Below are 72,089 nucleotides of genomic sequence, written 5' to 3'. Positions count from 1 at the left end.
TGATTAGGTTTCACTTATAGGTGAGATAATTTTATTGTATTTTTAAAGAGAGAGGAAGGCAGGGAGAAAAACATCAGTATGTAAGAGAAACATCCATAGGTTGCCTTTTGCACTCCCACGACCAGGAAACTGGCTTGGAACCCAGGCACATGCCCAGACAAGAATGGAACCTGCAACCTTTAGGTTCACAGGACAACACCCACCCCACTGAGCCACACAAGTCAGGGCAATGAACAGAAAATACTAATCAAATAACAAAATTGCTTTGCAATTTATTGATTAAAATCTAAGTAAATTCATTTTACTACCAACATTTGTTTATCTCCAATTTTAAGAGATATTGGTTAATAGGGATAGATCCATTTTTGGGGGAATCTATTTGCCATATTTATTTTCAAAAGAGGTTTCCCCTATTTCATAAGCAAAGGTATATCTTTTTGTTCCCCACTTTCACCCCAGCCCAAGTCCTCATCATAGTTCTGGGCAATTGTCTCTCTGTCACCATCCCTTCTCTCTTACCAAATCCTTCCTAAATAACATGTCCACTCTGTTTTTTTCTCATCAAACTTAAATGACTTCTGCTGTTTTCTAGAGGATGAATTTTAAAACCCATAGTCTGGCAGTAAAAATCATTCCACACATACCCTTTATTTATCTGATCAATTTTATCTTTTACTATTTCTCTACATAAACCTTTGTTGTTTTTCTAATGTTCTTAAATTTTTTTAAAATTATATTTGTTGAATATATATCAGTTCATAAGATTAAATAAGTTTCAAGTGTATAATTCTATAACACATTATCTTGTATATTGCATTGTGTGCCCACCACTCAAAGTCAAATAATTTTATGCCACCATATATTTGACCCCTTTTATACTTTACCACCCCGAGACTCTTTCCCTGTAGTAACCAGCATACAGTTGTCTGTGTCTATAAGTTTCAGTTTTATATCCCATATGTGAGTGAAGTCATATGGTTCTTAGCTCTTTCTGACTGACTTGTTTAGCTTAGCATAATATTCTCAAGGTCCATCTATGTTATTGCAAATGGCAATATTTCATCTTTTTAGAGTTTACATACTTTTTATCAAAACCTCTATCAAAGGACATCTTGGTTGTTTCTATTGTCTTGGCCACTGTGAATAATACTTCAATGAACATAGGGGTGCATATATCTTTGCAAATAAATGTTTTTAAATTTGCCAAACAGATAGTCAGAAGAGGGATTGCTGGGTCATATGGTTACTCTATTCTTAATTTTTTGAGGAACCTCCATACTAGTTTCCATAGTGTCTGTATCAATTAAGTTTCCCACCATTAGTGAATAAGAGTTTCCTTTTCTCCACCACATCTTCAAAACCTGTTATTACTTGTCTTATTGATAATAGCCATTCTAGCAAGTGGAATGTGCTCTCATTGTAGTTTTGATTTTCATTTCCCTAGTAGCTACTGAAGTTGAGCATCTTTCCATATATCTGTTGGCCATTAGTATGTCTTCCTGGGAGAAGTGTCTGTTCAGATCCTCTGCCCATTTTTAAATTGGATTATTTGTTTGGGGATGAGTTTTATGAGTTATTTACTTGTTTTGGATATTTACCCCCTTGTTAGGACTGTTTGAAAATATCTTCTCTCATTTGATTGGTTGATTTTTTTGTGTGTATGTTGGTGGTTTCTTTTGCTGTGCAGAGCTTTTTAGTTTGCTATAGCCCTATTTATTTAGTTTTGCCTTTACTTCCCATGCCTTTGGGGTAAAATTCATAAAATGTTCTCTAACACCAAGGTCCATACATTTAGTACCTACGTTTTCTTATATGCAATTTATTGTTTCAGGCCTTATATTTAGGTCTTTGATCCATTTTGAATTAATTTTTGTACACAGGGACAAAGAGTAGTCTTGTTTCATTCTTTTGCATGTGGCTTTCCAATTTTTCCAATACCGTTTATTGAAGAGGTATTTTTTCTCCATTGTATGTTTTTGTCTTCTTTGTGAAAAATTATTTGCCCTTATACATGTGGTTTTATTTCTGGTCTCTTTATTCAATTCAGTTCCATTGGTCTGTGTATCTATTTTCCTGCCAGTACCATGCTGTTTTGATTATCATTGCTTTGTAGTATAATTTCAAGTTAGATAGTGTGATACCTCACGTTTTGTCCTGTATTCTCAGGATTTATTTGGCTATTCAGAGTCTTTTGTGGTTTCTTACAAATATGATGACATTTTTGTTTTATTTATTTTAAAAAAGTCATTGGATTTTGGTGGGGATTTTGTGAAATCTGTATATTGCTTTGGTTAATAGGGACATTTTAATTATGTAGATTCTTCTAATTTTTTAACAGGGCCAAATCTCTTTATTGCTTGCATCCTACCCTGATTTTCCTGTTCCCCATAGTACCGGTAGGAACCATTATCATATTCCAGGCTCAAGGATTCACTTTGAGTACCCAGTGCGGGGGTAGGAAGAACCTAGTGTCCAACTCTTGGTGTGCTCTCAGAGAGTACAGCCCCAGTCCTACAATGCAGGGGACCCTACCAGTTTCCAGGTCTGTCCTCTTGGGGAGAATTTTCAACCACTTGGTTATGGGTTTCTTCTGGCTTTAAGTCATGGGCTCCTTGGGGGGACCCCTCAGCGTGTGTCAATTTCTGGGTGTCATTGGTACCTTTGGGAGCATTGTATTCCCCTCTCTTCAGGTGCCTCTGTTTAGGATCTCTCCAGGGTCCTCAAATATTTTTCCATTTCATTGTCTTTTTCAATCTCTTTTAATAAAACTTTGTAGTTTTCAATATATAGATTCTTTACATTATTTGTTAAGCTTATTCCCGGGTATTTAAGCTTTCTGTTGCAATTACAAAAGGATTTTTTCATTTCTTTTCCTGAAATTTCACTGTTAGTATGGAATTTTGTACACTGGTTTTGTATCCTGCAGCTATATTGTTTGTTTGTTGTTTCTAATATTTATTTGGGTGGATTATTTATGGTTTTGTATATAAAGGATCATGTCATCAGCAAAAAGTGACACCTTCACTTTTACATTCCCAATTTGGATGCCTTTTATTTCTTTTTTTTGACTGATTACTCTGGCTAGGACTCTCAGTGATATATTGAATGAGAATGGTACAAGTAACATACTTTCCTTGTTTCTGATTTCAGAGGAAAAGCTTTCAGTTGTTTACTATCGAATATTATATTGGTTGATGGTTTGTCTTATATGGGCTTTTTTGTGTTGAAGTACTTTCCTTCTATATGTATTTTATGCAGTGTTTCAATCATAAATGAATGTTGTACCTTATGACATATTTTTCTGTATCTATTGATAAAATCATATGATTTTTATCATTTCCTTTGTTGATGTGGTGTATTACATTGATCAATTTGCATATGTCAATTTGCTATCCTTGTGCTCCTGGAATGAACCCTACTTGATTGTGATGTATTATTTTTTTAATGTATTGTTGCATTCAGTTAGCTAGTATTTCATTTAAGACTTTTGCAAAGATATCTGTACTCAGCAAAGATATTGGTCTGTAATTTTCTTTTTTGTGTTATGTTTGCTTCATAAAATGTGTTAGGAAGTATGGCCTCTTATTTAATTTTTTTGGAAGAATTTGAAAAAGCTATCAAATCTTTGAATTTTTGGCATAATTAAATAATGAAGTTATCTGGTCAGACTTTAATTTGGGGGGAGCTTTTTGATGTTATTTTAATTTCGTCACTGTTGATTAGCCTATTTAGATTTTCTAATTATTAATGATTCAGTCTTGGAAGGTTATATATTTCTAGGAACTTAGCCATTGTTTCTGGGTAATTGAATTTTGTGATATATAGTCTTTCATAATCTAGTATGCTCATTTGTATTTCTGAGATGTCTGTGGTAACTTCTCTTTCATTTCTGATTTTCTTTTTATAAGTCTTTTCTCTTTTTTCCTTAGTAAATCTAGCTAGGAGTTTGTCAATTGTGCTAATCTTTTCAAAGAACAAGCTCTTTGTTATATTATTTTCTGTATTGCCTTTTGTTTTCTATTTCATTCAATATTGCTCTAATTTTTCTAATTTATTTTCTTCTGCTGACTTAGGGATGCTTTTGTTCTTCTTTTTCTAGTTCTTTAAGATATAATATTTTATTGTTTACTTGATATTTGTCTTGTCTATTGAGATAGACCTATCATGACATAAACTTCCTTCTTATTGCTGTTTTTGCTGCATCCTCAACAGTTTTGATATTGTATTGTCATTCTCATTTGTCTCTTTATATCTTTTGATCTCACCTATTATGTATTCTTTGACCCAGTCATTTTTAAGTAATATGTAATTTAGTCTCTCAAGTCTCAAATATTTACATATTTGTTTGTTTTTTTACATCCTATTTTTGTAGTTGATTTCTAATTTCAAAGTCTTCTGGTCAGATAATATTGTTGGTATGATTTTAATCTTCTTAAATTTGTTAAAGCTAGTTTTGTGACCCAACATATAGTCTATCCTTGAGACTTTTCCATGTGCACTGGAGAAGAATGCATAATCTGATGTTTTGGGATGAAAGGTTCCAAAAATGTCAATTATGTCTATTTGGTCTCATGAGTCATTTAAGGATAATATTTCTTTATTGATTTTCAGGTTGGTAATCCATCTTGAGCTGCCAGTGGAATATTTAGGTGTTTCCTTCAGTGCCTCCATTTGTTCTTTGCCTTTGTGTTTATGTCTGTTGTTTTTATTTGGTGGTATTCCATATTCCTTTCCTTTATTTCCTCTTTATGTAACTATGTGTCAGGTGTTTTATTTGTTTGTTTTTGAATGAGATTGCCATAAGATTTATACAAAAAAAGTTTCACTCATAAAGTCATTTTTTAATGCTTCTGATCTCCACCCTACTTTGCAATCCTTTACTCAAACCTCTTTTATGTTTTTGTTGTCACAAATTAACTTTGTTTATGCTGTAAGTTTGTTGGTGATCTTATTCATAGTTCTGTGACCTTTTGCTCTTTTTGTTTCAAATAGAGTTGCCCCCTTGAATAATTCCTGCAGTGGGGATCTTCTGGTGGCAAATTCCTTCAACTTCTGTATGTCTGGAAAAGCCTTTATTTCTCCTTCATATTTAAATGATCACTTTAATGGATATATTATTCTTGGATGGTAATTTCTCTTTCAGTAGTTTTAATATTTGGTTCTACTATCTTCTAGCTTGTATAGTTTCTGCTGAAAAGTCCAATGATAACCTAATGGGCTTTCCTTTATAGGTTACTTTCTTATTTTCCCTGGCTCCCTTGAGAATTTTTTCTAGTCATTAATTTTTGATAGTTTTAATACAATATGCCTTGGAGAAGATCTTTTTCGATTATGGTAATTAGGTGTTCTGTTTGTTTCTTGAATTTGAGGATCTAGTTCTTTCCACTGGTTTAGTAAGTTCTTGTCAACTATTTGAATAGGTTCTCTGTTCCCTTATCCCTCTCTTCTTCTGATATGCCTATTATTCTTATATTGTTCTTTCTGTTGGAGTCACATAGTTTTTATAGAGACATTTCATTTTTTTTATGCTCAAGTCTCTCTCTTCTTTACTCTGCATTATTTATTGATTTCTGTCTTTGGTATCACTAAGTCTTTCTTCTATCTGGTCAGCTCTATTTTCTATGCTTGCTATTTCATTCATTATCTCTTTTATTGAGTTCTCTATCTCCAGAGTTTCTATTTGGTTCTTTTTTAAAGTTTCAATCTCTTTGGTGAAGTGCTCATTTTGTTCATTGATTTGGTTTCTGAGTTCATTAAACTATGTTTTCTTGCATATTGAGATTTTTTCAGATCTGTAATCTTGAATTTTCTGTCATTTAAATCATATATTTCCATGTCTTTAAGTTTATTTTATGTAGGTTTTTCATTTTCTTTCTGACCTACCTCATTACCTTGATTATTCATGGTATTTGGTAGATTCCTTCTTTGTCTAGGATTTTATGTCTGAGTGGCACTTTTCTAGTAGATTGATCTAGCAGATTTTTCTCCAGTTAGGTGGTATTGAATCACAAAGTTTTTAGCTCTTTTGCACTTCTCTAACTTTTAAGATCTTGGTGGGGTGATGAAAATGGCCTGTGTTCCTTGGGAAGGTGAGTGTCTCCCCTGTGATCTGATCATTCTGGTCCCAGGGGACCAACCCTTCAGAGCAATATGGTGGTTGATGGGGCTCTAAACTTGTGAAATCATAGTACCATCCTCTACAACCAGACACCTGTGGCAGTACAGTCTCAATGTGTAGGGGTGGGGTAAGCTGAGGGAACCTGGCCACCTCCTTCATTGCTTTCCCTCCCAGCTATGGTGACAAACAAACCTCTGCAACAACCCCCATGCCTCCACCCAACCTTGGGGTTGGTGATGGAGGGCTCAGGAAGAAAGTGTTTCTTTAGTACCAATTCTGGGATTTGAAAATAATGTGCTCTGCAGCCTGACTGCCAGACAACTGAGGCTGTATCTCTGTGATTTGTCCCTTCCCAGGTCACTGGTCTCAGTTGTAGTTCATACTACCCACTCTATAGGATTCTCACTGGTTCTTTTTGCTCCTCCCTGATGATGAGAATGACAGCCACAACCTTATTCCTCCCTTCTCTGGGCTGAGCCCCACAGTGAGCTCTGAGCTGCAGGGATGTATCTGCAGTTCCTTTGAGCTCTTCTCTCTTCTTGCTTACCTGGTTCATTCTTACTCACCTTTAGATGTTTCAATGTGCAGATCTCTCAGAGGTATTTGTGTTTGGAGAGGATATCTTTTGTCAAATTATAACTGTTCAAATTGTTGAAACTTCAAGGGGGGAAATTGAAGGGATCTCTCACACAGCCATTCCTAGGACATCACTTCCACATAAAACTACTTTAATCAAGCTATTAACCAATCCTCATACCCACTAATTCAGCAACTATTTATAATCTGCTCTGTGTAAGACTTAGTCTCATGCTTGTGACAATTCAAAGGAATGCCAGGCAATGGCTCTCAACTCCCTTCAGCAGGAATTGCATGCTCTTCTTTCAGCCAGGAAGCTATTGCTCCTTTCTCAGTTTCATGTGAAGAGTTTCATAGAAAGATCTAGTCGTAATGATCAGTTATTCTTAACATATATAAATATTATATCATTGTATCAATAAATTTGCTTATCACATAATACATAGAGAGTAGGGACCTTATGCTTATGACTTTTTAGGCTCTTCCCATTATTTATCACAAATAATTATTTATTGGGAGGAAATATAAGGAAGTAAGAGAATATGTTTTAATTATATACAAGTTTGAATCCTATTTGTGCCACTGTCTAGTTGTGTGTCCTTAGGCAATTTATTTAATCCTTCTTAGTGTTTTCTTTTTTCATCTTATACTGGGCATGATAATAACTACTCCATAGGGAGCTGTGAGTACTACATATTTAATCACCTTTTCTCCTCATGATGAAGAGGTACTAAAATTAGAACCTGTGAATTTATTCTTTGGGTAATCATTTTTTTAAAGAAAAGATTACTGAAGAATAGTAACCCATTCCTGCTACAATCAGACATGAATTATCTTTCTGGTTTATGTATACATTTAACATTTATATTTGTATGATTATATTATGGCTGGTTTGAGGTTATTTCCCCCTTTAAAAAGGTCTAATTTTGATATTTTGTGATAAATAGAAGAAATAAATTTTCTATTTGCAAGTATCATTAAATGCAGTTTTCACAAGACTGAAGTTTTTCCATTTAATCATAATTACCTAGTAACAAACTTCTTAGAAGAATATTATGAGATCACATAATCAATAGATTTTGCAATGGTCCCAATCTTTGTTAATATAGACTGCTTGGTTACTCAGGAAGAAGTTCTCTCTTCTGAACTATGAGCTGCATTTCCCCCTCATATGCCATAGCCCAGGCAATAACCTTTTGGAAACTATAGGTCTTGACACCTGGGGGTTCTTAGCATAGGAAACTGTCACCTTAGAAATGTTAGGTGACCACTCAACCAGAACGAACCCTCATAGTATTTAGCTCTGCAAGCTACCTAGCTATTTCTTAAGCTTTAATAAGAAATATCTCCAGATTGGGAAGTACTGTGGGCACTGACAATTTTTTTCTAGGGCCTTAACATCACAGTGCCTGAGGTTTGTGTAGGCACCTATGGGACTTATAAATGGTTCTCATAAAAGTTGAAAATATAGAAGCCTATGAGATAGAAAGCACCAGCAAATTAATTATTTTTCTCACCTTAGTGGAGTAATCAACCTGAACAATTATGAAAAATAAAAGAGTAACAATTTTTGGTTTGGATGAGAAGAAAATTTAGCAGTTGATTGAGTGTGATCATTATGGATACTTATTATTTGGATATATTATCTGGGGACTTTTTTTTTATTTTGACAAAATGTACATAACAGAAAATTTACCGTCTTAATCACTTCTAAGTATACAGAACAATGGCATTAATTATATTCACATTGTTGTGTACAACAGTCACCACTATCCACCATCTGAATTTTTTCATCATCCCATCCTGTACTCTTTACAGGAGAGTAAAGAATAATTCCTTAGTCCTCCACCCTGATTCCAGCCCATGGTAACCACTATCCTACTTTCTGTCTCAATGAGTTTAACCAATTGGGTACTTCATATGTTTGTTTTCCTTCCTTCACTTTTCACCTCCTAAAAATATAAATTCTTAACTTTGTTGTCTTTGGAAATGTGTGGACTTGATTACAAACAATTAGCTGAGAAGTGGCTCAGCCCTGTGAGAGCCCATGTGCTGATATCGATTTGATTCCAATGCAGGCAGCACAGGCTTGACACCCCTTTGCTGAGTAAAGCTTGGTGACCACACCCCAGGGCTGCCCTTCAGGTTTACTTTAAGAGACTGTTAAGTGACCCTGCTGAGGTAACGTTGGATCACAGATGCCCAAGCAAAAACATTTACTGTTACATTGTAATGGAAAGCAGATTTTAACATTCAGGGAAAATGTGATTTCAGAAATATTAAAGGTTTTTATGGAAAAGGCAACTTTTTAACTCAATCCCTGCAGGAAACAAATTCCCCCTTGGGTGTTATGTAACATAAGCATGGTCCAGGCTTTGAGATAGGTTTTAGGCAATTTAATAGGGGACACGCCATGAAACCAAGATATCCAGACTTGAATTTAAAAACACTACAGATGGAAAATATATAAACTAATCAAAATGTATACAACATTGCTCTGATCAGGAAATAAGTTCATCAAAAGAAATGGTTTGCAAAATATTTATAACTCAATGATTTAAAATATTCCTTTTTTTATAAGTTGTATTTTAATGCTTCATTATGTGATAGATGAAAAGTACAGTATTATACATAATAAATTCCTAAAATTGACTTATTTTTTCATTCACAATTATTTACATGTATAGAGGATAATGTACTACCTGCAGAGAATATCACGTTTTAATTCACTTAACATGTAAATTGGAAAAATATGTATTCATTTTTCCTTGGATCATCTCTTGGTGTTATCATCACTAGTAATAATAATCATAATATTTTATGTGCTACTTATAATTAAATCATTTTTAAGAAATTTATAAAACTGCTGAAGTTTTTCAATACTCATTTCTAAACATACAGATGTCAAAGCTAAGATACTGTGAAAGCATTAAAACTGAATTATTATGCATTGATTTAGCAGGAAGCAGTTTCCATTGATGTCAGTGAAAGAAAATTACTGGCTTATTCTCTGTGATCCACTCCTGAGAAATAAACTGGCATTTGTATGTTAAAATAGCCAAACAGCATCTTTTATATATAAAACTTTACAATCAAATGCCATTGTTAGATCTGATATGAATTCCCTGATAAGTATTATGGTATACTGAGTAAAATGCCAGGAAAACAAAGTCTTATAGGAGAATTCTCAAGGGAAACCAACTTCAACGCCTTTCAATCAAAACATCAGACATATTTCTATTCTTACATTAATCCAGTGGTATTGATACTGATTTATATTCTAAAGGAAAACAAATATAAAATTTGAATAACTGAAGGACATGCAGTAGACCTTTGCTATGATCTCTGCATTTGCATGTAGGCAATGTCTTCACAGTGGAGATACTACCAGTTTGGAAGCAAAGGAAATTTGAAAAAACTGTTTGTGAAGCATTTCCCTATACCTGTTTCCCATAACTCCTCACACATCTTGAGCTGCCTTAGAGTTTATTAACTTCAATGGACTCCTGTAATACTTATTTTGTATATTACATCCATGCTAAAGTAAAAATTGTCCGTAACTTTAAATTTTTTCCATATTTTTCTTTTCCTTTGGATTTAATTTTGACTCTAATAATCATTGCTAAACAACATCAATAATGTCTACATGAAACATTGAAGAAACCTATGTTTTCTTCCTTTGTTTTCTCACAAAGAGGCTGACATTCCAGTTTCTGCCAGTGAGAAACCTGAGTTCTGTTGGCAATAACTGCCAGGCAGGTTTTGCAACTATCTGTCACCCACCCTCCCAACTACACTGATTTTCTCATTGCTCCAAACACAACAATCTATTTTCCATTTTTATATTCTGTCCAATTAAATATTTTTTCTCCTCTTTTTTTCAGTGACAATCCTGAACTCCTCTGTGAAGCTTTCTTTAGGCATTCAGACAAATTTTATAGCACTTCATCTCTTTTTCTCTTGTAAGTAGATTGTGATTGCATGTGCAATTCCTAAAATTGTTTTTAATTACATATAACTGCATGAGATGCAGGAATGTGTCTTTGTTTGTCCTCTGTAGTCTCTTTAGTGCTGACTTTTATATAGGATAGTGAGGAGTCATGTCTCACTGAAATCTATCCTCAAATTCTTAATCATCTTTTAAAATTCAAATTACACATCATCTTCTTCTGGATGCCTTAGCCCCCAAAGACACATCTCTCCATAAGTAATATCTGGCCTCAGATGATTCTTAAGGTATTGGTGTTACTGTGGGCTTCATATTACATAGTATTCAAAGGTACCGCTGATGTCACATTTTCCCTTAGTGGACTGTAGATTCTTCAAGGAAAAGAATTGTGGCCCTGGCCAGTGTGGCTTACTTGGTTGGAGCTTCATCTCATAACTGAAAGTTTGCGATTTTAATCCCCCTGCCATCTAGGCACTTACAATCCCTGGTCCAAGTGCATATGGGAGGCAACCAATCGATGCTTCTCTCTTGCATTGATATATATCTCTCTTTAAAAGCAAGGAAAAAATATCCTTGGATGAGGATAGAAAGAAAAGTGTTGTGTTTTATCTGTCCCTGAAATTTTTGCACATAGCCCAGGATTGTCACACAGCAAACAGGTAACAAATCTGACCAGAACTGAGGCTACAAGAATAGAGTGCCTATTTCTGAAGTAAATTGTGGCTTTCTGCCTAGGACTGAACTTCAGCAATATCTTTAAGTAGGTTAGCAACTATGTCCAATAAAACAAGTGAATATGTTTTTAAAACTCAAAAGATCTGTCAAGTGGTAGTGAATTTACTATGCAAGAAGATTTAATAGTGGGCTTGTTTTTTAGTGATTATGAATATACAAATTATTGAGACAATTACGGATTTTTTTTTGCTTAGTCAGTGTTTCCTCAGCACAAGCAGTCAGAGACTTGGGCAAACCAATTGAGTTTTCAGTGGTTTGCTTTCTGTTTTTATGTGCAAGAAGATGAATGCCATCCCCTTCTCCAGCTAGCTGCATATGGAACGGTTCAGGCTCAGTTTCCTGCCAGCCTCAAGCCATCATATCATAGTGCTCCTGGGAGGAGCTCAGGAGGGTAGTACAATTTCTGAAGGAGAGATGGTGCTGGGGCAAAGGCCCTGACAGAGGCTCATTAAGCAAGGGACAGAGCAGAGGGCTCAATGAAAAATGGATACATACACAGAGATTGTTTTTCTCTCAAAGTGTGCCCTTGCATTCTACATTCTCCCCAAAACATGTCAAGAGCTACATTTCTTTTTATTAAATTTTACTTGTTTTCACTTGATGTTCTCCATTCTTATTGAATTATGCATAAATCTAGGAACTCTTGCTCTTTTGTACTTCTACCACTTCATATATTAAATTAAAAAAATGGAAGTGTAACATTCCTCACACCTTTTAAATCTATCTTATATATGTAGAAAGATCTCAGATATTTCAAGGACTAAGATTGAGAGGAAATTTGCAATGGTTGATGTCTGGACTATGGAAGGGTTCCAGAAACACATGGATACCCTCTGTTTAATTGATTGCAGTAGTCAAACCTACCTAAAGCAGTTGTGAGGGCTCTTCTTTAGCATTATTTTATGTTAATTTTTATTGTTTAAATATTATACTATATCTAATTATATTTAAACAAGATGCAATTTAAATAAATAGGTAGCTTAATGAATTTCTGCCAGTTTCTACTCTGAAATGAGTTTACTAAAAATACAGATTTTATTTATCCTAACAATAGATGCATGAATTAACCTCCCAACTGAATCAAATGCAAAAATCAGTATGCTCCCTAACAATGTAAATCAAATTAGATATAACTATTTTTGGAAAAAAGAATGGATCATCAGATTTTTTGGCCATGAGAATCTACATTGTTAGTCTGGGGCATACTTACTCTCCATCCATGGAAGAAAGGCCATCTTTTCCTGTTTTGCACACTGTTAAGTGTGTATCTTATATTTTTTCACATTTCCTGTATATAATTTAAAGAAGAAAGACATATAAAAAGAGAGTATTTTAACTCTTATTTAATCCTATCCCTGTTTGGGGGCTTTATGATGTGATTGCTTTTGTATTTTCTCTCCTTTTTTCCTAGTTTTATTAAAATGATTGACATATAACATCATATGACTTTCAAGAGAATAATCTAATGATTTGATTACATGTGTATTGCAGAATGATTATCATAAGAAATTTACTTGGCATTCATCACCTCACATTGTTACAACTTTTTCTCTTGTGATGAGAACTTTTAAGATATACTCTTAGCAACTTTCAAATATGCAAAACTATAGTCACTATGTTGCACCTTACACCCCCAGACTTATTTATCTTATAGCTGCAAGTTTCTACTGTTTGACCACCTTCATCCAATTTCCTAATTCCCTAAACCCCACTTATGACAAGCACTAATTTGAGCTTTCTTTTTATGAGTTTCCTTTTTTCAGATTTCACCTATAAATCAAATCATATAATATTATTTTCTGTCTGACTTACTTCATTTAGTATAAAGCCCTCCTACTTTCTTGGTGACTTTCTTTTTTTCTCTAATTTTACAACAACAAAATGTTTATTAAAGCTCAATGTGAATATTAAGACTAAATTTACAACCTGTCTCACCTTTACAAAATGTCTCACAGGTCATTTAACTAACCTACCTCCTGTTTACACATATTCAAACACTACATTTGACTCCTAGTTGATTTTTCAAGTTCTGTTACAGAATTTCCTGGCTACTTTTTCTTCATAGTTGTTGATGAGAATAATCTGTAATACCTGAAAAAATATTTGTCAGTTTCTCTGTTTTTCTGGATGCATGAGATGAATCCGCTATTCTTCAGACACTAATATCTACTTACATCTAAGCCATGGTGGTTAAACATTCATGCACCTTACATTAACGGTGAAATTACCTTCTTGATAGAGGATTAACCTTACCTTCCACTAGGCTGTGATCAAATGTGCGGCAGCAAGGATGACTGGTCCTTTACTCTGTCCCCAAGAGAATGTGTAAACACTATGAAGAAGCAAACTACATTGCCAAACAACTAAAATAATTTACTGTGTGGGGATGTGCATACTTTATTTCTTACTCTTGGGATCCCATTTGCTTCTCCTTTTTCTTTCATGCTGCATATGTCAATATTTAGAGCCAACTTCGTTCTTCAATAATGTGAGAGAAATATCAGTTTAAACTCACATCACTGATTACAAGAGTGAATTGGAACTATAAAAAGTGATTATGAATTGGGGACTACGCCTTACATTAAGTGAGCCAGAGAAGATCTGGAACTTTGCCAAAGACCCATAGACACTGAAACTATAACTTAGTTATAAAGGAAAAGAATTGTAAGAAGGAAAGTATCAGTTAAACTGAAATAAAAATAGATATGGAATATATTAGCTAAACAAATCCAGAAATATTTTAAGTTTCATTTCAAAATTAAATTTTCAATATGTAAACTTGCTTTTTAAAAATATTCCTTTAGTAATATGGAATTCTATCTTATTTTATTATTTTACCCTAAAAGTATGATAGATTTTAACAAGCTAGTATATTTTTAAATTGATAATAAGTAAATTAAAATGTACTAGAACTCAGCATTCTTAATTTTAAGGTGCTGTTAATATTTATGTGTTAATTTTCCTACTTACATCACATAACAAGGTTCAAGTTTGTCAATAAAATTATGCAAAATTCTGCATATTGTCTTATAACAATCACTTCAATTAAACAGTAAAATAAAGTTATATAATGCATTTATGATTGCTTGAAATATTCTGGTCTATAGCTGTTTAAGAAGAACAATAAAATTAATTTGAAATAGCCTTCATTAAAATAGTTTTTAGCTGCAAACTCCTATTGTGCCTTCTCCCATTTTTTAAATGTGTATGAGTGATCCACATAAACTAAAAATTTGTATTGAAAACATTCTTACAGAGTCCTTATATTGTAGTGCATGGTGTTTTCGAAAGTATGATCCTTCTGATTGAAAGTATTGAAAAATTTCAAAAGAAAATTTTCTCAGCTACAAGGTTAAGGAATTCAAGTTAAAACAAACATACAAACAATAAGAAAATTGCCTATCTACCATCACTAGGCTGGAAAAAACAAAACAACACCTTTATGCAAGGAGCTCAGTCAGTCACATTCCACAGAAGACAAGGGTTAGAGTTAATCGGTCTGTGCTATGCTGTGTCATAAGGGAATAGTGCTTTGACAGGTAATACAAGGTCTGTCCATAAAATATCCAGTCATGTAATCTGAAAAATAGAGACATTTACTGAAAAGATACAATGTAAATAAAAAACTGCACATAGGACAGTGATGTCTCAGCTCCCTTCAAAGTAGATACCTTGGAACCTCACACAGTTCCAATTGCCATCAGCTGTCCTGTCATATTTTCCCGAATTGGATTGAAGGTCTGAAATCTCTCTCCTTTCAACGTTGATTGTAGTTTTGGGAAAAGTCAGAAGTTGCAGGGTACCAAATCTGGGCTGTAGTGGGGTTGAATCACCTGGGTAATTTGATGGTTTAGCAAAAAAACTGCATGAGGTGTGAGTCATGAGCAGGCATTTTGTCATCATAAAGTTGCCAATCACAAGTTGCCCACGGGGCAGCCATTTTTGTCTTATTGTATCTCTCTACCAATGAAGGATATTGAAGTAGTACTCCCTATTAATAGTTTGGCCTGACCCATCTGGTGTAGCTCAGTAGATTAAGCACAGGCCTGCAAATCAGAGGGTTGCAGGTTTGATTCCCAGTCGGGGCACATGCCTGGGTTGCTGGTAAGGTCCCCAGCAGGGGCTGTGCAAGAAGCAACCATACATTGATGTTTCTCTCCCTCTTTCTCCCTCCCTTCCCCTCTCTCTAAAAAATAAATAAAAAAAATAATTTGGCCTGGTGAGACGTATTCATGATGCATAACACATTCCCAATAAAAAAAAAACACAGTTAACATGATCTTGATGTAGCTGTGACTTTGCCATACCTTTTCTTGGTATAGAGAACCAGGTGACTTCCCTTGGGATGACTGGGCCTTCATTTCTGGATCATAGCCATCTGTATAGAGCCACCATTCATCTCCAGTTATGACCTTCTTGAGGAAATCATGTCCATTGGTACTGGTTTGAATCAAGTCATTATGAACTGCATCATAATATTCTGCTCTGGGAGCAGAAGCCACAGAACAAATTTTGACACAACATGTTTAATGCCAAGATCCTGCATCAAAATCTCAGACACAGTATATTTTGGAATTCCCAGATCAGCATCTAACTCTTGCACTGTCAGTTGTCAATCTTTGCGGATTGCAGCCTGTAGACTTTCACCATTCTTAGGTGTTCTGCTTGTCGCAGGCCTTCCAGAATGTGGATCACTTTCAACAGATTCTAGACCATCTTTGAAGTATTTGCCACACTTTTGTTTGCACTGCACTCATTGCATTGTCCCCAAAAGCCTTCTGAATTATTTGAATAGGTTCCATGGAGAAATGTTCAAGCTTAATGCAAAATTTTGATGCAGATTCATTGCTTTACTCACTCAGTCATTTTGAATGTGATGGCCACACAGTACACATGCTCACTCAATAGTGCCTACCCTCCCCCCAGACTAACACAGTGAAGTCATCATTGCTCATTTTGTGCATCCCAGTCCACTCTCCTTGGCTGCCAGGTTACACTGATGTCACACAAACCATTCTCATTATATTAACAATGCCTGGACTGTTTTCTCGACAGGCCCTGATATACATATATATGTATATATGACTATAGATAGGAGCTCATATATATGATTAATAACTAATTTTGAATAATATAATAAAATATGTTTAAGCTATAAAATGCAGAATTATACCCATTGTGAAGAAAAATACAAAGCTTTGGTGAAATATATAAAAAGAGGCTTTAATGAATGAAAAATCCTACAGGGTTTCTGAAAGATTTAGTTAAAGTATTATTTGTCTCTAAATTAATCTAAAGATTAAGTAAAATTATAATAAGGTATTGTATGAAATTTAGCAAGACCAAAAAATTTTTCTAGAAAAGGAAATAATGAATATACAATTTAATTCAGTAAATCCTTTAAAAGGCTAAGATATTTAGCTTGAGTTAAACTATCTAATATTTTTAAAACACACCTAAAATCAAAGTGATTCAGAGTATTTAAAATGAAAAACACATACTGAGATTTCCATCCAAGTATAAACAAACACAAGACTTATGGGAAAAACCAGTCCTCCAAATGCCTGTACCACTTTGAGATTCAGAGTAGACATGTCCACCACACAGCCCATATTAAAGGGGTGACCATGCTTACACAGCATTTAAGCCATGGTATGTGATAGGACACAAACATATTCAAAGGCAAAACATGTAAAATTTCATAATAGATCATAATTAACATTAACATTTGCAATTTGTAACTGATTTTGATGATAGGGAACAGTAACTGAATCCCACTAGGTAAAATGATAACCCTTCAGAAAAGAATCTGTTTTTCTCATCAATCTGTATTACAAAAGAAAATTACTGCAAATTGTTATTACATTTTGAATTCTGTAGAAATTTGTTTTCTCTTTATGTAAGTACACAGATGTTACTCTCAAAGTTGACTTTTATCTGCCATACTTTAAATAAGCCTTCCAGCTTCAACACTGGCTTTCCTGAATCTCCAGTTGCCTCCATAATCATATGAACCAATTCTTTATCATCTCTATAGAGAGATGTGGGCATGGACATGGGTATAGACATATCTATTTACTCTCTATATGTCACTTTTGTTTTACTGGAGAACCATGACTAATATAATATCCTGTTTTGTTTGAGAAAAATTTTGGAATTTTTCTTTTTCAGAAAAAAAGGAATGACTACAACAGAAGTACCAAGAGTGTTTTCTAAAATATTAAAATTGAAAGCAAAATTTATTAACCAAAACTCAATGTTGTACATATTAAAAAGTTGTAGGTACTAATGAATACATAATAGTAATGACTATGTTTTAAATAGAGCATATAATCAATTTGAAAAATAAATGAGTTTTGTATAAATAATCCATTTATCAGAAAGTAATACTTGTTTTTTAGTTGGGACAGAATAACTAGACAAAGATAATAGCAGCAATGGGGTTGAATTAATATCTATAATATATTAAACTTTGTATGCAATAGTCTGATAATATCTATTTGTCTACACATCTTCACAAAATTGTTTATGTTCTAGGACATAAGAATAACTTTATTTTACTTTCTCATAATTTACATTATTTGCTCACACTGGAAAAAATATTTTTTAAAAGATGATAACTAGGGACTTCTGGCCAAGATGGAGGCATAGATAGACACACTGTGCCTCCTTGCACAACCAAGATAGGGACAATTTAGAAATAGAATAACAACCAGAATTGACAGAAAATTGAACTGTATCAAAGTCAGACAACCAAGGAGTTAAAGTAGACTCGTTCATCCTGACTGATAGGAGGGGTGGAGTCTGGCATCTGGGCAGAGAGGGGTCGAGGAGCAACAAGCTTCGGGACCTGTGTAAGGCATCCTGGGCACACAAGACCACAGCGGGCAGACCCTGGGTGTGCAAGCTGTGGCTGGCAGATCCTTGCCGAGGGGTGGCAACTGGCACACCCAGCGAGGTGGTGGTTGTGAAGCAAGGCATTGTGTGCAACCCAGGACCCTAGTGCTGGGAAATAAAGCCTTGGGGCACTGATTGAAAACACCTCTGGGTATTGAGGTGCAGGGAGAGACTCCCAGCCTCACAGGAGAGGTTGTTGGAAAGACCCACGGGGTGCACAAGCCTATCCAAATGGGAATTTGCACCAGAAAGGTCCAATTTGCTTGGGGGAAGCCACAGAAGGGACTGAATTCTGAAGGAGAGCAGAACAACCACCATTGTTTTCTCTCAGACGCCGCCCCCACATACAGTGTCACAACCCAGCAACTGGTTTGCCCTGCCCTGGTGAACACATAAAGCTCAGCCTCTCATACGTAACAGGCACTACAAGACAAAAAAAAAAGTGATGGCACAAAAAAAAGAACAAATGAAAGCCCCAGAATCAATACTTTTAAGCGACTGAGAGACAGCCAACCTATCACATGCACAGTTCAGAACACTGGTGATCAGGATGCTCACAGAATTGGTTGACTTTGGTCACAAATTAGATGAAAAAATGAAGGCTACAATAAGTGCAATGAAGAAAAATGCACAGGGAACCAATAGTGATGGAAAGAAAACTGGGTCTCACATCAGTGAAGTGGACCAGAAGGAAGAAAACGATGAGAAAAGAGTGAAGAAATAAGAGTTCAAAAAAATGAGGAGAAGCTTAGGAACCTCCAAGACATCTTTAAATGTTCCAATATCTGAATTATAGAGGTACTAGAAGGAGAAGAGGAAGAGCAACAAGTGGAAAAGTGATTTGAACAAATAATAAAGGGGAACTTCCCCAATCTGGTAAAGGAAATAGACTTCCAGGAAGTCCAAGAAGCTCAGAGAGTCCCAAAGAAGTTGGACCCAAGGAGGAACACACCAAGGCACATCATAATTACATTAGCCAAGGTAAAAATGAAGGAGAGAATCCTAGAAGCAGCAAGAGATAAGGAGACAGTCACCTACAAAGGAGTTCCCATCAGACTGTCAGCTGATTTCTCAAAAGAAACCTTGCAGGCAAGAAGGGGCTGGAAAGAAGTATTCCAAGTCATGAAAGGCAAGGACCTACATCCAAGATTGCTCTATCCATCAAAGCTTTCATTTAGAATGGAAGGACAGATAAAGTGCTTCTCAGGTAAGGCCAAGTTAAAGGAGTTCATCCTCACCAAGCCCTTATTTTATGAAATGTTAAAGGGACTTATCTAAGAAAAAGAAGATAAAAAACATGTATAGTAAAATGACAGGAAACTCACTATTATTATCAACCACACGTAAAACAAAAACCAAAAGAAACTAAGCAAACAACTAGAACAGGAACAGAACCACAGAAATGGAGATCACATTGAGGGTTAGCAACAGGGGAGTAGGAGGAGGAGAGAGGGGGAAAAGGTACGGAGAATAAGTAACATAGATGGTAGGTAGAAAATCGACAGGGGGAAGGCAAGAATAGTATGGAAAATGTAAAAGCTAAAGAACTTATGACACATGGACATGAACTAAAGGGGGGGGATGTGGGTAGGAGAGGGTGTGCAGGGTGGAGGGGAATGAATGGGGGGTAATGGGACAACTGTAATAACATAATCAATAAAATATATTTAAAAAATAAATAAAAGATGATAACTAGATCATGTAAAAATTAGAAAAAAATCTTACCAATATGATTCTGGGTGAAATATGATAGCAAAATTAAAATTTTAGAAAAGAATAAAGAATACTATAGATTGTATTATGTATATAAAATATGGTTAAAGACATTTTGGAAACACAATGCTTTAAATAATTGAATCATTTTTAAAACAGAGTGAAAATAAAGTTAAGTATTTTATTCGAAAAGCATCAAGAACTACAAAATAAAACTAAGAATACAAAAGAAATAATATTACTGAAAACAGAAATAATAGTAGGAAAAGTACTGTTGAAAAAAGATGCAAGATAATATTAAAGGATAAATTGTAATTAAATTGAGCCCGTGGAGCCTTAGTAGAGGTAATCAAAACAAAAGAACAACCTCTTGCTAATCTGGATACTGTGGTGATTCGTCTCCTTCCAGACACAAGCAAGGACTGCATTTCTTCACCCCTTGAAACAGAACTTGGCCATGTACCTGGCTTGGGACAATGAGCTTACAGTGAAGATAGCAAACATAGGGTGTCCAGTGCTATCATGATGGTACACATCCATCTAGGAATTACTAAGTTGGCACATGACTGAGCATTGCTCAGGAAAATAACCTAGAGTTGAGCAGATTTGTGAGACTGAAATTAAACCTTAATGTTCTAAGTCACCAAGATCGTGGAAATTTTTTCTAGCCTAATATTGACTCCAATAGATTTATATATCAACTTCTGAATCAGTCCTTTGTTTCTCTTATATTCCCTTAATTTATTAGTTATTTTAACTCAATGGGTTCTATTTCTTTTCTAAAAATTCCCCACCCAACTTTCTGCATAGTAATTTTCTCTTTAGCTATAACCAATCTGCTATTTTTTCATATGCTGTTTCTTTCATGTTAAATATAAACAATATTTATTTACTTTTTGAACAAATTCTTATCTTTCTCATAGTAATGAACATGCTCATTTAGAACATGTTTTAACCATTCTATTGACTTTTGTTTTCTCTGAAATTATACCATTTGTCTAATGGTGTACCTTTTCAAAAGTGTTGCCTTTCCTAAAATTTCCTGCAATCATCAGTAATGTATCATTTTAAATTAATATTTCCTGAATCAGCTTTTGGAAGACTACTTGGAGATCAGTATATAATGTTCTGTCATGGATTCTATTCTGGTTTGTTTGCCATAAGAATGAAGGGTGGAGGAGGGATGCAGGCTCTCAGAGAACACCTGGGTGTCAAGTGCTCTGGGTATAGGTTCTTCCTATATGTCATTAGCTTCCCAGGCCACTGTCTCTTCTTCCAAAGAATTACCTTTGTCTACTGCTGGACCCATGATGTGTGCACATGTACACACATGCACATATACATAAGATTCTACCCACAGAGTTTCTCCTGCTACAGAACTGAATATCATATTCATCTTAATTCTTCCTGGATTCCCTATTGTTTCTAGATTTTACTGCCTTTAGGCAAGGACCCTCTTTTTGCAACATTATTTTCCTATGAATATACAACCAATCAATGTAATGTGTTGGATATTGAAAAACACAATCAGACACCAACTGTGTGAATTCTCCCATTGACTTCTTCAGATGTTCTCGGTGGACTAACTCATTTCTGCCTCACAGATGAAATTTCAAGGAAGTTCAACAGCATTTTTTGTTTGTTTTTTTTTGTTTTATTACTTAATAAAATATTTTTTTATTCCCAGGTATTAAAAAATCTAAACTGAACTAATACTGCATGGCTATTGTACAAACTATTCCAATTAAAATTTTTGTTATATTCTAGCCTAGGCTGTCCTAGAACCTTGAAATACAAATTCTGAAAGAGGGAGAGAGGTAAGGTTGTGATGGATAAGGTCTTACATGATGATTCCACTCTGATCTAGCAAGGGAGACTTCTGGGTGTTACACAATTCCATGACAAATGGAATGACCTTTCATTTCCCAGGTGGCGTTTGCAGACTTTCTTATTTAGAGACCTTCACCTTCATTTCTTAGTTCTGGGACATACCCTTTCTCCAACTGGCAGCCACTTAAAATTTCTCCCTTCCCTTGAGCTTTTGACAACTTGTCTCTCACTTTGGTATAGTCCACACTCTCAAGTATTCTTGTTGGGCAGCTCCTTTTTGAAGGCAGTTCCAGAGTGGCTGCTTCTATGACCATATCTGCTCCACAGGAAAATATGTGATTTGTAGAAAGTAGCTTTCTCTCAACAGCTCTCTTCCACTTTGCTGTGCTAGCTCTAGTCATTTGTCATAAAAATTTGACTGTAGAAGTTAAAAACCTATTTATACTTTCCAAATTCCAGAGAATACAAATCCAGTCTTTTGGAGTGCTTTGACAATAACCTTCAGTGTGCATTGTGTTCTTCCAACTTCTGCTTCTCTCTCAAGGGATTCTGACCAATACCTCTGAGGAATCTCACTAGAGGTCTCCTCCACCTCACTGCCCACTGTAGGATAGTGATGGGCAACAGAGGACAGCACAAATTGAATTTATTAGTATGTTCTTCATGTAAGTATTCTTGGCAATTGTTTTATTTTCTTCTTTTGGATCCTTAGTTGAAGAGACCATTTAAAAGTTTTGCTATATTTGCCAAAAGTTTCAATCTGATCTTATCTTCTCTATTTCTAATAGGAGCCTTGACATTATTTTCTGGTCAGTGAAGAGGCACTGCTCTTGTTTTTCTTCATATCTATGGTTTGTGAAGTAAGTATCACATCAGTCATTTCTGGGGACCTAGAACAGCAATGGAAGACTGGAAATATGGTTTCTCTCCATGAAAAAAAAGTTTTTAAGTTGTTTCACTGCTTATAGAATGTTACATTTCTCACCTGGCATCTTTACCTTTCTTTCTGAACAACCACATCCCAAAGCATTGAACTGTGTAGATAAAAAGCTTCCATTGAATATGTAGTAGTATTATAGAGTTCCTGTTTTGTTCCAGTCACATAGTGTTCTAATGATCAACAAAATGACAAAATATCATAATAGAAAGATAAATACCTGCTATATAGACACACATATATTATTAAATATTTCAAATAGTGAGAATTGATAAAATAATACATAATCACAACATCAGGAATGCTATAAGGCATATATATGTTTTTGTGTGTGAGCAACATGCAGAGGAATGTTAGACACAGGGTCTTTCCTAGACTTTATTTTAACCTCTTGACTCTTGGTCATGGGTCAAATGTTCATTAGGTAATTTTATTTCTAAATTTGAATCGGAATTCTAGAAGCACTGCCACATTTGGAAAGGTGCTGAGGAAGATGGTGGCATGGTAGGAGGCAGTGGATTCCCCGTATCCCTCCCAACACATGAGAGAGAAACTGGCCCATCTGCTGAGGAACAGAGCAAGGGGCCAACAATATCACAATATTTATGAAAATAGGACATCAAACATTATAGCGGACATTGAAAAATCAGATGGTAAGGAGACTGCTTCAGGATAATAAGGGTTCAGGGATCAGCACGGGGAGCAGGGAGGTTGCAGACCTCAGGCCTGGTGCTACTGGGTCTGCCTCAGGGCACTCAAGAGAGAGCTGGGTCAACCCCTCCCTCCCCAGACAAACAAGGATTGAGCAGCACCAGGGCAGGCTTCGTTGCTTGAAGGCACAGAGAGGGGAGTGAGGACTGAGTAACAATCACAGGGGTGCTGTGAACACCCATGCATAGCCCTGGGAAGAGTGAATGCCCCAGCCTGTGTGACCAAGGGCAGCCTGGCAATGTACCTGCACCTCCAACCCGGAGATAGTGTGGTTTTGTGGAAGACCCAGACCCCACAGCCCTGAATAAGGAAAAGGCATGGGTGATCCACGGGATCCCTGGTGCTCAGGCCATGAACTTTGGGGAAGTACGTGCCCCTTGGGATCCCCTGAGCCCACACAGTGAACCCGGAAAAGGCGCCCATGGTCCCCTGGATCCTGGAGCCCGTGGCGGGGAAATTGGGGGAAGTGCACACCCCCTCTTGATCCCTGGAGCTTACACCATGAACCCAGAAAAGACACAGGTGCTCTGTGGGACCCCAGAACCCCAGGAGCCCGCAGCAGTGGGAGTGTCCTTGGGAGTGCCCAGACCCACACCCAGGGCCCTGCAAAAGGGCATCAGACGGGCTCTGGGGACAGCCCACGTCTAGCCCTGGGGATAGTATGTGAGGGACTCACTGATCCTGACTGGGAAGGCTGAAAAGCATTCTAATCGCAACTCAGCCTGCTGAAGCCAGCAAGACAAGAAAAACTGGTTTGGCCAGTTAGAAACCAACAAAGGGTTTTGTTGTTGTTGTTGTTGTTGTTGTTGTTGTTTGATTGTTTGATTTTATCTTTTTTAAAGTAACTTTTTATTTTTTAATTCTTATTATTTTTATATCTTTCAATTCCTTATGTTTCTCTTCCTTTCATCCTAGTGTTATTCCTTTTGTTCCAAATTTATCTCTCCTGCATTCCATCTTCTGCTTTTATTCCTTTTTTTTTGAACCTGCAAGTTACTGCAAATTTGTATTATCTTTTTCACATTATTCTTACATTTTTTATTTTAATAGTATTTTGGTATTCCTTTTCTTTCTGTACAGTCTTCTTTGCCTGGCTGGTTATACTGTATTGTTTGATAAGTTCCCCCTATCTCATTCATAGTGTATTGCTAATTTATTGTCCTTCATTTGTGTTCCATTAGTACACTATTCAAGGCTCTATACTCCCTATTCTTGTTATCTAGATCTCATAGATTCTACCATATGATTGTTGCGCTAATATTACTGTAAATAAGGCCTATTTCATACAATTGTAAATACTACACAATACCCCTCCCAGATCTAAGCCCACTTCGCAATTTCCCGAACTCTATTATTGTAGTGGTTAACTCTATTCTTTTACACACTACTCCTATTTACTATTCTTTACTCCCACTTTACCTCAGAGTCTGATCTCCCACAGTCTCACTGCTTTCTAGATCCAACACACAATCCTTTCCTCCCCAATAAGAGTCTTATCTAATTTCCATCCTTTCTAAAATGTGGCTAGTGGGGTGAAAGATCACAGGTAACACTATACGTAGCCAAAGGATCTCCTATCTCTTCTCTACTGGCTGCTACTGTAAATACCATAGAATACTCTCTTGCTGTCTTGAACTATTTTGTCTTAGTTCCCCAACTGATCACAAAAAAGAGTAGGGGGAAGCTCTGAACACCAGGATACCTGAAAGAGACTGCACCACTAAATCTCACAGGTATTCTACCACAGAAGTTCACACCATAAACCCAGGGAACCAGAACAGATCAATTTAAGAAACAGAGGCTAACAAGAAAAGTCTCATGAACAGTGAGAAGACAAAGAAATAATCCCCAAATGAAGGGAAGGAGGAAACCTCAGAAAGAATACTAAGTGAAATAGAGGCAACTCAACTATCAGATATTAAGTTCAAAGAAATGGTTATCAAGAAGCACAATGAGCTCACAATGAGCTACCAGAAACTATAGGAAAGCTACAACGAACTCACTGCAAACTATATCAACATAAAAAAAAGGAAAGAGAAACTATCACCAAGGGCCAAGAGGAAATGAACAATACAATTTCTGAACTGAAGAACACAGTAGGAGGAATGAAAAGCAGGATCAATGAAGCAGAAGATCAAATCAGTGAACTGGAGGACAAAGTAGAAAAAAACACCCAGAAAGAGCAAGAAAAGGAAAAGATTCTCAGAAAGAATGAAGAGGGATTAAGAGAAATGCAAGACAATATGAAATGTAATAATATCCGTATAATAAGGACACCAGAAGAAGAAGAAGAAGAGCAAGGCATAGAAAACCTATTTGAAAAAATAATGATGGAAAGCTTCCCTAATTCGATGAGAGAAAAAGTTACACAAATCCAGGAAACACAGAGAGTCCCAATCAAGAGAAACTCAAAGAGGCCCACCTCAAGACACATCATAATTAAAACGGCAAAATTTCAAGACAAAGAGAGAATCTTAAAGGCAGCAAGGGAGAAACAGGAAGTAACATACAAGGGAGCCCCAATAAGGCTATCCGCTGACTTCTCAATGGAAACATTCCAAGCCAGAAGAGAATGGCAAGCAATATTCCAAGTAATAAAAACCATAGGCCTGCAACCAAGGCTACTTTACCAATAAAGCCTCTCAATCAAGATAGAAGGCCAAATAAGGAGCTTCCCAGACAAAAGAAGTCTAAAAGAATACACATCCACCAAACCATATCAGCAGGAGATGCTAAAGGGACTACTTTAAGGAAAGGAAGGAAAAGAGAGAGAGAGGAACGCAGGTATGTAAATGGCAATGAATAAGTACCTATCAATAATCACCTTAAACGTAAATAGATTAAATGCTCTCATCAAAAGACATAGAAGAGCTGAATGGATAAGAAAGCATGACCCACCCATATGCTGCCTACAAGAGACCCACCTCAGGATAAAAGACCTGCACAGGCTGAAAGTGAAGGGCTGGAAACAAATTTTCCAAGCAAATGGACAGGAAAAAAAAACCAGGGCAGCAATACTCATACCAGACAAAATAGACTTCGAAAAAAGGGCCATAAAGGGAGACCCAGAAGGTGACTTCATAATACTCAAGAGAATAATCCACCAAGAAGACATAAACATTGTAAATATATATGCACCCAACATAGTAACACCCAAATACATAAAGAAAATCTTAGAGGACTTCAAGAATGATATTGACAGTGACACATTTATAGTGGGGGATTTTAACACCACACTATCAAAAATGAACGGATCTTCCAAACAAAATATCAACAAAGATATTGAGGCATTGAACAATGCCCTGGATGAATTGGACTTAAGGGATATATACATAGCCCTCCATCCCAAAGAAGCCTAATACACATTCTTTTCAAATGTGCATGAAATATTTTCAAAGATAGACAACATCATAGGACACAAAAGAAGCCTCAACAAATTTAAGAAAATTGAAATCATACCAAACATTTTCTCGGATCACAAGGGACTGAAGCTAGAAACCAACCCCAAGGAAAAAACCCAAAACACTCAAAATCATGGAGATTAAATAGCATGCTATTAAATAATGAATGGGTCAAGAATGATATTAGGGAAGAAATCAAAAGGTTTCTGGAAACAAATGAAAATGAACTCACAATAACCCAAAACTTATGGGATACAGCTAAGGCAGTCCTGAGAGGGAAGTTCATAGCGATACAAGCCCACCTGAAAAAGTTAGAAATATTTCAAACAAACAACCTAACCCTACATCCACAAGAACTCCAGGAACAACAACAAAGACATCCCAGAGCAAGTAGAAGAAAAGAAATAACCAAGATCAGAGCAGAATTAAATGACATAGAGACTAAAAGCAAATTTCAAAGGATCAATGAATCTAGGAGCTGGTTTTTTTTGAAAAGATAAACAAAATCGACAAGCCTTTAAGCAGACACATCAAGAAAAAAGGGGAGAAGACCCAAATAAACAGAATCAAAAATTAAAGAGGAGAGATTACAACTGATACCACAGAAATACAAAGGATTGTAAGAAATTACTATGAAGAACTGCATGCCAAGAAATTTGAAAACCTAGGTGAAATGGACAAATTTCTAGAAAAAAATATAATCTTCCAAAACTCAATGAAAAAGAAGCAGAAAGCCTGAACAGACCAATAACAGCAGAAGAAATTGAAGCAGTAATCAAAAAACTCCCAACACACAAAAGCCCTGGACCAGATGATTTCACAGGAGAATTTTACGAAGCATTTAAGGAAGAGCTAACCCCTATCCTTCACAGACTATTCCAAAAAATCCAAAAAGATGGGAGACTCCCAAACTCTTTTTATGAGGCCAACATCATCCTAATCCAAAACCAGATAAAGACACAACAAAGAAAGAAAACTTCAGGCCGATATCACTGATGGACATAGACGCTAAAATCCTCAACAAAATGCTGGCAAACCGCATCCAACAATACATTGAAAAGATCATACATCATGACCAAGTGGGATTCAATCCAGGGATGCAAGGATAGTACAATATTCGCAAATCAGTAAATGTAATACATCACATAAACAAAAGCAAAGACAAAAATCACATGATCATATCGATTGATGCAGAAAAGGCATTTGATAAGGTATAGCACCCATTTACGATAAAAACACTCAGCAAAGTGGGAATACAGGAAGCATTCCTCAAAATAGTAAAGGCCATATGTGAGAGACCTACAGCCAACATCATACTCAATGGGAAAAAACTAAAATATTTTCCATTAAGATCAAGAACAAGACAAGGCTGTCCACTCTCACCCCTTCTATTTAATATAGTACTGGATGTTTTAGCCACAGTGATCAGACAAGAAAAAGAAATAAAAGGCATCCAGATCGGAAAGGAGGAAACAAAACTGTGTCTGTTTGTAGATGACATGATAGTGTACATAGAAAGTCCTGTAGACTAGGTCAAAAAACTGCCTGACCTAATAAATAAATTTGGCAAAACAGCAGGATACAAAGTCAATATCCAGAAATCAAAGGCATTTCTGTACACTATCAATGAAACAGCAGAAGCAGAAATCAAGAAAAATATCCCTTTTGAAATAGCAAAAAGAAAAATAAAATACCTAGGAATAAACCTAACCAAAGAGGTAAAAAACCTCTATTCAGAAAACTACATAACACTGAGGAAAGTAATCAAGGAAGACACAAACAAATGGAAGCACATACTGTGTTAATGGATTGAAAGAATTAACATCATGAAAATGACCATACTACCCAGAGCAATTTACACTTTGAATGCAATGCCTATTAAAGTACCAATGGCATATTTCACAGATATAGAACAAACACTTCAGAAATTTATACGGAACCATAAATGACCCAGAATAGCTGCTGCAATTTTTAGAAAGAAGAGTAAAGTAGGAGGGATCACAATACCTGCTACTAAACTATATTACAAGGCCACCACAATCAGAACAGCCTGGCACTGGCATCAAAACAGGCACATGGACCAATGGAACAGAACAGAAAGCCCAGAAATAATATCAAGTGTCTATGGTTAATTAATATTTGACAAAGATGGCAGCAACATAAAATGGAGTAAAAATGGCCTCTTCAACAAATGATGTTGGGAGAACTGGAAAGCTACATGCAAAAAAAAAAAAAATGAAACTTGAGCACCAACTTACACCTTATACAAAAATAAATTCAAGGTGGATAAAAGACTGAAATATAAACCGTGACACCATTAAAGTTCTAGAGGAGAATGTAGGTAGGAAAATCTCAGATATTTCACGCAGCAACATTTTTACTGATATGTCCCCTAGAGCAAGAGCCATAAAGGAAAGAATAATCAAATGGGATCTCATTAAAATGAAAATCTTCTGCATGGCTAAATAAAACAGTATTAAAATAAAAAGAGAACCAACTGTATGGGAAAACATATTTGCCAACGATACCTCAGACAAGGGTTTAATCTCCAAAATATATAAACAATTTACACGACTCCACTCTAAGAAGACAAGGAACCCAATTAAAAAATGGGCAAAGGACTTGAACAGACACTTCTCCAAGGAGGACATACAGAAGATCCAAAGACACATGAAACAATATTCAATATCGCTAGCTATCAGAGAGATGCAAATTAAAACCGCAATGAGATCCCACTTCACACCAGTCAGAATGGCCATCATAAACAAAGCAACAAACAACAAGTGTTGGAGAGGTTGTGGAGAAAAGGGGACCCTAGTGCACTGCTGGTGGGACTGCAGAGTGGTACAACCACTCTGGAAAGCAGTATGGAACTTCCTCAGAAAACTAAAAATGGATCTACCTTTTGATCCTGCAATTCCACTGCTGGGACTATATCGTAAGAACACTAAAACACCAATACAAAAGAACCTCTGCACCCCGATGTTCATAGCAGCACAATGTATAATATCTAAGTGCTGGAAGCAACCTAGGTGCCCATCAGTAACTGAATGAATCAAAAAACTTTGGTCCATTTACACAATGGAATTCTATGCAGCAGAAAGAAAGAAGGAGCTCCTACCCTTTGTGACAGCATGGATGAAGCTGGAAAGTATTATGCTAAGCAAAATAAGCCAGGCAGTGAAATACAAATACCATATGATCTCACCTTTAACAGAACCTAAACAACAAAACCAAGAAACAAGTAAAATGTAACCAAAGATACTGAAATAGAGGACTGGCTGACAATGACCAGAGGGGAGAGAAGAGGGAATCTCAGAGGAGAATGGGAAGGGTTTACAGGAACAAATATAAAGGAAACATGGACAAAAACTGGGGGGGGGGTGGAAATGGGAGGGAGGTGAAGAGGGATGTGTGGGTGGGCTGTAATGGGAGTAAAAGGCAGAAAAGTGTACTTGAACAATGATTACAAAAAAGTGTTATAACTTGAACTTTTCTGGGTCAATGATATAGATTCTCTTTTTACCATGGCAGTAAAATCTGCTGCCAAATGGCATTCTCATATTTTCTGATGGTCATTTAAGACGATAAGCAAAGACCTTGATGTTCAGTTACTCTGCTAAGAAACAAGGCAGCTTGCAACCATAAGTCACTTATACTTTGATCTTCCTTGAACATTCTGGAAAGTTCCTAAGTAATTTTTTTAATTGATGCTTTATTATGTGTTGTTGTGCTTGTATTATTTTTGTTTTATGTCACACTTGATGTCATGTCTTATAGGCTATATTGCTTCCTACCATATTGTTCCATTATGCACAGAGGGCTTAATGCAGTGATTCATTTTATCAATGCCTACTTGCATGTCCTTTGAAAACTCTTCTCAGAGATAGTGTGAAGGGTAAAACTAAGGCAGCAATTTAATCTCTAGTAGCTCTCTATTTTTAGTTCCAAATTTGTTTTTCTAAGTGGGAAGCAAACTTGTATAGTGACTCGGGTTCATCTTCATACTTAACATTAGGAAAGTATCTTCACCTTTACCAGTCTGACAGCTGTATTGAGTTTCCAGGTACCTGTACTGATGGTAGTTGGTATGTGAAGACCTACAGGTCATTGAGGACCCAAAGAGACCACTTACCCATTCCTAGAACAAAGGCAGTCCAGGAAATCAGGTGAGTGTCTATTTCTAATGTTTTTCATATAAAAAAATAACAATAGTACTAAATTAAGCATCCAAGCAACCCAAGTCCCGGTGCTTAAGTGCAATGAACCTGGCTTCAGTGCCTGTGAAGTGATGGCATTCCTCAATCTCATTACTGGAAACTCAGCCTTGTCATTTAATGTTTCATGGAGCATGCAATGTTGCAGGTGGAATTTTCTTTCAGTTTAAATACATAACTTTAGCAGAAATTTGGAGTGCTCTTTCTCTGAAGGAGGATAGGTAGCAGCATTCATTCATGCATATATGGACATATTTTCTTAAGTGCCTGTTGTATGCTAACATAATGACATTTGCTAAGGGAGTTGGGAAATATTATTCATGATCCCAAGAGTAAAGATGGTTAGGGAAGGAAGCCTGCTTCTGCATCAGAAGCCTAGGAGACACAGCAGAGTATCCTCTTTTCATCTTTCACATATAAATCTTTTGAGTGTCCCTCCTCTTTATCTTTATTGTTGTTCTATTACAACAGTTTCCTGACTTCTTTTTCTGTCTCAGATTGTGTCCTATTATTCCATCTACTTCACTACCACATAATGATCAATCTAATATGCAAATCTGACCATGTCACCCTCCTGTGGAAAACTTTCAATGGCCCTCTGTCTTGCAGCCTTTCAAAGCTGGGAAGGTTCACTTGGGATTCAGGAAGATGGAAGAAAATCCATGGAACTATGGGAATGCCTGACATCCCTTTAGTCAAGGGTGGGGTGATCCACACATGCCACAAGCCACGTGTAACACCACAGGGATTCCAACTCCTTTATATACTAAATGAACATAAAGCTGGCAAGGTGTCAAGATGTGGTATAACAAAGCATGATTCTGCCTGTGTGGGCCCATTCTCAAGATTAGGGGAATACTGCTTAATGGACCCAGTGGGGGAGCCTGACTGACTCCATTTCCCCTACAACCCACCCCTTCGGGGTTTGTCACCATACAATCTACATGAGAGTGTCTTCATCAAGGGTCCCTTGGCAAGGAGGGCAGAGGCCTACATCCAAATGCTGCAGCAGCAGTATAAACTATAGCAGCATGCAACCAAACACAGGTGCTGCTACCCAAGACAGCAAGGACCCATTGCCATTCAGTAGTTAGGGATGCCCACCATTCCTGCAGGGGATCATATGTCAGGTGTTCAACAGCACGGGTTTCAGAAGCTAATGTCCATAAAACTTGGCTAAAATTGTGATGGACATCTGGAATATATGCACAGCATTCAGTCCCTGCTAGGGCACACACCCCATCTTGTGATGCAGTAAGCATATCTAAGTCCATACAATTTTATAAGACTAATTTTCTAAATTGATACACTTCATCATTTAGGAGGCTTAAGGAATCATGTGTTGCATTCAACTCAAGAGCAGTATACAAAGCCAAAGCAGTTATCTCAGCCTCAGTGACTATAGAAGCAGCTTGAGGAGAAAAAAATAACTAATGCATAATACTACCAGGGAGTTTGCTTTACCTGGTGTGCTCCTTAAACACTTCCCAATTGGTTGGCTGGATTGCAAGAGTTTTCTGAACTCATGCAGACAAATAGGGTCATCCTCAAGTACAATGGCCAGTCCAGTTTCTGGGCAGGTATAGCCACTCATGTGAACCACACATCCAGGGAGCTCCAGTAGGAACTGCAGCTCACGCATCAATCCGTGCCTCCCAGGAATTCTTTAGAGTCTGAATCTGACACAGACCTGTTGGAGTCCAGCCCACCTAAGCATGTCCTTGGAGGTTCTCAATACAAAGGGTAGCTGGTCCAGCCAACCCCTTGGCCTGAGCCATGAGCCACCCCCAAGTCATCCCATATGGAGTAGTTGACCAACAGCCTGGATCAGTCATACTGCTGCTTGCCCCCATGTAGATCTCAGTCCAGGTCGCATTCCACAAGGCATGTGCACTCTTCTATTGGTGCTGTAACCAAATTCAATTTGAGTCAGAAGCTGGAGAAATGTGCCATGGGAGGCCAGCAGCTATGTTCAGGGGGACTTCAGTGCAGACCCAGCATATTGATAGGCTAGCCACTGAAGCATAGTTATGTACCCAGTCCACTAAGGTGTTACTTTGCACCCTAGGGGCAAAAAGACAAAGCAGTTACTGACACTAACAATGGCAAATCACGACTCTCAGGAAACATACAAAACAAGTTTCTGGTCAGTTGATAAGACAGTGGCTGGCAGAGGGGGCCTTCCTGGGCATGAATACCATACCTTCTGTGCCTCAACTGGGGGTTCAGCATCTACTGTTCAACAACAGTGGAAAATTCATAATGGACCATAAAGATATCACATAGGTGCCATAGAGAAGCATTTAATGGCTTGCTGGCCATGGGTATGTCATCTTTAAGATTGGGGGCCAGTACTGGCTGATGTGGCTTCGTGGGTTGAGTGGCAGCCTGTGAACCAAAGGGTTACTGGTTTGATTCCCAGTGAGGGTGCATGCCTGGGTTGTTGGCCAGGTTCTCATTTGTGGGTGTTTGAGAAGCAACCACACATTGATGTTTCTCTCCCTCTCTTTCTTCTTCCCTTACCCTCTCTCTAAAAATAAATAAATAAAATCTTTTAAAAAATTTTGGAGCTATGTCTCAATCACCCAGGGCACTCTTTGTAAGTTTCTCTCCATCTTTTTTCCTTAAGGGCAACAAGAGCCACCCAAGACATGTGGGGGCCTTTTATTTCCAAAGGCTATGTCCAAGTGACTGTTTGCCTTCAGATTCAGGCAAGAGAATATTTCTTTGTTTTTCCATGTCTGGTTTCAGCAAAGCATCTTTAACCTATGCCTGCAACTGAATTGAAGCTGCAGTGCAGTGGGCAGTGCTTCCACTGGAGCTGAGCCCCTCCTCCATCTCCTGTCATTTAGAGTCCGGAAGACAGTCCATAAGCATTTCAGTCTACCCCCAGCATAGAGGTAGCATCTGCAGATCACATGTCCTGCTTTAAGGGACCATTGTACTGTTCAATCATTCTGGCAGTTTGGGAGTGATAGGCCACATGGAACTTCCAGTCAATCTGCACCAAAGTCCCTATAAAATGCATCCATTAATCACTTTCAATAATCAAGGCTCACCCATAAACAGAGCATAAACGTTTTAGTGAAATGATTACTGCTCTCTGATCCAGGTACCATGTGGGGCAAGCAGCTAAAAGTCCAGTAGCCATGTCCACATATGTGGTTGCATACCTATAGCCCTCTGAATTAGGCAGGGGTCAGATTATGTCAACTTGCCACTGGGTCAGTGGTATTCGTTCCTGCACCACCTGCCCAGTGTTTCCATAGGTCTCTGGGATACTCTCATGAATGGACAATGCAGGTCTTACAAGCTTCTTGTACCTTTGCTAAGGTGACAGATAACCCTCAAGGTTTTATAGTAGAACACACGGTCTTCTGTCCAGCATGTAAGAGGTAACAGTGTAGCTACTGGGTTATTTCTGTTCCTAGTGGGCCAGCAGGCACCGTTTCTAGCCATCACACCTTGGCAAGAGTTATCACCCTCATCATTCCAAGGGGAGGCTAGAGGTACATGCCTGGTCACATGGTCTACAGTTTATTTTTTTTGCTTCTGGTGGCCTCGTTCCCATAGGTCTTGTCACAAGGCCTGTTCCCATAATGGGCTATGCATGACCGCCTATTTATTTGCATGCCAGGTAGAGATCCACAAAGTTAGTCCCTGGTATACTGCTCAACTATTTGTGAAAATAAGGGCAGGGCTTCATTGACCACCATGAGCCACACAGCTAATAGTTCTTCCCACTGGCACCACTATCAAACAAGATCATGCCTGCTTCTGATTGAATTGCCAGCAGTCCACATGGCAGACTGGCCCCTGCTGGATCCATCAGTATACCATGCATCTGAGGGAATAGGTGCCTACCGTTCATGGAAGGGGCTAGCTTCCATTTCTTCTATAGGGGCAGGAGCAGTAGATTTTTTTATCCACATAGGTAACAGGGCCCAACACTTTCTGCAACTTGGCACAAAGGGGGCTAGTCAACAGAGTACTCCTTTGTTGCAGATAAGCCCTCCACTTAGCCAATATGAACATCTGAGCTGTCCCACTGAGAGGCTTGGCCATCCAGCCCAGGAATCTCCCTGCCATGGGGTAAGTGGTTCTTACTGTGACAGGGCAGTAGCCTCTGTGGCCAACAGGGCAGCATATACAGCAGCCAATTTCTTTTCAGTCAGAGAGTACCACACCTCTGCTCCTTTCCAGAGCTGGGACCAGAAACCCAAAGGTTGACATAGCTGTTCCAATCACTGCCACAAACCCCACCCAAAGCCTTCTTGTGTCACATACACATCTAGCTCACAAGGTCTAGCAGGATCCAGAGTGTGCAACTCCTAATACACTACGCTCTTTGGAACACTCATTTCCAGGTCAGGGTCCAGTCCCAGCTTGCTCCCTTTTTCAGCAAGGCATACAAGGGTGAATAACTTGAGCAAGATGAGGTGCAAAACTCCAGCAGGCTCAAAAATCTCTGAAGCTGTTTCACAGTGATAAGGGTAAGATACACCTGAATTTTACCTTTCACCACATCAGGGATTACTTTTTCTTACTGGACCAGACAACCCCCAAGAATTTGAAAGATAATCCAGGCTCTTGCCGTTTGGTTCCGTTGACTGCCCAGCCACGTGACTTCAGGTGTGACCACACTTGCGGAACTACTTTCTCTAACTCTGTAAGAGAATCACTGGTTAGCAAAATGTCACCTATGTAATGGAAAAGGTACACTTTTGCAGGACGTCTTTTCTTCCATTTCTTCTATAGGGGCAGGAGCAGCAGATCTGGTCTTTTAACCAGATCTTCTACCATGAGGCCATGATAGATGATGGGGCTGTGCAAGTAAGTACCCTTGAGGGAGCACTGTAAAGGTCCACTGTTGGCCCTCCCATGTGAAGGCAAACTGATCTTGACTCTTCAGAGCAATATCAATGAAGAAAAAGGCATTTGCTAGATCGGCTACAAAGTGGTAAGATCCCAGCTCATTAGTTAACCAGTGCTTCCAGTCCACCACAGAAGGAACTGCTGAATGTAGTGGAGGAATGACCTTATTGAGCTCCTGGTAATCTACCATCATTCTCCATGTGCCATCAGGCTTTCTCACTGGCCACATGGGGTAGTTAAAGGGACTGTGAGCAGCCTTAATTATACCCACCTTTTCCAACTCTCCTATAGTTGGCATAATTCCATCATGTCTCCTTGGCAACTGGCATTGCTTCAGTGCCATTGCCCATCATGAGGGTGGAAATGGAAAGGAGGGATGCTCAGCATGTCCCTACAGAATGGCTTTTACCACTCATGCCTTCAGGTGAAAATCTCCTGCAGTGGTGTGTAGCCACAGCCCTTGGAGCACATCGATACCAAGGATATACTCAGAAGTAGAGGGCACATAAACAATATATTCACTGGGGGCAAACATCCAATACCCAGAGAGAGCTGCACAGCCTTCACCTTTACACTATGTCTCCCATAACTATCAATAGAAGCCTCAGGCCCCAGAAACTTCTCAGGGTTTTCATACAGGAGGACACTTTTCTCTCATGTCCACTAGAGCCAGGACCTGCTGGACATTTGTAGGTGACCAATGGATAGCTAATTCTACATGTAGCATCTGGTCCCCATCCATACCCCATTAATGGATTCCTCTGCCTGCCCCCTATTCAAATGTCCACAGGATATCTCCTCCTTCTTCTTTGGGAGGTTGGCACAACCAGGTGGTCTTCCAATCAGACTAGATAGGCCTCTCAGGTTGCATTCCTCCTCACTGCCCTCTTCTGGAGCCACAGGAAAGATTGGTCAGCATGCAATTATTCTCAAAGTTCTAATAAGTACATGTTTGGCTTCCTATGAGTCTTAGTTTGATCTACTCTAGCCCCTAAAAGGTCTGACCAAATCTATGTCTTGGTCACCCACATGGGGTCTGTTTGACTAAGGAACAGAGGAAGTGTGGGACACCACCCGTACTCCTTTCTGCTGCCTGTGAGAGTCTGCCTTCCCAAAACTCACCACCATCGTGGTGATGCCATTCATGTGGCAGCTGACAAATGAGGCCAAGATTGCTATGAGGGATCCAAACAAGGAGGAAGGGACATGTTACAACACTAGATCCCACATTCATGCCATAAAGCATTCATCATCAAGGCCCTGGATATTGGGATTGAACATAGCTGGGTTCCTGCCCAGCTCCCTCAGGATTTGCACTAAGTCGGAAAAGGACTTCTATTTACTCATAGCATCTGGCACATCTCCTGCATCCACCCAGACTGTACAAATAGCTGCCATGACCCACTCCAACAGAGAATGTAATCCCTGTTCCACATTATGCTGCCAGCTATTCTTCAGCCACTGGTGCAGAGATGGGTGAGTCATGATGGAAGCTAACTTTTCCATCTTATTATCAGTGCACATGATGCTGTCCACCCCTAGATCCCAAAGGTGTAAGAGCCATGATGCTAAAGGCTTCCTGGGTCACTGGCAAAACTAATTCAAAAGATTGGCCAGTTTAGCCTGTGCATAGGGAGGATAGGTTGTGTGTTCAACCAACTGGGCAGGGACAGCCAGATATTATTCAGGCGCCAGAGGCTGCTGTGACTTCATTTTCTGTTAACACTACTGGGCGGGCCCTCAGGGAACTCGGCTCCTTGTCATCCTCCTTGCTCTTGTCTGCTCTGACCAGGGAGGGAGAGAGTTGTGACTCTGCCATTTGGATATCTTACATCAGGGTGCAGATCCTAACCTCCAAGGCTTCCTTTCTTCCTTAGAGTTCAAATAATTCTGCTGTGTTGCAAAGCACAGCCACCATCTCAGCTTGCAAAGCTGAAAGAAACCCTGGCCCAGAGCCCCCACAGCTGCCCTGGAGCTTGGTTTCTGTAAGGTCTCCCCTACAACCTGTAGGGCTTTCTCTATTGTGTTGAATGGTGACCAGCTACCTTTCCAATCTCCCTCTGGGGGTCCTGCTGCTGGCTCCTCCATATGCATACCCTGCTATTGATGAATCCTGCCTACAGTACCAATTGTGTTGCAGCCTTTCAAGACCAGGCAGGTTCATTTGGGCAGACAGAAGAAAATCCACTAAGCCTTGGGAATGCCTGACATGCCTTTATTCAAGGGTTGGGTGATCCACAAACACAGCAAGCCACATGTAGTACCGCAGTAAGTCCAACTCCCTAATATACTTAATGCCCAGGAAAGCTGGCAGGGTGACAAGATATTGTATAATAAAGTGTGATTCTGCCCTTGTGGGCCCTTTCTCAGGATTATAGGAATACTGCTTATCGGCTGATAAGGGAGCCTGCTTGACTCCATTTCCCCTTCACCCTCTACCATTGGATCTAATAACCCATATACGGCCTGAGATTCAGTCCCAAATTTCCTCTACTGTCAAATGGTGGCTTCCTACTAGAATCCCAGTTGTACAAAACACATATATCTTTGTATACATTATTCTTTTGTATACATCCTTTAGTTTACATTTGTTATTTCTGTCTCCTTGGATGCTTATGGGCCTCACTGTATTTCCAATACATCCAGCACACATCTCTATCTTAGGACTTCCCATGTGAGATTATATATATATATATGTTTTTTCTCTCCCAGCAAGCTGAACTCCTTCAGTTCATGTCTTTCCATATTTGAACCCTCAGTGCTTAAATAAGGGTTTAACAGTAAATGTTTGCCAAACTGAATTAAAACAAACTGACTGCAAAATCAACTGATGAAGAACCAAAAATCTGAGACAGAGCTGGCCCTAGTTTTCTTAGTAAAACATTGAGATTGCTTTGATGAATGTGCTGAGAAATTAAAAGAGGCAGGTTTACCACATTTTGCATTCATTTGTTATGTGATCTCAGACCAAATGCTTCAGGATCTGAAGTGAATCTCAATTTTCTAATGAGTTGAGTGGTTGCATTTGGTCATCCTTGGACATTATTCCAGGAACAAACTCAATAGTTACCAATCTAACTACCTTGCATAACAGAAATGACACTTCAGGAAATATAATTCTTCTAGATCCCACAGTATGAATCAAGACAATACCTACACACAAAGAAAAAAATAAACCATAATCAAAACTTTGTTTCATAAGCATACACTGCTCCCCTGACCCAAATACCCACCCTAAAATGACAGGGTATTAGATAGAAGAAACAAAGCAGAAAATGAGAGCAGAAAAATACAATATAGCACCCCAAGTAGAAAGAACACATTGGGGCTCTCTCATAGTCTTCATGTGTTTTAATATTTTATTCTACACTTAAAGCTGTCAGGATGGTCCTACATCATGCTTTGATATCTAACTAAAGAGCCTACTGAAACCTTACAGGTCTGGAGATTCGGGAGCAGCCATCCTTGGCTCCATAAAGCCCTGTTTTTTCAGTGAAACAACAGAAACAATAGTTTAGCCTGAGAAACAGGATCAGCTAAGGCCCTGGATTCCACATGAAAAAAATCCCTCATTTGTGTGCCTGGACTATTGGTTTTCTGGGACTGGCACTTTAGCTCTTTAGCTATAGAATACTCAAGTTACTAGTCTCTGAATGTGGTCCATCCATAGAGTTCACAAAAATAGTAATGCATTGCCTGAAAGTCATACACAGTATATTTCAGTCAAATCCTCTTTTAGAAGGCTAAAATTGTAGTCCTAGAATTTAGGGTTTTTATGGGTTGGGTGAACAAATGGAAATAACTCGTTGTCAATTTTTTATATTGTTAAAGGTTTAAGGTTTTGATAAAGTAAGATTTGGTCACAGTTAGCTGGTCCCTGAAACTAGAATCCTTTTGAGGTTATTCAGAATCAATTAAACATTGTTTTCCTAGGTATTGTCATGGTCCTTTGGCAATTTATCCAGGGTTTGTACATTCATAGCCTTTTAGTAGGTGCAGTGTACGTAAGTATGATTTAGATGAAGGATAGTTTTAAAACTCACTAGTGGATCTCAGGGGCAGAATAAGAAAAAGCTTTACCAGAAATTTTCTCAGCTAACTTCTCTGCATGTGCCCAACTTTAAAGCATTTAGCAGTTCCCACAACCTTCTTCAGAAAAAAGTGACAGAACTAAGGACCATATTTACTAAAGTCCCAATAAAAATTACACTGAATTATATAAACATAACTAAAAGTATGTAATTTATGGTAGCATCAAGACTTAAATTTGTTTTCAGAAAAGTAGGCAGTTGGTCTTACTCTAGGAAATTATGAAAGTCATAATTTAAAAAAACAGCATTGTTGAGAGATTTGTTAAAAGCAGATCATGGGTCTCAGCTTTTAGTGAATTTATGTTGAACCCCCTGAAGCAGACACTGCAAATTTTTACATTCTAATGAGTGAACTAAAAACATATATTTCAAAGCAAATAGCACTCATAAATTACATTTATGACACGAGGTTGTGGACTGCTGTGCAGGGAGAACCTGGTAATGGTGCTAATATGCACTCTCCCTTGATTTTCTCAGTTCCCAACATGCTCTAATTCCACACTACAAATCTTTAAATGGCAGTTATATTTTAATTAATGTGATTATGTGTTGCCATTAGCAAACCCTCCCCCAGCACGTTTCTCCTGCCAAGCCCACTGATGCCAGTAAACCATTAACATAAAAGGGCTGTTTGCTTATTAAATTCATCTACACAAACAGGCAAGGGTTACAGTTGTTGATTTGCCACCGAAAGATCTGAATGAGAAGGAGTTGTTCAGAGCCAGGCTGTTGCAATTATCTGGTGTAATTAAATCTAATTTATAAAGCCCTCCTCAAAAGAGAAAGTAACAATTTGTGTTAATTAACAAGAGCATTTGTGAAGCTCATTAACTCCATCATTCACAGCTTCCTGGAAAAATGAAAGCATATGGCAGTTCCATAGGACATGTTGCATATGTGTATTTGGGCATTAATCTGTTGGCAAGGTCTAATGATTGAAATGGGGGCTAGAAATGAATGTTATAGTGTGGAGGAAAGAAGGTCTCCTGTTTTCATTTATCTTTACAGCAATGCTAGTGCTTTGTCATTATCTTGTGAGTACTGTTTCATTATTCTGATATAGCACTCCACACAGCCTCATATCATCATGCCCATAAGCCTGCAGGGTACAAGAGCACTTATCTTTCCTGATGACTGTTGAATCATTTAAAACAAGTTATTAGTGAAACAATTAAAATGATATTGGTTCACAATTGTATTTATAGCTGGCAGGCATAATGGATAATTCTGAACAGCAGTTGGGGGTTTCCCAGAATGGATGGAAAATACTGTTAGAGACAAGAGAAACCTCTAAAGAAACCTAAATTGCAAGAGCACATTAATTGTGTTGCAGTATTTCATTTAATTGGGAACAAAGAAAAGGTAAGAATCATATTATCAATGTTTTATGAACATGAACAAGTAGGAAAATTACTGTGTCATCTGTCACATATCTTCTATTGGAAGTGAAAATTAAAAAGGCAGTATTTAACTTTAACCTGAGCACACTAAATGCATCATGTTGTTAAATATTTTCATCTTCAAAGAGAGCACCAAAATAAAATACAACAAGTAAATTAATCAGCCAACAAATAACAGAGAAAGACTTTGGACAGAATACATGGGAAGATTTCCAATGAAATTTAGAGATTGTTAAATGGCTATAAAGGACAATGAAAGTTGTCCTTACTGAGTTCCACTTATGATCCTTAAGTTACTGTGATCAGATTATTTTATAAGGGAATATAAATATGTTATTTCTTTCTTGCCTTGATCATAGAAGTCAGTGGAATTAGTCAGAGATGGTTGGCAGCATATATAGGTAAATGATAAATGAATAGCAAAGTTCTCTCAAATAAGCCAATTCATCTGAAACAGGCCATAACTGGTATTGTGAATGGAAACTGTCAATCATACCACATGGTGTGTGTGGACTATGTTTATATCTGCTTGGAGGAGGTAGGGATAAAAGACAGAGTTGGGGTAGGTGACAGTAAGAATGATGTTGATTGGAATAAACAAGGTTCAGATTATAGTTTTCCTCTACTGAATCAAGTCATTTGGGAACTCAGATTTTTTTTTTTAGTGAAAGGCTAGTTCATTAAACCAATGAGCTGAACTCTATAGTTCAAATCAGTTTATTTTGGGGTTGTATTTAAAATACAGACCTCAATCTAGATAGTTCTATTGCTGTCAACAACCTTGCTGACAAAAATTTTGATTGGGTTAAACATAAATATAGAAAGTCCAAATAGCTTAAGTGTAGCACTGGCTATCAATCCAAGCACAGTTGAGTCCACAACATCAGTTATTTGGATAAAATTGGGAATGCATGGGTAGGGAACAGAAAACAAGTTTTTATATACAAGAAGAACTTAAAGTGAGAAATTAAAATAGTGAGATGAGGTTTAAGATGAGGGCATGTTTTATTGATTGAGAGGACCTGAACTTGTTGAAATGATTGCATCAAAAAACTTAGACAATTTAAGGAGACTAGCAAGATTGTGGATCCTAAAGTAATTGATTCCAATAGTAACAGCTAAGCTTATTGAATTACTGCATACCAATCATTGTTCTAAATTTATGAACTATCTTAAAAACTATATAACAAACCATAACATAACTCTATAAGCTATCAATATCTTCATTTAACAGACAAGGAAATTTCTAACTTGCACAATGGCACATAGCCAGTCACTGAGAGAAATTCTTTCAATTTATGAGAGTAGTTATAATCTATGGAAAATTCAACATATATGTTGCTTCTATTCACATACCACTTCCATTGAGAAGTATATATTTAAACATATTTTCCATGACAGTTTCCCCATATTTGTTTTTTTCAGTTCTGACATTACTAGTCTGTCTATTCACCTTGCAAGTCTATTTTACTTAGAATTACTAGGACCCACTGTTTGATGAAAGTACACAAATTAGACTTATGCTGAAGTTTCTTATCTACATATACCATTATATTCCATTTTACTTAAATTTCATATATATATATATGCCTCTTCAGAGAAGGCAATCTAAAATCTACAAAAAATTATTATAAAGAATTTAACGAGATACTGCAGTTATGAAGTTCAAAGCTTGAAAGAAAGAATTGTTTTTATTTGCCTGTTTTATTAATTATAATATCCTGATGGGTACCAGACTTATTGGAACACTCTGTCAGGTATATTAATATCTAATCACTATGTTGTATACCTGAAACTAATATAATATTATGTCACTGTAATTGAAAAATAAATGTAGCAAAAATTAAAAAAAAATAATGTCCATAGTGAAATAAGCAACAAGGTACAGATCCAGTTAAAAATACTGGCAAAAGAAAGACAAGAAAACAATAAATACACATGTTGTTAAATACTGAAAGGTTCTATCATAAAAGCTTGTTGTATTTCCAAGACTGAGAATTTTAGAAAATGTGGAGAATTACACATATAGTCTCTTAGGAATCTCAGAAGAAGATATTATATAAAGGATTCCTCATCTAGTCTGATGGATTTAAAAATATTTACTAAACTATATTTATAAATGAGTCATCAAGCCCTGGCCAGTTGCTTAGATGGCTGGAGCATTGTCTCATACACCAAAATGTCAAAGGTTAGATCACTGGTTGGAGTGTGTATGGAAGGAAGCAGATTAATGTTTCTCTCTCACTTGATGTCTCTCTCTTTTTCTCTCTCCCCCATCCTCTCTCTCTAAAATCAATAAACACATCCTCAGGTGAGGAATTTTTTAAAATGTCATCAGAAAATAAGGTAACCCAAATATACAGTTCAGCACCTACTGACATTAAAATTGCCTAAATAACATGTTTGATTACAGCTTCAAACATTTAACTTTTAAAGCACTATCATTTTAATTGCTCCATCAATAGACTAAAGCTTGTAAGCTTTACAATGGACTCTAGCATTGTAAGGCAAATTATGTGTCATTGATATTCTCATTATATAAAGATCAATTTATACAAGATCACAAGTAAAAATATAATAACCACTAATAAACATTTCTCTTCTATATAATGAAACTCAAGGTTTCAGTTTAATATTGAATTGTAGCCAATGTTAGTGAGGAGGAGAAGTATTCCTGCTTTGTGACAATGTCATATAAATTTGACTTGCAAGATACATATATGGCAAAACTACCTTCAACTCTCTTGTACTCACAAACCTGCCCATGTACATGTATTGCTATTCTAAAACCAATTTCAGAATAAATCAAAGTTTAGCAAAAATTATCCATCTCAAGGAAGTTAATCAAGTTGAATTTTACTAATCAATGTCACCCAATTAATTTAATAAAATTTTTAAAAGAAAGGTGAACAGAATTCGTCTTTGCTGTACAGCACCCTTCCACCTGGTGGCACTGTGTGCTTAGTACTGGATTCTGATTAGTACAGTGTTGTAATGGAGTGGCTATGGCTGCAGTCCTTTCCCAGGTCTGGCCAGCTTCAAGACCACTGTGAGACAGGCAAAGGTACTGGGCAATACAAATCATAAGCAGAAAATATATATTAACTTTCCTTAAGCATTTTTAAATTTTCATGGTTAAATATTTCTTAGAAAAAATGATTAGAGTTCACTTAAATAGGCTGTTTTTCACATTCTAGGGGTACTTAAGGGCAGGTCACATGCTGATTTTTAGTTCCTTTAGTTCATTTTGTTTATACTGAATTAAAAGAATAAAGAGAAAATAAAACTTAACTTTCTGAATAATAAACTTTATTATGCCTTTTTTTGCTCTCCTCACTTAGAGAGAAAGAAATAATGGGTGGGAAGCTAAAATGAACCTAGTCTGAAACTGAAGTGGAGTATTCTCTTACTTTTCCCAAATTCCAATATTCTTAAATAGTTCTCTGGCTTCTCCATGGCAAAAAAAACACAAAAAAACAAAAAACAAAAACAAAAAAAAAACAGGAAAAAATGAGGAAGTCAGGAAAATTGTTTTTCAGTATACTAGTAAAGGTCTTTCCTAAACGATAGTGGAATTCAGTGTGGTTTCAGAATGGGTCCAGTTAAATTTAACTACTGTTTTCTTTTTTTAATCATTTTTATTGTTTTTTGAATATGTTTGTCTCCATTTTCTCACCACCACTTTTCCTCACACCACACCCCCACCTCCCACCCTCCATCCTTTTCCCCTTTGGCTTTGTCCATGGGTCCTTTATACATGTTCCTTGATGACCCTTCCCCTTCTTTCTCCTATTATCTCCCTCCATCCTCCCTTCTGGTTACTGTCAGTTTGTTCTTTATTTCCATGTCTCTCGTTATATTTTGTTTGCTTGTTTGTTTTAGTGATTAGTTTCCACTCATAGGTGAGATAATATGATACTTGTCTTTCACCACCTGGATTACTTCACTCAGCATAATATTCTCCAGTTCAACCCATGCTTTCACTAAGGGTAGGAGTTCCTTCTTTCTTTCTGCTGCATAGTATTCCATTGTGTAAATGTAGCATAATTTTTTACTCACTCATTTACTCATGGACACTTAGGTTGCTTCCAGCCCTTGGCTATTGTAAATTGTGCTGCTATGAACATTGGGGTGCATAGGTTGTTTTGAATTGGTGTTTCAGGATTCTTAAGGTATAGTCCCAGCAGTATAAACTCTCAATCTCAAACCTTCCAGTTCTATTTTTTATAAAGCCACAATATTGAAATTTTAATATTAGTATTATGCATCTTTTAGTAATGTAATCCTGAAGGTCAGAGAGATAACAATATTTATATTTATTAACATTTTCAAAACCTCAGGTCAGAATTCAAAATTTTAAAAATTATAATATCTTTTAATGTTATATTTAATTTTTAATTGACTATATTATTGTTGAAATTACAAAAAAAGTCATTATAGCTGGTGTGGCAAAGGGGATCTTATAGCATTTAATTCAGCACTAAAGCCCTAAATCAAGGTAATAATTATATCTGTGAAATGATGCCCTGTGGTTGGTAGCCACAGGAAAACAATAACACACACTTATCCTTAACGATCCCAAAATAGACTGTGCCTGGTTTCTGTTTCTTAAGTGAAATGAATAAGCAAAGTTGGGGGAATAAATACTGAACTCAAAGCTTCCACTAAGTTCTCTTTGTCCCCTAATTATCAACTTAAAACAGGAAAGTCAAATATAGCCCACATAGCACACTATCAGTGACAATGAAAACTCACCCACTGTCCTTCTGCATTGGCTGTTCTCTCCCCAGCACAAATCCACAGGTCTCCAAAATGTTGCTTATAGGGGGCACGAGTGTTTGAATTACTGGCTGGGTCAGTAATTCACTGTTTGAATTACTCACTGGGTCACATAGACCTCAAATCAGAATTGCTATTGTTTCTTTAGGAAATGAAAGATTAGTAGAAATATGGAAATTATAGTCTGTCATCTGCAGGAAAATCTCTTTGTTTTAGGCATTCTGAACAAATATGCAAGTGATATAAACAACCTAACACTAAAAGTTTTTTCAATGTTACAATTCAGAGAAATAATAAATGTAATTGATAGGCGTGGGGATCATGAAGGAACTGTTGTTTCTTGAGGGTTTTTTGCACCACAATGTTCCATTACTGAAATAATTTACTTTTATATCTGATGCTGATATTGGAATCTGCACATTTCTGGTATAAAATAACTTTAGGCATTTTAAATATGTTTTACTTCCAAGTGAAAACTAGAGAAAGCAGCTTTGTTATTACTAAACCACTTTGGTTATCCTATATTTCCTTCTGTTCGAAGAGGGCACCGCAGTCATTCAGTGTGCAAGGAAAGAATCTTCTGCTCAAATAGTTAGGCAGTGGTGAGAACACTGTCAGCTGAATGACTTCCCAGGTCTGCACAGCGTGTTGAACTCCGGGCTGGCTGATGCACTGCTCGCTAAATCACCCCTACTTTAATATCCCAGCCCTGATGAAGGCAAGGGGTAGATGTATGCGTCAAGACAAGCCTGCCCCTGCTGGATTTCATTCAGCTGGAAAAATGAATATGTAACAGCCACTGGGAATGGGCTTTGCTTACATGGGAAGTCCTCCCAGCCACTGCTTTAACTCTGGTGACCTTTCCTCCAATACTTAAGACTGCAAGGAACTTGGCAATGTGGGAGAGAGGGAAAAAAATAGTTTTCAGAATTTCGGTTGGTAGGGTTGCAAGCTACTGAGACCATATGATTTCTGCAGCAAGAGGCCAACTGTGAATACTGAGGTTCATTCCTGTCAGAGCAGAGAGCTTAATGATACATGCACCTCTTTTTTTTTTTTTAAGAATATTTCCCATCATGGTGCCACACCTGTTCCTATGCTCCTCCCACCAGCCTGAATTAAGTTCCTTCAGCCCTTCACATCAGTCCTGGAGGATGTTTTTCTCTTGCTGAAGACTGGATGGTGACTTTTGGTTAGCTAACTGTTAGTCTGTGGATTTGCAACATTTCTCATTTTACCCAGAGTGAAAACTGAAACCTCCATAGGAAGCTAGAATGTCCTTATAAGAATGACTGTTTTCTTGCTTGTCAGCACTTTAGGAGGTGAGTGTACACAAAACACCACTTGTCACTGGACTTGGGTTCCTGTTTAGCTTTGCAGATAGCCACATGGAGGCAAAGAAGCACCATGTCCTAGAGCAAATTAGGGATCTATGGCAAATCTGTCATGGGAGACAATAATATATATCATTCTCTATCAAAACTCTGATGTGTTTATTGTTTTCAGGTTTACTGGCTAAATATATATAAACTTCTTTTAAAGACTACCCTGCACATTCTCCTCTCTTGACAAATCACTGTACACAATTAAACACTGCATTTAGGAAGTATAGATGCTTTTATTATTGCTAATACTACAAAGTAGAATTCAGAATACTTAAAAATTGTGAAAGCCATGGTTGCTGTTTTCTCAGGAGGAAATCCTCTATTTCTCAACCTTCATTTATCACAAAATGAGTTTGGATCAATAGAGAGAAATGAGAATTGTTTTTGATCTCGGGAGAGAGAGAGAATGTTTCTTCAAAGGAATTTGTTCTTTGTCAGTTTGTTACACAAATGGCCTCTAACCCTGCTTTGTAAGGTTTGAAAGATCTTTTTGTATGATGTGGAAGGCAACAATGGCTTGCTTCCCTATTATTCTAAGTGATAGCTCTATTAATGTGAATTTAACTTGCACTTGACAGGTAAAATTGGAATACACTGTTTCTAATTATTACATGGAAAGATTAGTTAACAAGTTTCTAATTGCAGTCTTGATACTACCTTAGGAGAAACAATCTCCAATTAGAATAATTTGCAATGTCTATGAGACAATTTCATACAGCAAAACACTTACTATTTGGTGTCAACTGGACCCCACACCTCTCATCTATGGTGATTAATCAGTTACAAAGTGAATTGAATCTTCAAATATTGCAGAAATATTTTGCTGCTGAAAACTTTCTGATCTGTAGAACATATTAGCCCTTGATATTTCAGGAACACAGCCATTTATTAACCTTTAATAGACACGGTAATTTTTACTCACATGGGAGAAAAATAAAATCCTCTTGATATAACAATGAAAATATGTAAACAAATAGGACATTGAAAAAAACTGACTCATTCTTTTCTTAGACTCTGTGTTTACGTCTTATGTAGATGTTGATGACTTGATTTACTTTTTCCATACCACAAGAAATATCTTTCATAAGGTGATATTAAACTAATTTTTAATGATAGTGGACTTAGTTATGACAATTAAGTAAAGTCAAACTAAAGTTATGACTTTAAACATAAATTTAGTGATTTTTAGCTTAAGTTTTGCTGCATGAAATCAGATGAATGTTAGCCAAATACTTTGTGTTAGATGTTGGTTGGACTTAATGTCTTAATTGCCAATATTGCTTTATTAAATATAGCAGTGAAAATTTTGAGAGAATAACATTTTAGGATTAATGCTTTAAATTAACAATGCACAACTTTGTATACTCCATTGTAATCAATCATGTTGGAGAGATGTGAAGTTTGTATTCAGGGATAACTCTTACATTTTCTAGGATTTCTTGGCCTTGTTAATTTAGATCTTACTCTCCATGCATGCATGTAGCCAAGATAATTACTAGAAGGCAAGATCAAAGCCAGCATATTACAGTCCTATTCCATTTTCTGCTGCTGTGAGCGATCTGCCTGTCCTTTGATGTCGTGTGCTTCTACAAGGAAAGTGCAGGGGATAAAAATACTACACCATGTAATCTGGCATTTATCCCATGAGAGCAGAATTCCAAATTGTGACACATGTCAAGAAGTTAAAGAAATAACTTAAAAGAGTCCTATGCTTTATAAAGTGACACACTCTGCATTTAAACACCATCAAACATCATTTTCCATTACAAATTTAGTCCCGTTTATAAAATTCAAAGAATTTTTGTAACTTTAGTAGAAGAAAATAGTTACCATATTTACTAGCAATTACATTTAACATGTGTCTGAGCTTTTATTCCCCTTAATGAGGGTTAGTTGAGAGGAAGCAGACACAGAGTGTACACACATCTATTTGTGTTTGTACATCTATCCAAGGATCTAGAGTCAGTGCATGTGTACCCTACACATATGTCCAGCTGGTTTTAGTTTGCTATGAATCTTCTATCACCTTATGTCATGAGGTTGAGCAACTGGCATATTGCTGGACTACTTCTTGTTGTAGAGAGATCAAGTTTTTGGTCTATAATATTATATTTAACAAATATTTTCCCTTATGATCTATCCCCAGCAATGTTCTACTGGATAATAAATGTTGTTAGTCTGATTTTAGTCTATCTGATAATATCTTTCCCTGCCCCAGTTTACTTTTTAGACATACATTAAATATGTGTGCAATGTGTGGTGTGTGTAGTGTGCTTAACTGTCTGTGAACTTAGAAACTGCAGTATGCTTTCTAAATGACCTTTCCTGGTAAATTAAATGTTATTAGAAAATAACATTTCTCGTTGATTCTGGTCCACTCCATTTTGGACTCAGAGCCCTCCAAGGTATGGTGATCATATATAAAGACACAAATGTTTTGTCAAGACAATGAAAAACTGTTCATGGCTGCCACCTTTAAAGCACAACACCAAAGTGAGAAAATTGGTTCAACAGAATATGACTTAACCCATGCACTTCACTTCAAATTGAAATAAAAATTATTTTTATTTTGAAAAATAATGGTTTTCCTTTTTCTCACAAACTAAGGTTTAAAGAACTTCCAGTTGCAGAATGATTGTAAGGTGTGGTGATGAACAAGATTACACAGACATGTATTATCTCAGATTTACCATGTCTCAACTCCATCTCCTGATTTCTCCTCCAGAACCAATTTGGCCTCAATTTTCATGCCAATATATGGCACATCCATCCATTCTTCCTATTGCTTTAAAATACTTGGATCAACCTAGATTTTCTTTATTGCTGGGCAACCACATGCAAACCACCAGCAAATATGCCCAGTATTTGACTACACCTTGAGGCCAACATCATCATCTCTCATTTGGAATCTTGTAATACCCTCCTAATTGGTCATCTTGCAGCCAGAGTAGTCCCGTTGTGCTAAAAGAAAAGTCTGTAACTCCTATGCTTACTGTCACTTTAGGGCTTCCCATTTCCCATAAAATAAAATGTGGCATCCTTAGTATGGCCTAAAATATTTTCTTGATGTGGTCCCATCTAACATCTCTGCTGTTTCTCCTCTCATTTATTTCTCTTAACTCACTCTTTTCTACATTAGGTCCTTTGGATCTATATGCTAATGTCATCCTTTACCAAAGTTGCTTTTCTTTACCTCACTAGGTCCAGTAGCACCTAGCTCACCCCATCATTCTACATTCTCTTTTTGTTTTTTAATCACCCTGATTTTCAAATTATTTACTCATTAGTTTTTGTTTATATCCCTCTTTCCTTACTACAACATAAGTGTCATAGGACTGTGACATTTTATTTTTCCTATTATTGAATCTTGAATGCCTAAACTATGTTTAGCACTAAGTATCAACAAATATTAGATGATTGAATTAATAAATCAATAAAATAGCTTTAACAATTGCCCCCAAGCTGCTAGTTATTACTTTCTTTAGAGATGCATTACAGTACAGTAAGAATGATAAATTTTGTAGAGAAAGGATTCTACAAACATGGACAAGCATGGAAACTGACATACTAAGATTATAGTAATAAAATAATATTTTAACTGTTAACAACAGCTATTTAAGTTGGTTAGAATTTATTGAAACTACTCAGGTTTGTATGTTTCTATTTGTTCTCAAACATACTCTTGCTCTATTATTCTATAATCACTTCAATTGTTGCCACGATTAAGAAAATAACTTTTCCCATATGCTATGTTTTAATTATGTTCAAATTATAATATCCTTTGCTTTTTTATACACTTACTATGATTGGGTGGTGTGGAAGAGACACGATTTTCTTATTTATTATTATTCCTAGAATGTGTGTTTGTGTTTTCTATAACTGGGCCACCCACTTCCCACTGTAAGGCTGTATTTCCCAGTCTCAGTGGTAAGTAGTTGGTGCCATAAACCACATTCCAGTAAATGGAAGTATTGTGTGTGTGTGGGTGTGTCTGTGATGTGTTTTTGAAAGGAATGTGCAGGCTATTTGTGGAGCAAACTTCTAAATATAAAATAAAATTTGTTTTTTTCTTCTTCCATAATAATAAATTTGTATCTGGGAGATAGATGCTAAGGCAGACTCTGTATTTCTGTAGCCTCAGTCACTCCTAAATGTTCCCATGCAATGACATCTTGCCATTGGAATGAGTAGAAGTGATTGATGGGTATCATTTTTGCATCCAGGATTTAAAACATTACATACATGTTCCACTTTTTCCCCTTTCTGTGATCTGAATGTTGGACATGCCTAGTTCCAGTTTCTACTGTATGAACAAAAACAAAGAATTATGGAAAAAAAGTGGAAAGAATCTGTCCCTTACTGACCCCTGAAGTGGAGAGCATAAACTTACCTAACTTGGAATGATGTATGTAAAGAAAACAAAAGTCTTTGTTCCTTAATCACCTGTTTGGGATCTGTCAGTAGCCCAGAATTTGATCCTAAATAAAGGACATTTCCTTATCCTTTACTCCTCCTCTGGTCCAAATGTGAACTTGGAATGTTGGAGCTTGAGCAGCCATCTTGGGCAACGAGGAAATAGCTACTGGTAAATGACATGAGGGTCCCAGAGTGCTTTTAATCTTGAAACACATAAGAACCTGGAGATTCATATCACCAGACTTGTTGTGAAAGAGTGAAAAAAGAGGCTTTATTTTGGGTTCTTTCACTTGAGCTGAAACTAATTCCAATGAATAAACCGTGTTGTATTTCCTACCAACTGAATTATATAGAGATGTTCTTTGACTTAGGATGGGGTTACATCCCAATAAACCTATTATAAATTGAAAACGTCATAAGTCCAAAATGCATTTAGCACCCTTAACTTCACAGCTTGCTTAGTGTATCTTAAACCTGCTCACAACACATACATCAGCCTACAGTTGGGCAATTGTCTTGATTTTCATCTCAAGAATAATTGTCTACCTCTTCTCACCAGAAGCAGGAGACACAGCTGGGCATTCTGTAGACATGATGGGATGCAAAATATCCCATATCCAAAAAAATGCTAGCAAAGAGTACAGTGTAGAATGTCATTGTTTACACTTGTGACCATGTGTCTGCTTGCTACCACTGCCCAGCATCATGAGAGTATTGTCTTGCATGTCTTAGCTTATAAAAAGATCAACATTCGAAATTCAAAGTGTAGTTTCTATTGAATGGGTATCAGTTTTGCACCATTGTAAATTCAAAAATCAAAAGTTGGGACCATCTGTATGTACATTCTGTAATTATTTTAGAGCTAGCTCAGAAGCAGTTCTGCTTTGTCCAAATGTTGCCACAGTCTGGACATCAGCACATTTTTTATTTATTGTTCAGGAGAGCATGGTTCTTCTATAGGCAGCCCTTCTTCATGAGTTATTATGTCACATGGACAAATGAGTGGGTACTGTTGTAGACCTGAGATACAGGAGTTTTCATTACAAAGTTTCCATTTGTCTTGTTTGAAGAGTTGCCTATTTCTTTTCTGTGATATCCCCAGAAGATAAATTTGTTGCAATAAGATAAAGGAAACTGCATTGAAAACCACAGCAGACAATTCAGGCCAGTTTTAAAGTGTATTTTCCACATCCCATATTATTAGAGCAAGGCCAGTTAAATTTTAGTGCTCACAGACAACTCTTGCTATTATTTTTTAATAGAATCTGGTGTAATATTATTCCTGAAACAGCATTTCAGATTCCCAAATCCCCACCCTCCCCACCTCACTCTACCTTTACCTGGAATCCTTCTGAAAATAAGGAACCCAAATTGTCTCCAAATTCACATCCTATAGTTTCAGGCCAACATTTAGATTTTTCATATATTCGGAGGATAGCTTTACAATCAGTCTCATTTTAGAACAAATTTCTATAATCATAATCACAAAAGGATAAGAAAATATTGTTAAGTTGATATCCTCATTATACGTATAGATATAATATATAATACATATAGTATATGTTATATATTATACATATTTACATATATATATGTATGGAAGAATCCTTCTCTCATTTTATTTAGCTATGAAAAGAAAGGTTTTAGTATGTTTCAAAGTCATAGGCAATTAATAATTGACTATTGTGAAAATAATAGTGACAGGTAATAGTGATGAACTAAAATAATTTAAGCTTAATGTGGATAATTATAATTAATAATTTTTAGTATACTACAGTTTCTGAAACACTTTAGTAATTATTTCATTTGGTTTTCATAGTATTTCTATGAAGCAGGGTGAGCAGGTATTAGCATATTAGCATATATATATTAGCATATATATCATAAATATATATATATATCATATATATATTTTAGATATGTAACTTAAGGCTCCTATAACTTAGGCAACCAGATAGTTAGCACCTGCCAGGGTTTCCAGTTCCAGAGCCTATCATCTTTCTACTGGCATATAGAGTATAAATTAATAAGTTAAAATTTCTCTCTGGAAGTTTGAATTGGTGTCTAACTTTGCACATATGGAAAAATAGTACCAACTACATGAAAATAGAATACGTAAGAGTTAAGCTTTAATAAGACTTCTGCTTGCTTCACTAGAGTTCTGATCAGTAGGGGTAGCATACTTCAAGCTGAAGGCAGGAAAGATATTAATTAAATATTTTAATGAAGTTAGATGTTTCCGATATGGCTTCTCCTAATGCAAAATTTGTTTTTACCTTGAAAAAACCATAAAGAGCCAGAAAGATAAAACATGTATGGGGATCTATCACTCATAAGTTTCATCACTATAACCATTACTACCATTATGAAAAAAATATCACCTATTATATGTTTTCTATAAAACTGAAAATTTAACATGGGGTACATTTTTGTCTAACACCAACAATGTGTTGGGTTCCTTTCTGGCCTGTGTGTGTGTGCCCTGATGATGTTCATGCAGAATGATATGTTTTCCTATGAAAACTCTAGGGTGATAATTCTGGACACCTCAGAGTCTGTATGTGGCCTGCTGCCTGAATATTTTGGGCAAAGTGTCTACTCAGTATTATCAAACAAACAATAATTTATTTGTTGCTGTTTAATAAAATTTAATTCTTCCACAAATCTGCTTGATTGGTAGTTTTGGCATCTTCTGGGGATGACTAGTTTCTTTAATCATTATTCCCAGGCCTACTAAATAGTGATTTCTTAAAAAAAACTCATCTGATATAAATGCCCTAAATATGATTTAATAATTTAAGGGGGAAACAAGGAAGTTTGAAAAGGGGTCATTGAGGCAGCTCAGAAACCTCTGTAAATATGTCAAAATGTGTGTTTCTCTCCTTTCTCTGAGTAAACTGTATAGGAACTCACATAAATGGTGCAAAAAGCTTTCATGATTTAGACCCTAGGCTACATATTTAAGTGGTCCCTACTGTATTCACATATAAACAGTGGCACTATGTATTAAGAATAGCAATAATGACAAAACAACTATAACATTATTAGCATGATTTTATTTTTATGGCTCTTTGGCTAGTTTGACAACTACCTACTGGCTCTTAGAAAATTCCTAAAATGCAGTTATATATACTTTATGTCAGAGAAAATAGACAGCTTTAGTTCTACTCATGGGAGCATCCATAGGAAAGCTTCCCAGACAAAAATTTGGGGTTCTTGAGTTACAAAGAACATTTTATATACAGGCGTCCTTGTTATCAATTAATTCAATTGACTTCTTCATCAATTTTTTCCCCTTCAGTCTTGATAGTTTCATGACCTAGACCCAGGCAATACCCTTAGGCAGTCCATGTGATAATTGACACATTTTCTAACACGATATAGTGATGCCCAAGTCACTGCTTTCAGGCCGTGACTTGAGCTGATTGGAGTCTGCAGCAGGGGGGCCTTCATCTTCATACATCAGAATACCCTGACAGCTCTTCCAGGCAAAGAAGCATTGCTCTCTCCCCCAGGAAAATAGATGCAAACACCTCTGGAACATTATAATGGTTGCTAGGCATTACAATGTTGACATCTTTATGATAAACACAGTATGCAGAAGAAGGTCTAATAAAAGAATAACAAATTATTACATCCAGAGGGCAATTTTACAAGATTAACGGGTATAATAAATTACCTCCAGACTCAGAATACCAAGTTACCTTTTAAGGTATTTCACAGTGGAGACAAAATGAACTGGCTTGTAAAATCCAGAGAATATAAGAGAAGATAACAAATTGCTTCTTCACATTTCTGAAAGATGGCCATGTTACTTGCCTTATAGGATGGTGCATTTGGCAAGTAATTATTGTAAAATAGGATTATTATTTTTCATACTGCTGTTGGAAGTTCAGTAACATTGTGATCTATATAGTACCAACTTAATCAAAAGCTTGTAGCATTTTATTTCTAAAATAACTTTAATACATAAAATGTTATATAGTAAATGCCAGGACTTGAATATATTTTATAACAATTAGCAAGAATACTGGTGTTTCTATAAAGGGCAATGAATTTCTTTACTTGATGATTTTGATCAGGCGTTCAAAAATTAAAAGTTAATTGTTTCTAGATTTCCATATTTAATTTTATTTTTTAATTCAATGCTTCTTTACTTTTTCATGCTTGTACTTATATTACAAAAGTGAGGGAATAAATATGCTTAAACATTGGAGACATGCCATTTGTGATCTATAGATTTATTATTTTCTTTATTAAAAACCAATAGCTATTCAGACATTTTCAGTAGTGAGTCTAGTCTTCTCCAACAAACACAGAAAGTTAAAAGAAAAAATAAAGGGAAGTGAAGAAGGGTAAGAGAGAGAGGAACAGAGAGAAAAGACAGAAGAAAGCAGAAAGGAAGGGAGGGAGGAAGGGAAGCAGGTATCCTCTCAGGTTCTCCAAGTCTTATCTTCTCTTCAAATCCCAAAGGTGAAAAGTTGAGTTTCTCTTAAAATATTTTTAAGTAGATTCTGTAACTATTGGCTCATTGGATATTAATAATGCACCTAGTTTTTATGAGTGATTATTTTGAGCCTTTAGTTGTTGTTGTGGGTGGGTCATTAGACTCAAGCTTGACCTAAGGAAATACTGCAGTAAAAAGTATTACATTTACAATCCTTTCATTATTTTTATTGTGGTCCATGAATGCTTGAGATCAGGAGTATGTGTATTCATCTTCTTCCCACCACCCTCCAGAGTGCTTTCTGTTGTGGCTGTCATATAGTGGTGATTTGTAAGTGGGTGAGTGAACACAGAGTGCAGTGTCAGGACTTCAAGTGCCTGAAAGGATAGTCCTCACCTGAACAGAGTAATAAATATTCCTTTTGACTGATCTTGAGCTCTAATCAAGGTGAGTTTGCTGACAAAATAGTTCTTGTAGTGAAGGAGAGGGGGTGTGATTTAGTATTGATAATTACTGACTGTAGATCGGAGAAAGAATTAACGATTGAATAATAAGGAAGGCTTGAATTTCCTCAGAAAGAATTCATCATTATCCTCATTGGGAGATATAAAAAGAGAAAATGGAAACTCAATGAACTTGAATATCTAATGAACATTAATTAGATAGCTATCTGTGGGAGTCATTACTCATTTTTTCTTTTAAATACAAATTGCTATTCTAATTATTATGTAGAAAATGCTTTATTTATTCCTTCTCCAGTGCTCTCCCTTTCTTTGTATAGATCCAAGTTTCTGACCTATGTTGGAAGAATCCTGTGTGTCCAGTTTCCTCATCTGTAAAAATGGGAATAACAGCATTATCTTGGAGTTATTGTAGAGATTAAGAGCACTGGCACATTTAATGCACTTAAAACAGTGCATCTTAAGTCCCAAACAGTATCTCAAGAAAAATGTTCTTTATGAGAGCTGTCATCCTGACTTCAAATTTGGTTCTTGTAGCATCAATTTCAAATCTGGGCTAATCTCTATAGGTTTTCCTAGTAATATTTTAGCTAATAAGGTTATTTACATTTTTTTCTATAAAAACTGGAAAAAAGCATGCTTACTTACAATGACATAAAGATAAGGATATAATTTGTTTTGTTGGTGTCACTGAAGTAATTGTTATTGTTATAATATTTCCATTTAAAAACAGGTTGATTAGCTCTGACTTATTAGGAACCAATTAACACAAATTAATAAAAATACAATAACAGCATTAAGTAATGAGTATTCATTTGGTAGATGAAAAATTCAAAGAATATATGTACAAGTGAAAAAACAGCAGGAGTTCTTGACTAATAAAAATCAGGGTGAACCAATGGGCTATGTTTCTATAAATAAGTGGTAGACATTTTTAAAAGAGGAGGTTTTAGCTTTCTACAACTCTATTCTCTAGGTTGCATGCCTAATATGTGCTGAATAACCCTGAAGATTAGCTCATTTTCAATGTTCCTTATAATGTTTTGTACTTGGCTTGGATTAAAGAAAATATTCCACCAACACCTGAGCCAAAAACATGCTTTTTCAGTTCTTATTTCAATAAAACATTCTATGCACTTTATAGTAATTGAATACAATCAACATCCATGGATCAGTGAAAAAAGATCACCAGTTTTTCAGTTGCATAGTAACTGTACCTTTATATGCAATGATTTTTATGTTAATATGTCATATTTAAAGAGTCCTCTATAGAAGTAATTCAAAGCATTTTATAAACATTACACCGATTAATCCTACATGACCAGTGTCACTATTCTCGGGATAGAGATGAAGATACAACAGTGAGACTGCCATGCCAGGAAAAGAGTTTGTTCTATGTCTTTGGAGAAAGAAAAGTGTAATATATCCAAGACTTTTCTATTAAGGATGCATTGGAGACTGATTTTTTGGGACTGAAGAAAAGGCATAGGTCGATGGCAGTTTTTGAAGTTCTTAGAGCTAAGTTAGTCTCAGCTCAAAAAGCTGAGGCAATATTTATGAATTTGTTACCTAAGCATTCTTAGGTAACTCTGAATTAACAACAGACTCAAGATACTAGAGGATTGTTCAGAAATCTTGCTTCATTAATTGAGGGCATTTTTCTTAGAGATCTTGTCTTGACCTCAGAGAAGAGGCACAAGTATCTTCCTTTGCTTGGATGGGAATTGACTACAATGCTGGGACACAGCTCACCTTGTGACCTCTTTGTTTCCATCTGTCTTAGCCTTTCACCTGACCTCTGATCTCCATTTCAGTTTAGTTCCATCAATTTTGAGGTTTTATAAATTTTGACCTTTTATTGGATATTTGATCTGTGGTCTTTTTCTTGACCTTTGTTTTGCTCTTGTATATGTTAGATATTCATAGATGAATAAAGTTAGGAATATAGGACTCTTCTTACAAGAATTAATGAGTAAATAAAAGAAAGACATGCCAATTGGAGAACTAAGGAAAAGTGCAGAACACACTTCTACTAATTTACAGACAGTTGAAATAGATCAATACTTCTGATTTTGTTCAAAGAGGTAAAAGCTTAACAGAAATATTTTTGTGAAAAATTAAAATTCTGATGAATCCTCTACTCAATATCAAATTAGAATTATAAGAATATTATAATTCTTAATCTCAGAATTAGCACAAGTACTCATGGCTACAAATAAATGCCAGATTTGTGGTAAGATCATTCTAGTTAAACTTTGTATTTAAAACTGGTAAATTTAAGTTCTTCAATGTTATTATTTGAGAATGACATTGTATATTATATTTATTAATTATCTAAGGTCCCTCACTTATTTTTTCAGAATTAATGAATGTAAAAGCATTAAGCAAAATAAATGTTGTGTTTTTTTGTGGCTGAATGTTGTCAAACTTAAAAAAAATAGATCAAGGACTCTAAATGTTATTTCAAAAGATCATGAATTATTTTTTAAACTATTTTTTAAATTTTATTTTAATCATTGTTCAAGTACAGTTTTCTCCCACTTACTCCCATTCCAGCCCACCTACCCAACCCTCCCCTATTCCCCCCATTACTCCCACCCGTAGTTTTTGTCCATGTGTCCTCCAAATTTGTTCCTGTAAACCCTACCCATTCCTCCATGAAATTCCCTCTTCTCTCCCCTCTGGTCACTGTCAGTCTGTCCCCTATTTCAGTGTCTTTGGTTATATTTTGCTTGTTTGCTTGTTTTGTTGTTTAGGTTCCTGTTAAAGGTGATATCATGTGGTATTTGTCTTTCACTGCCTGGCTTGTTTTGCTTAGCATAATGTTTTCCAGCTCCATCCATGCTGTTGCAAAGGGTAGGAGCTCCTTCTTTCTTTCTGCTGCATAGAATTCCATTGTGTAAATGTACCATAGTTTTTTGATCCATTCATTTACTGATGGGCATCTAGGTTGCTTCCAGCCCCTAGCTATTGTAAATTGTGCTGCTATGAACATCGGGGTGCAAAGGTTCTTTTGTATTGGTGTTTCAGTGTTCTTAGGATATAGTCCCAGCAGTGGAATTGCAGGGTCAAAAGGCAGATTCATTTTTAGTTTTCTGAGGAAGTTCCATACTGCTTTCCAGAGTGGTTGTACCACTCTGCAGTCCCACCAACAGTGCAGTAGGGACCCCTTTTCTCCACAACCTCTCCAACACTTGTTGTTTGTTGCTTTGTTTATGATGGCCATTCTGACTGGTGTGAAGTGGGATCTCATTGTGGTTTTAATTTGCATCTCTCTGATAGCTAGCCATATTGAACATCGTTTCATGTGTCTTTGGATCTTCTGTATGTCCTCCTTGGAGAAGTGTCTGTTCAAGTCCTTTGCCCATTTTTTAATTGGGTTCCTTGTCTTCTTAGAGTGGAGTCGTGTAAATTGTTTATGTATTTTGGAGATTAAACCCTTGTCTGAGGTATCATTGGCAAATATGTTTTCCCATACAGTTGGTTCTCTTTTTATTTTGATACTGCTTTCTTTAGCTGTGCAGAAGCTTTTTATTTTGGTGAGGTCTCATTTGCTTATTCTTTCTTTTATGTCCCTTGCTCTAGGAGACATGCTAGTAAAAAAGTTTCTGCGTGAAATATCTGAGATTTTCCTACCTATGTTCTCTTCTAGGACTTTAATGGTGTCACGATTTATATTTAAATCTTTTATCCACCTTGAATTTATTTTTGTATAAGGTGTAAGTTGGTGCTCGAGTTTCATTTTTTTGTACATAGTTGTCCAGTTCTCCCAACACCATTTGTTGAAGAGGCTATTTTTATTCCAATTTATGTTGCTGCTTCCTTTGTCAAATATTAATTGACCTTAGAGACTTGGGTTTATTTCTGGGCTCTGTCTTCTGTTCCATTGGTCTATGTGCCTGTTTTTATGCCAGTACCAGGCTGCTTTGATTACAGTGGCCTTGTGGTATAGTTTAGTTTCAGGTATTGTGATCCCTCCTACTTTACTTTTCTTTCTCAAAATTGCAGCAGCTATTCGGGGTCGTTTATGGTTCCATATAAATTGTTGAAGTGTTTGTTCTATGTCTGTGAAATAAGCCATTGGTACTTTGATAGGAATTGCATTGAATGTGTAAATTGCTTTTGGTAGTATGGACATTTTGATGATATTATTTCTTCCAATCCATGAACACGGTATATGTTTCCATTTGTTTGTGTCTTCCTTGATTTCTCTCCTCAGTGTTATCTATTTTTCTGAATACAGGTCTTTTATCTCTTTGGTTAGGTTTATTCCTAGGTATTTTATTTTTCTTTTTGCTATTTCAAATGGGATATTTTTCTTGATTTCTGCTTCTGCTGTTTCATTGTTGGTGTACAGAAATACCTTTGATTTCTGGATATTGACTTTGTATCCTGCTGTTTTGCCAAATTCATTTATTAGGTCAAGCGGTTTTTTGGTGGAGTCTATAGGATTTTCTATGTATACTATCATGTCATCTGCAAACAGTGACAGTTTTGTTTCCTCCTTTCCAATTTGGATTCCTTTTATTTCTTTTTCTTGTCTGATTGCTGTGGCTAAAACTTCCAGTACTATATTGAATAGAAGTGGTGAAAGTGGACAGCCTTGTCTTGTTCCTGTTCTTAGTGGAAAAGATTTTAATTTTTGCCCATTGAGTATAATGTTGGCTGTAGGCTTCTCATATATGGCCTTTATTATGTTGAGGAATGCTCCCTCTATTCCCACTTCGCTGAATGTTTTTATCATAAATGGGTGCTGTACCTTATCAAACACTTTTTCTGCATCTATTGATATGATCATGTGGTTTTTGTCTTTGCTTTTGTTTATGTGCTGTATTATATTTATTGATTTGTGAATATTGTACCATCCTTGCATACCTGGAATGAATCCCACTTGGTCATGGTTTATGATCTTCTTAATGTACTGTTGGAAGCGGTTTGCAGGTATGTTGTTGAGGATTTTAGCGTCAATGTTCATCAGCGATATTGGCCTGAAGTTTTCTTTCTTTGTTGTGTCTTTATCTAGTTTTGGAATTAGGAAGATGTTGGCCTCATAAAAAGAGTTTGGGAGTCTCCCAAGTTTTTGGATTTTTTGGAATAGTCTGTGAAGGATAGGGGTTAGCTCTTCCTTAAATGCTTTGTAAAATTCTCCTGTGAAATCATCTGGTCCAGGGCTTTTGTGTGTTGGGAGTTTTTTTATTACTGCTTCAATTTCTTTTGCTGTTATTGGTCTGTTCAGGCTTTCTGCTTCTTTTTCATTGTGTTTTGGAAGATTATATTTTTCTAGAAATTTGTCCATTTCACCTAGGTTTTCAAATTTCTTGGCATGCAGTTCTTCATAGTGATTTCTTACAATCCTTTGTATTTCTGTGGTATCTGTTGTAATCTCTCCTCTTTCATTTCTGATTGTGTTTATTTGGGTTTTCTCTCTTTTTTCCTTGATGAGTCTGCTTAAAGACTTGTTGATTTTGTTTATCTTTTCAAAGAACCAGCTCTTGGATTCATTGATCTTTAGAATTGTGCTTTAGTCTCTATGTCATTTAATTCTGCTCTGATCTTGGTTATTTCCTTCCTTCTGCTTGCTCTGGGATGTCTTTGTTGTTGTTCCTGGAGTTCTTGTGGACGTAGGGTTAGGTTGTTTGTTTGAAATATTTCTAAGTTTTTCAGGTGGGCTTGTATCGCTATGAACTTCCCTGTCAGGACTGCCTTGGCTGTGTCCCATAAGTTTTGGGTTGGTGTGAGTTCATTTTCATTTGTTTGCAGAAACCTTTTGATTTCTTCCCTAATATCATTCTTGACCCATTCATTATTTAATAGCATGCTATTTAATCTCCATGAATTTAAGTGTTTTGGGTTTTTTTCCTTGGGGTTGGTTTGTGGTTTCAGTCCCTTGTGATTCGAGAAAATGCTTGGTATGATTTCAATCTTCTTGAAATTCTTGATGCTTGTTTTCTGTCCTATCATGTGGTCAATCTTTGAAAATGTTCCATGTACATTTGAAAAAAATGTGTATTTAGCTTCTTTGGGATGGAGGGTTTTGTATATATCAGTAAAGCCCATTTCATCTAGGGTATTGTTCAATGCCACAATACCTTTGTTGATATTTTGTTTGGAAGATCTGTCCATTTTTGATAGTGGGGTGTTAAAATCCCCCACAATAATTGTGTTCCAGTCAATATCTTTCTTGAAGTCCTCTAACATTTTCTTTATGTATTTGGGTGCTCTTATGTTGGGTGCATATATATTTACAATATTATGTCTTTTTGGTGGATTCTTCCCTTGAGTATTATGAAATGACCTTTTGGGTCTCTCTTTATGATCCCTTTTTGGATGTCTACATTGTCAGATGTGAGTATTGCTACTCCGGCTTTTTTTCCTGTCCATTTGCTAAGAAAATTTGTTTCCAGCCCTTCACTTTCAGCCTATACAGATCTTTTATCCTGAGGTGGGTCTCTTGTAGGCAGCACATGTTTGGGTCATGTTTTCTTATCCAATCAGCTATTCTATGTCTTTTGATTGGAGCATTTAATCCATTTACATTTAAAGTTATTATTGATAGGTACTTATTCATTGCCTTTTATGTACTTGTGTTCCTCTCTCACTCTCTCTTTTTATTTCTTTCCTTAAAGCAGTCCCTTTAGCATCTCTTGCAGAGCTGGTTTAGTGGAGGTGTATTCTTTTAGACTTCTTTTGTCTGAGAAGCTTCTTATTTGGCCTTCTATCTTGATTGAGAGGCTTGATGGGTAAAGTATTCGTGGTTGCAGGCCTCTGGTTCTCATTACTTGATTTATTTCTTGCCATTTTCTTCTTGCTTGGAGTGTTTCCATTGAGAAGTCAGCTGTTAGCCTTATTGGGGCTCCCTTGTATGTTACTTCCTGTTTCTCCCTCACTGCCTTTAATATTCTCACTTTGTCTTGAAATTTTGCCATTTTAATGATGATGTGTCTTGAGGTGGGTCTCTTTGGGTTCCTCTTGATCGGGACTCTCTGTGTTTCCTGGATTTGTGTGACTTTTTGTCTCATCAAATTAGGGAAGTTTTCCATCATTACTTTTTCAAATAGGTTTTCTATCCCTTGTTCTTCTTATTCTCCTTCTGGTATCCCTATTATACGGATATTATTACATTTCATATTGTCTTGCATTTCTCTTAATCCCTCTTCATTCTTTCTGAGAATCTTTTCCTTTTCTTGCTCTTTCTGGGTGTTTTCTTCTACATTGTCCTCTAGCTCGCTGATCCGATCTTCTGCTTCATCGATCCTGCTTTTAATTCCTTCTACTGTGTTCTTCAGTTCAGAAATTGTATTGTTCATTTCCTCTTGGCCCTTGTTGAGAGTTTCTATTTCATGTTGATGGAATAGAAACCCTTATTCATGTTGATGTAGTTTTCAGTGAGTTCATTGTAGCTTCCCTGTAGTTTCTTGTAGCTCATTATGAGCTCATTGAGCTTCCTGACAATCATTGCTTTGAACTCAGTATCTGATAGTTGAATTGCCTCTATTTCTTTTAGCATTCCTTTTGAGGCTTCCTCCTTATCTTTCATTTGGGGATTGTTTCTTTGTCTTCCCATTGTTTGTGAGACTCTTCTCGTTCACCTCAGCTTCTTATATTGATCTGTTCTGGCTCCCTGGGTTTGTGGTATGAACTTCTTTAGTAGAATAGCAGTGAGTTTCAATGGTGCTGTTTCCTTGATCTCCCAAGCTCACTGGTCTTTGGCTGTCTTTTAAGTTGGCTTTGTGTTTGCCTTTGGGTTTTGATTGTTGTTGAGTCTTTCTTTGGTGGTTCCTTCCCACCAGCTTGTTAAATGAGGGTCACTCTGTCCACCACCTCCTGTATTTTGTTGTGCTGGTGACGGCAGGTTGTGTTTAAGCTGGTTCTTCTGTGTATATAAGGTTTAAAGAATTCTTGTTCAGTTGTTTGTACTGGGTACTGTCTCTACTGTTTAGTTGTATTTCCAGATAGGTCCTGGATTGAGGTTTGTGTGGTTACTACTCCCTCCTTCACCTTCTTCTGTTGTTATCTGTTAGTGGTTTCTTTGTTGTTGGGTTTCCTCTTCCAGTGGGTATTCTGGTGTTCACCTCTTCCACGTATTCTTGTTGCAGCACTCTTCTTAGGGTCTGTTCTTTGTTCTTTCAGTTCTGCCACAATCCTTGGTCCCTATTTTCAAAAATGCTGAAGTATGTTGCTTGCTTGCTTCTCTATTCCATAGATCAGTCAGGATTTTCTCCCCTGAGCAGAGGAAAGCCAAATCTGCTCCTTCCTACTCCGACGCCATCTTAGCCCCCCTCTATTTTTTAAACTCTTCTTAGGGTTTTGATTTGATTTAGTCACTGGCTCTCTCTAATTCTAGACTGATCTGTACTTGATCTTACGACCTCTTATGGTGTTCTCTTAAGAGCTTATTCTAGTTATGTCTTATGATTTGTGATTTAGTATTTTTCCCATATATTACTAGTCAAGGAAATGTCATTTTTTTCCTAATTTTGACTTAATGCTGCCATCTTTGTACTGATGAAGTACACAAATGTTGGTGTCAACATAGGAGGTGAGTAAATACCTATACCTTTGTTTCTAGAAACCCCAGAAAGGTTGCTTATAAACATAGCCAGAAGAAGATTTATTGTCCAAGTTATTACCTGAATTTGGAAGCCACAAGATTTGGAGAAATCTTAAGCAGTAAGGAAGACTGAAGCCAAAACATGGCTGGAGACAGTCTAACTGCAATCAGGTTTGGGAATCTGTGTGATATCAGCTAGAAATATTTTCTGAAAGAAATAGAGATAGAAATAGAGATAGATAGAGGTAGAGATGAAGATCAAGATAGAGATAGATAGAGATAAAGATGATGGAGAGAGAGAGAGATTAGCTTTTTCAGAACCCTGTACTAGTACTGCTTTGAAGTATTTCTCTCATTAGCCTAGGATTTATGTACAAACAACATGATCAAAGGTTGAGAATGTGGAATAAGAATAAGGATATGTCACTTAGTGAAATAAGCCAGGTGGTGAAAGACAAAGACCATATGATCTCACTTGTAAGTGGAACCTAAGCAACAAAACAAACAAGCAAGTAAAATATAACTAGAGACATTGAAATTAAGAACAAATTGACAGTAACCAGAGGGGAAGAGGGAGGGAATAATGGGGGGGGAGGAGGAAGGGTTTTCAGGAACATGTATAAAGGACACATGGACAAAACCAAAGGACGGTAGGATCAAGGGTGGGAAGTGGAGATGGCTGGGGTCAGGGGGAGTGGTAGGGGATAAGTGGAAACAACTGTTCTTGAACAACAATAAAAAATGTGAAAAACAATAAAAAGTTAAAAAAGGAATGAGGATATGGACTTGAATAAAATGGCAACACTCTTATTAGTCAATAATTTCTTCATTATTATAGTTATGTAGAGAGATCATGGTTGAGAAGGATTAAGGACTTATAACTGATGTCCTTGATAGATAGGGATCACCCCTTTTTTCATTTAGTCAACTCTTTATAAGTGTTACTTAAATTGATTTCAAATAAAAACAGAAAGTAAAATCCATAAAAAGTTGATCTTCAAAATAGGGACATATTAATTATAACAATAATAACAGTTACCATCTTTTGAGTAGCTACTATGCACCAGAACAAGGATAACTTATTGGCATATAAACCTTAATTTCATCCTCTTAATGACCTTGCAAAATAGGAGATATTATCACCTCATTTTTGTTGAGGGAGGAAATGAGAAAGAATACATAATTTTCCATAAAGTACAAAACTTGTAAGTAGTGTCAAAGTTTCTACTCTCTCCTCTAACATAAGCCATGGCTCTTATCTCTCTAAATATGGTCCTAAGAAATAATTCATTGATTTTTTTTAACTTTTCATTGATTTAATTTTTAACACATCTATTGAGCACCCACTATATGTCAGATACCATGCTATAATTATGGTAGTAAATCAGTAAGTAAGGGACTGTTAGAACAATTGATAACCAAGGATTTTAATGGGAGAAAATCAACAAGTAAACAGGAAATCAAAGAGCATCATAGTAAGGGTTGTTACAAAAATATATACTGTTGGGGAAATAATCACAGTGATTTTTAAAAATAGGCATTAAACACATATATACAAATTATACACACACACACACACACACACACACACACTCTGGGCATATAGTTAAAAGAAACAAAAATCAATTTACAGTGAATTTTCATTTTTCATTTTTTAGCTGGGATATTAATTGGTCATAGTGAATGTAATCAATATATTTTTATGACTTGAAAAATGTCACCCAATTCTTACCAATTAGAATATTTGAATGTCAGCCAATTAGAATATTTCATTGCTTGTTGATCTACCACTTGCTCATAAAGACTTTTTTGGGGGATCTTGGATAATATATGTCAATCTTAGCTATTTATCAATTACACTCTAGATAATTATTAATTTTCTATGTCTCAGTTAAATAAAATTCCACCCTCAGTTCTATTCATTCTCATTACCTTTTTTTCTATACAATCATATTCACATCCCCACTTAGGTCTCCCAAATCTGTATCTTCACTTTACTTCAGTTGAAACCCATGGGCATATTTTTAATTGTTGATGGTCTTGACAGCTCTGACATATATTTTACTTACCAATGAAATTAACTTACTTTTCCCATAAGTTCCTTTGTCTCTAGTCATAAAAATAGTTGTGACATCATCATTACTTGAATTTCTATTGAGAAATTACTCTATATTTTTTCAAAAAAAGATTTTATTTATTTACTTATTTTTTAGAGAGAGAAAGAGAGGGAGAGTAACATCAATGTGTTGTTGCCTCTTGCGCACCCTACTGGAGACCTGGCCTGCAACCCAGGCATGTGCCCTGACTAGCAATAGAACAGGCAGCCTTTTGTTCTCAAGCCACTGAGCACATCAACCAATACAAGAAACCATTCTCTCTTACATGACACTGCCATTATCATATTTCATCTAATTTTAAGATGCTAGTTAGTATGACTTGTTTTTATTTTACTTTACATGAACAATTACAATTATGTAATAATGCAGTGCTATCTTCTTACTTATAATACTATTTTATATTTAAAAAGGCATTGATTTTATCATTAAATTTTTGCACTTACATTAAAAGCAAACTATGAAAAGAAAATAACTTGTTTAAGTTACTTCTACTTAACTATCAAGTCATACATTTCTGAACTACTTTCAGAATTGAAAATTGTTAATAATGCCTGTGCTTTAGCACTCAATTGAGTTCTAGAGTGACTGTGATGTAGTATCTATAAAAGAACTAAAAGTCATTGGTACTCAAATCTTAAGCCAACCAATTTTTTTGGTTTGTTTTAAATAATGAACTTTATTTTTTAGAGAGAACTTATGGTCAGAGCAAAACTGAATGGAGAGTACAGAGAGTTCCTTGTCCTCTCACATATACAACATCGTCTATTACCAAATCCCACAACACAGTAGTACACATTACCATCAATGGCTATACATTTACACATAATTATATTGCCAAGTTCATGGTTCACTATTGGTGATGTATATTCCATGGAATTTGGCAAATGTAGTCACATGTACCCGTTAAAGCACACAAAGCATTTTAACTGCCCTAAAAATTCTGTATGCTTTGCCTGTTAATTCTTCCCACTCTCCTAACTCTTAGCATTCATTGGTCTTTCTATTCTTTCTTTCACTTTGCTTTTTTCAAAGTGTCATATAATTGGAATCATATAGTACGTAACCTTTTCAGATTGACTTCTTGAACTTAATGATATTCATTTTAGTTTCTGTTATATCTTTCCATAGCTTAAAACTCATTTATTTTTCTTATTGAACAATATTTCATTGTATGAATATACTATAATTTCTGTATCCATTCAGCTACTGGAGGATATCTTGGTTACTTCTAAGTTTTGGCAATCACTAATAAAGCTGCTGTAAATATCTGTGTGCAGGTTTCTGTCTGGATATAAATGGTTATCTTATTTTGGTAAATACCAAGGAGTTTGATTTCTGGCGAGTAGGATAACAGTGTGTCAAAGTGGGTATGCCATTTTGCATTTTCACCAACAATGAGTAAGAGTTCTTATTAATCTAAATCTTTGTCAGTGTTTGGTGTTGTCATGTTTTGCATTTGAGTATTCTAATTCAGATGTGTTGTGGCATGCTATTGTTTTAATTAGAAATTCCATGATGATATTCGTGCTGAACATTTTTGCATATGTTTATTTGCCATCTTTATATCTTTGTTGAGATATATGTTCAGATTTTGCTGATATTTTATTTGTTTACTTGTTAGTTTCAAGAATGCTTTGTACATTTGGGACAACATTTCTTTATCACTTGTGTATTTTTCAAACATATATTTTCTTTTAGTCTATGGCTTGTCTTCTTATCCTATTGACATTTTCCCCCAGAAAGCAAATGTTTTTAACTATCATGAAGTTAAGTTTATCAATATTTTCTTTCATGGATCATACCTTTGATGCAGTGTTTAAAAATTATCATACTCAAGGTCACCTAGATTTTCTTCTATGTTATATTTTAGGTGATTTATAATTTTGCATTTACATTTAGATGTATAATCTATATTGACTTAATTCCTCTTTGTCTGATTCTAATTTAGGATAATATTTATTGACCTACTAGAGTTAGAAAACATTACCTCTGTGTTTTTCTTATGAAAGTGATTATAGAGAATTGGTATATATTTTTTCTTAAATGTTTGGTAGAAGTTAACAATAAACCCAAATGGACTTTTTGCTTTCTTTTTTTTGAACATTATTAATGGTTGATTCAATTACTTTTATAAATATAAACCTATTTAGGTTGTGTGTTTTTCCTTGTGAGAGTTTTGGAAGATTGTGGCTTTTAAGGAATTTTATTTCATCTCTTTATATATTGTGTGGGCATAGAATTGAATATAGGATTCCTTTATTAAACTTTTAATGTCAATGGAACCTCTAGTGATACAATTTTTTTCATTTCTTATTAGTAATTTGTGTCCTCTGTCTTTTATTCTTAGTCATTCTAGAAGGTTATTGATTTTATTAATCTTTTCAAAGAACTCACTTTTGGTTTCATTAATTTTTCTGTTGATTTTTTATTTTTAATATTATTCATTTCTGCTTTAATCTCATTTTTCTGATTACTTTGCATTTAATTTACTGTTTTATTCTAGCTTCATAAGGTAGAAGCTCAGATTATTGATTTTTGTATCTTTTTTTTCTAATTCAAAGCTATGGATTTCTCTTTAAGCACTTTGTGGTTGCATCCCACAAATTTTGAAAGTTGCATTTTAATTTTATAAATTTGTTCAAAATATTTATTAGTTTCTGTAGGAGACCAGTCTTCATGGCATGGGCTCAGCTCCCACTCAGAGATGCACAGGACCCATGCCCACAGATAGGCTCTCCCATAGGGAATCAGACCTGCAATGTGCCTAGGCTGCTTAGAGTCTTACTCTTGCTAAAAAACTCCCTCACCCTGAATTGAGGACATTTACTGCAAAGTAACTTCCTAAAATCCATGCTAAACCTTCCAAGGATAGGTGTAACCAGTTCAACCACTTTTGCCTTTTCATTTGCAAATATCCCTTTTTGTGATGTGATTACCAGCATTGGCTCCTTTTGTTTTCTGTAAAAGGTAACCACCTAAAGTGAACCTGGGCGTAGTAAATGAGGACCATCATGTAATGTGTCAAGAAACCCAATAAAAGCTGGTCACAGCAAGGGCCAAGGCTTTTGCTCCCCTTGAGAGAAAAGCCATGCTGTCCCCTTTCCTCCACCAGACTTGGTAGTCCGTGTGAATGTCTCATTTCATCCATAATGACGTGGACAATGAGGGTCGGTGTCTGCATCAAGTTTCTTTTGAAGTTTCTCCTTTATTCCATGTGGTATTTAGAAGTGTGTTCACTCTCAAAGTATTTGGGGATTTCCAGCTACCCTTTATTAATTTCTAGTTTTATTATATCATGTTCTAACAGAAGATGTGATACAATTTCTACACTTTTAAACTTGGTAAGATATGTTTTATGACCCAGAATATGGTCTATTTGGTGAAGGTTCCATGTGAGCTTGTAAAGAATGTGCTGTTAGATGAAGTCATCTCTTGATGTCATTTACATCCAGTTGATGGAAGTGCTATTGAGTTCTTGAACCAACTTTTCAGTTACCAACTGAAGATATGCTGCTAAACAAAGCTGATCTACCAACCTACCAAGCAATCTTTTGATTCTTAGGGATAACAGTAAATGAGAACTCAACTTTGGTCTCTGAGATTTCATTCCAAGCCTCTGACAAATATTCATGAGTTGTTTTTGGTGTTGGTGATTTTCACAGTTGAACATGATTAGGCAATGACACTGTCAGACAACATTTTCCAGACTTGGACATATCAAATATATTACTGGGTATCCTTTCTGGTGCAGTGCTGAACATTATCTAGTAAACTTCCATTCTATAGATTATTAGACTTTATTGAGGAATGCACATTTGTCTTTCTGTTATTTAAGCTATTATACATCTCTAGTAAGGTAGAAGTTAAGTAGTTAAAAATACAAAGCAAGTAATTCTTATTTCTAGAAATAAAAATGCATTTTGTTTGAAAGAAGCAAAATTTCAGGTGAAAATATAGGCCCACTCATTATTTGTTATTGCTTTAAAAGATATTAATCACTTTTGCATTTATTAGATAATAAATTTCAGTCTTCCAGATTACTTATGTATTTATGTTTCTTCTTCAAATTCTCCTTTGAACTGGTCTTATCATCTTAAATGTTTCTTAATTAATAAATTTAATAAATGTGAGACATGAGTTCATTTTTCCCCAGAAGACAATTATTTAAGACCTTTACTAACAGGTGCTTGCAGCTTGTTGACTTTTTTGAAAATACCAAGTAGTAAACTTTTGAAAAATTGTTTCACATCTGGTCAAGTTGAGATTTATCTTTACAAGTGTATTGAGAAAAATCAGAAAAAAAACATGTTTGTCCTTATGAAAAAGAGATGTCTTTACATAAAAATAGTAAAAACTCGATGCTGCATAGAATGCTGATAGTTCTAGTCATCTGATAAAAAAAGCAAGCACTTAAAGTCTTATGCTCTAGTCTTTTGTTCATTTCTTATTGTTGGAGTTTCATATTCATTTCTTCTTGTTACAT

The sequence above is a fragment of the Phyllostomus hastatus genome, unplaced genomic scaffold (assembly GCF_019186645.2).
Source record: "Phyllostomus hastatus isolate PE091 unplaced genomic scaffold, TTU_PhHast_1.1 phas_contig_65, whole genome shotgun sequence".
NCBI lineage: Eukaryota > Metazoa > Chordata > Mammalia > Chiroptera > Phyllostomidae > Phyllostomus > Phyllostomus hastatus.
Note: the sequence above shows the minus strand (reverse complement) of the source record.